This window comes from Cynocephalus volans, chromosome 4 (assembly GCF_027409185.1).
Source record: "Cynocephalus volans isolate mCynVol1 chromosome 4, mCynVol1.pri, whole genome shotgun sequence".
NCBI classification, from domain to species: domain Eukaryota; kingdom Metazoa; phylum Chordata; class Mammalia; order Dermoptera; family Cynocephalidae; genus Cynocephalus; species Cynocephalus volans.
In genome coordinates this window covers 167,136,528-167,204,210 of record NC_084463.1, presented here as the reverse complement: position 1 = coordinate 167,204,210, position 67,683 = coordinate 167,136,528, and the positions used below count along the sequence as shown (strand labels likewise).

Genomic DNA, 67,683 nt, shown 5'->3' with positions numbered 1-67,683 from the left:
AAACCTTTCTGCACATGAGGCCTCGCCTGCGTGTGTCCTGGGCCCCGCCATCCCTGGACCCTCCACCTCTGGTTCTTCAGGGTCTGCCTCCTGTGCCTCCTTCTCGCCCTGTAGGAAATGTCTGGGCTTTTCCAGTCTCTGCTCATGGTGCCTGCCCCCTCCACCCGGCTGCTCAGGCTGAGCCCTCCAGCTCAGCCCCCACCAGCCTCCGAGACCTCACCCTCTCCCACATCCGTCCGATCCACCCGCACACCCGGCCCTGCCCCTCCCACTTGCAGCTTCCCCATCTCCGTCTGTCCCTTCCCCACTGTGGCCTTCCCAGCGGGCCAGTGGCCACAGACAGTGGGAGAGGAGAGGGCCAGAGTGACACCAGTCCCCATGCAGGGAGTACGCACAACCCCCAGCAACACCATCAGACCCCGCACGGTCCTGTGGGGGTGACTCCGCAGGAAGAAAGCCTGTGCCCGTGCTTGCGGACCTGACGGCACCTGGCCTCTCTCCCCTTGCCCAGTAGCCCGTGGCCGCCGTGGCCGGAGCCACTAGTCGCCCCACACGGCCTCCTTTCCTCTGTACACGCCCCAAGCAGACACATCCTCCGCGGCACCTGTGTCCAGCCTGGCACGTGCCTGCCACGTGCTCCCCCATCTCCTGCCCGCCGGATGCAGGACATCGGTTTGGACTCAGGTCCTCACGGAGGAGGAGTCTGGGGTCCCAGGTTGCCTGCAGCCCAGCCCCTTCCCCATCCCCCCTGCTGCAGGGAGAGGGCAGCTGGAGGGGTGCTCAGCCTCCGAGATCCAGATCTTCGCCCCGACGAACACGACCTCGTGAGCTGCCATAACAGAGCACCCCAGACGGGCGGCTTAGACAACAGGCTTCCGGAAGTCCGAGATCCAGGTGGCACAGGCTCGTTCCTGCTGAGGCTTCTGTCCTTGGCTTGCAGACAGCGTCTTCTCCTTGTGTCCTCACGTGCTTGTCCATGTGTGTCTGTGTCCCTGTGTCCTCTTCTTGTAAGGACACAGTCGGATTGGATTAGGCCCACCGTAATTGGAGCTAATTTTAACTTGATTATATGTAAACCCATTTCCAAATAATGCTACATTCTGAGGGGCTGGGCGGGGTTAGGACTCTAGCATGTGAATTTCTAGGGGACATAACTCAGGGCATAATGGTCCCAAGGGCGCCACATTCTCTCCAGCCCTGCACTGTCATCTGACTTCTGGGTCCTCTCATTTCTCTCCTGGATCCTCCAAGCACCTCTCCCCACCTAGGCCGTGGTCTTCCCGCCTCTCCACCTTGCCTTCCTACCTGCAGAGCGGTCTGGCTGGCGGCCCCCAAATTGCTCCACCCCCACCCATGATGCTCCCCGGGACAAATCACGCTGCCAGCTCAGCCCAGTGGCTTGACCCGCCAGGACCCTGCCTCCTCGCCCACCTGCTCAGATCTCGGTGGGCTGACTTCTGCCCCCAGCGGTCCTGCCTCTGCCACCGTTTGGTCACCCATAACACCATCACCAGATCAGACCTGCTGCTGTCCCTTCCTGGCCTGACCCACTCTCTCCTGGGTCGTCATTGCCTGTCACTGAGTGTGTGGTCGTGATGCTCTCCCTGGGGCACCTGTCCTCCCACCAAGGGGCACGGGCACAGCTTGACCTCATGGGTGTGGCCTCCTCACCCAGGACACCTCTGCCCTGTGGACACCCACCCGATGTCCCACAGGCAGCGCAGTCAATGCATCTAAAACAGGTCCCGTCTTTCCCTTGAGAGCCCGTTTGTGCTGCTGTAATGAAGGACTCAAGGCCGGGCACTTTTGAACAACAGACCTTTATTTCTCATGGTTCTGGAGGCTGGAAGGTCCAAGGTCCAGGTGCTGCAGATGCACGTCTGGGGAGGGCAGCGTGTTGCTGCGGAACGGCAGGAAGGGCCTGGCTAGTTCCCTTGAGCCTTCTGCAGGGTCTCCAATCCCATCCCATCCATGCAGGCACAGCCTCGTGACTTAGTCACCCCAAACTCCCCATCTTTTAACACCTCACATTGGAACTTAGGTTCCAACATCTGAATTTTGGGGGGACACATACATTCCCACCTCTTTTCCTTCCTGTTCACCTCCTGCTTGAAGGCTCTCCTGTCCCTCCAGCTGGACCTGGACAGCACGTGGGACACTGTCCCCTTGTCCTCTCACCCTCTGATGGGGGCCAGTCCATCTCCCCATGCTTCTTGAAGCATCCCTCCTCTCTGCAGCCCCCACCCGCTTGCCAACATCACTCTGCACACGGAGAATGCCCCTTTTCCTGGCCACCACCTTGCTGGCCATGGACTCTGCATGGTCCCTCTCCTGTTAAAGCCCTTCAGAGACAGCCCTGGGGGGCCCTTAAGCTCCTTCCGGCTTTCCTGGGGCTCCCGGCTGTCCTGCATGCCCAGGTGTCCCTCCTGCGATCATTCTACCTAGACTATCCCTGCCAACCCTCTGCCTCTGCCTGCTTGGCACAGACCTCTCCCTGGGCGATCCCTCAGAGCCTTCATCTGGGCTCAGTGTCCCCTGGTGCCTACTGTCCCCTGGAAGAGTCTGGGGACCCCAGTTCGCCCTCTCTCTGTCCCTGTGCTGCCCGCTGGACTCTGCACCAGATTCGGGACAGGACGGTGGACAAGATGAGGTCCCGCCCTTCGCACGCCTCCCTCGCAGTTTGAGGGGACAACGATTGTGTGCCTTATTCTTGGCCCAGGAATTGGGGAGGGGAGGAGCTGAGCAAGAGTCCCCTCCTCATGAGGCAGGAGAGATGGCTGGACGGCGACTTGAGGACACTGACACCTGCTCCCATTTCCTCTGTGCAGTGGGAGGTGAGAATGGTTGTCTGTACAGAACGTGGAGGGAAGGCCCAGGGTGCCCGTGAGACGGGGGCTGCATCTGGGTCTCCACAGCCCCCTGTAGGGTCCTCCAGTGTGGCCCGTCACACAGGCCCCTGGTGTTCCTGCAGAACAGGGAGGGGGCCCCCAAACCGTGGCCCAGAAGATGCTCTGGACCTGTTAGCTGGACACACTGGGAGGTGTCCTGCAGCTGCCAGACAAAGGACCCCAGGCTGGGTGGCTTGAACTACGGACATTTATCCCCTATGATTCCAGAGGCCGGAGTCTGAGCTCCACGTGTTGGCTGGCAGTGTGGGAGGGAGGTTCTGTCTGCCTGCTGAGGGGGTGGCTGCCAGCTGTCTCGGTGTTTCTTGGCTTGTGTTCCCATCAGCCCAGTCCCTACCTTCATGGCATATGGTGTCCTCCCTGTATGTGTCTTGTCCAAACATCCCCTTTTGGTGAGGACACAAGATCTGTTGGATTCGGGGCCCACCCTGTGCCCCTGTGACCTCATCTTAACTAATTATACCTGCAACAACCTCATTTCCAGATATGGTTACACTCTGAGGTGCTGGGGTTGGACCTCCAGCATGTGGATGTGAGGGACACAGCCCCTCCCAGGAGGACCAGGAGGAGGGACGGGTGGAGGGGAGACAGGGGCATGCCCTCCAAGGGCCCAGGGGTCTGGCTAAAATCTGGGGGTGGGAGGGTAAAAACCACCACCTGTCCCGTCAGGCGGGCCACACAGCCTTCCAGTCCTAGGCCGCAGCTTTACAGCTTGGGAGGCCCAGCAAGGCTTGGTGCTCTACGCCTCCCTCCTGACCCTTTGCTTTTGAACCCCGGGTCCTGTGCTGCGTTTCTGTTTCTCTCTGGCTCCCGAAAACATGAGACCCAGCCAGCCTTCAAGCAGAGCGGCTATTGGGGAGGGCGCCCAGCATCCACCTGCTGCCCCTCTCCCAGGCGTGGCCCCGGACCCTCCCGGCTGGGCTCTGCCACGCTCTGAGGAGGGACTCATGGAGCCCTTAGGAAGCGGGGTGAGCAGTGTGGGGAGGTGGGGAGGAAGCGGGTGCGGCTTTGGGCGCGGGTGGGGCCTGTCGGCTTGTCTGGTCTCCTCCCGTCATGGCAGCCATGGGCCTGGCCTGGTTTGGACCCTGCTGTGCATGCTGGCATGAGGGCGAGCCTTGCCGGCCCACCCTTGGTGTGTGTGGTGGTGGTGGGGACCTCACAGCCTCCCACGTGGCCGTGGGCCTCTCTCCTGCCCCTTTTTGCTGTGGGACCCCCCTGCAAGCTCCTTCTAGTTGGACCTCCCAGGCCCAGCCCCGAGGCCTGGCAGCATCACAGCCTGAGTCTCCTAGGCTTTGGAGTCTGGCCCCCCACAACTGCCCATCACTTCCGATGACCCCAGAGCCTGGGTCTGGCCACTCCCAACAGCCGAGGACAGTGAAGGGTGGACACAGCCTTGCTCCATCCCCTGGCGCTGCCCATATCTCCGAGGAGAGCCCCGAGCCACCCCCTCAGAGCCCGGTGACACTAACCACCCTGTGTGGTCCCTTCCAAGCACCCAGAGCATGGGGGTGAGGGAAGGCAGAGTCAGTGGGGGGCAGGGAAGAGTAGCAGAGGGCGAGGCACTGCCCACCAGGCCACATGAGGGAAGCCCAAGATGGGACGTCAGATAGGAGGACGTGGGAGGGTCTCGTGCAGATCCCCAGGTGCACACACACAGGCCAGTCATGAGTGCCCATGGCTATGCCCCCGAGGCATCAGGAAAAGTTCCCACCAAGTCCTGGGAGCACATTCAGAGAACAGGCCTCCGGGAGGATTTCCACGCAGAGAGGTGGAGGCACTGGACGTCAGTGCTTTACGGAACCTGGGTCCCTTCCCTGGTGCAGTGGGGACAACCCATGGCTCACAAATGAACTTCACGGCCAGGGCTGCTGGTGGAGACCCAGGAGGACTGTGGGGCCCCCCTAGAACTGTGAGGAGCTTCCTGACCCCCCTCGCCCCCGTCCCCACCCCCGTCACCGCAGGCCTCTGCAACTTGCCTAACGCTTCCTGATGGGTGGCTTGGGTTTTGGGATTTTTTTTTTTTCCCTCTTCTCTTGCAGCAACAGATTAAAAAACAACACCCTGACCCAAGCCCTGATAGGTTCCAAACCTCAACCTGCCGCCTCCGGAAGGGAGAAGTGAAACCTTGCTTGGGGTGGGGGCTCTGGGGCCTGCTGAGAGCCACAGCACACCACAGTCGCCCTCACCCGAATCGGCCCAGCACCCTGCAGGGCCCACACTCGGCCTGATGGCGGAGGCTCCCAGCGACCCCGGCTCCGAGGAACAGGAGGAGCTGCTGGTGGAAGAAAACATAGGGTAAGGGTCCACGGGCGACGGCTGGTGCTTGTCACGTTGTTTGGAGGGTGCAGGAGTCCTGGTGCTTGGCACGTTGTTTGGAGGGTGCAGGAGTCCTTGAACCACAAAGAGGGCAGTGCTTGCTCCAGAGGCCTACCACCCGGCAGGGGAACTGAGGGGTGGCAGACATCTGGCAAGGCCCTGGGACTCTAACTCAGCATGAGGGTGGGTGTCTCTTCTGTCTGCCTCTGCAGCTTGGCCTCACTGGGGAGGCCCGGTTCTCCCACGAATTCCTGGGATTTGAATCCCTGGACAAGGAGAAGTGGACGCCCAACATGGTGGGGATGGGGGGTGCAGTCAGGACATGGCCTGGACAGCTGGGGAGAGAGCTGGGCCTGGGTGGCCAGTCCAAGAGGCTAAGTGAGCTCAGGGAAGAGGTGGGGGTGGGGTGGGGGAGGGCCCTGCGCTAGGCCCCTGGCCACCCACCCTCAGGCCTGCATGAGAGGGGCTCTCTGCCCTGAGACCCCCAGTGCTGCCCCCACCCCATGGCTGACGCCCATATGAGTGCCAAGCTTTTGTTGGGGTGGGGGTGGGAGGTGGACCTGGGCAGACAGTTGTGGACAGAAAGGGCCACTTGTGCTGGGGGCAGAAAGCCACGGCTGTGGGCCTGCCTGGGAGCTGCTGTGCTCTGTGGAGCTGCCGTGCACCCAGCCCTGTGCTGTGCCCACAAGGAGGATCTGGGCTGGGGAGAGAGCGTCAGCAGGCAGCCATCGAGCCCCAGCCACACCATGGGGACCAGCTTGCCCCCAGGTACCAGAGTCAGAAGAGAAGGGAGTGTCCAGGGTTTGGGGACAGGCAGGGCTTTGAGGAGCAGTGGCGGGACATTCTGATGGTCCAGGGTGGGGAGTCCATGCAGGGTCTGGAGGCCCAGGAGCAGGACGGGATGGGTGGGCTGCTGCCTCAGTGTGTGGAAGGGAAGGAGCCGGGGCTCAGAGCCCCCACACAGGAGTTGAGCTAAGAAGCCCAGCCCTGGGCCCAGAGCTGCCACCTTGGGTGAAACACGCAGTGGCCCGGCCCGAGCAACTGCTGCCAGGGGGTGGGGGGTGGGGTGCTGTCTCGCAACATGGGTTCTGCAATGTGGGTTCTGGCCCCGGCTCGTGTGTACGATGCTTCCGTGGTGACGGAAATGACAGGGACGCCACTGTGAGTGCGGGTGCTGTGTGGGTGTGCAGGAGGCGGAGCGCCATGTCTCTTCAGCCTTCCCTGTGCCTGATCCCTTTTGGGCCCAGTGCAGGGGGCTGCCAAGGGCACCCCAAGTGTCAGGAGTGGAATTGGACACTAAGCAGAGGCTGGGGCTGGCTGGGACCTGGGTCAGATTCTCCCGGAAGGGAGGGTATGTGGTGAGAGATGCCCAGGAGGGCTGGGTGCTCCACGAGGACAGCCACATCCTTTGTGGGGCGCGATGGGCTGCTGGGTACACGCAGCAGGGCTACCAGGCAGCGGCTATGCCCTGACTCAGAGATGGCCACATCAGCCCTGGACTCTGCCCTTCTGGCCACCGCATGCCCATAGAAGGGCATGGCCTGAGTAGCCCAGCAGGCACCCCTGCATTCCTCCTCGGCTCCATCCTTGGCCAGCCCCTCCCAGCTGTCACAAATGCCACAGATTGGTGGGGCTGGCATGAGGGCACAGCTCTCCGACATCTTGGTGCATATCCCAGGGCCAGGCTGCACCTGTGCCGGGTCTGTCAGGGGCTCTGCTGGAGAGCCGGCCAGACACTTGGGCCCTGAGGAACAGGGTGACCCTGGGGAGTTCCCCAACCCCAGAATGCATGCAGAGAAAGACCACAAGGCGGCCGACCTTTCAGAGTGAAACCGAGACTGGGGTGGGGTGTGGGGTGGGGTTCTCGTTTCACAAGGTGACTAAGAGAACCGGGGGCTTTCCTTTTCAGGGTGGGAGAGAAGTCCCCGACGCCAGGCAGGGGATGTGTGGCCTGGGAAGCCCCCACCTGGGAGCCCCTAGGAAGGCCAAGGCCAGGCAGGGCCTGCTGGGGCTGGAGCCCAGACCCCCCCACCCCATGCTGTGCACTAGAGGCCGGGGCCACTGGGCTGTGAGGGTCTCAGTACACTCCCTGCACAGCAGGCCAAGGTGGGCCCAACCCCACCAGGAAGGCAGGTGGGCCCCACCATCAGACTACCCCGGGAAGGGCTCTCCCCCAAGACTGCCCCCTCCCACTGGCCACAGGATGGGGCCGTCCCCCTTGGGCCCTGGGCAGGGCCTTGGTTCCCCTCCTCTGCCCCTGCCAGCCTGAGCTGTGGCTTCCCACTTGGGGTTGCTCTCTCCTGCCCCAGCTGCCCAGCTGCTGGGTCAGCAGCATGTCCCTGTCACATGGGGAGGGGCTGTGGCATTTCCACAGGCTGCCTGCGGCTCTGCTGGGGCCTCCCAGGTGATGGTGAGTGAGCCCTTCCCTCCATGGTCCTCATGAGGTCCCTAAAGGCAGGGCTCACTCTGCTGTACTGCAGCCGCCTAAGGAGGCATCAGGTCTCAGAGGTCCCTGGGGAGGTGGGGATGGGCAGTCACCCAGCTCACAGTGCGGGGGCAGGTCAGAATGCCCTCAAGGACCTCAGATTCAACATGTCCAGGTCTGGAACTCCAGTTCCCCAGAGGCCCCCCGCCCTGAGCCCACACCCAGATGACAAGCCCTGCCACCACCCCTGCAGGCTGCCGCCTTGGCTGTCCCCTGGCTGCACCCCAGGCCCCTTCATCCTCCCCAGTCAAGCCTCATCTACCCACGCAGAGAACCCTTCTCAGTGAGTAGGCAGAGTCCACTCCCCTGCACAGCCATGCCAGGCCCGTCGTGGCCGGCATTCCCAGCTCTCCCAGGTCTGCAAGGTGCCTTTGCAGGAGACCTTCCTGACCTACCTGGCCACCCCACCCTGCTCCCTCCAGCCTCTCTGGGAGGGGCCCCTGTGGCCACTATCCCTCAGAATCTGTGACCACCACGCACGGGGCCAGCCCTGGAGCTCCTGCCTGGCCCACTGGTGTCCCCTCGCTTCTCCATGTGCCAAGCCAAGAGTTGGGAGGGGCAGGGATGACCTCGGGCCATCTATCCCTGGAGACCCTCTGAGCTCTAGGATCTGCAAGAGGAAGGGGCTGAGGCCAGTCTGGAGGCCTCAGGAGGGCCCTGGGAAGCCTCCATCTGAGGTGCAGGGGCCCCAACTCACCTTCCTGGAGGAAGGGCACCGCTCCAAGCCAGGGCACATGGCCCCCAGAGCCCAGGAAGTGCCAGGCGCCACTCGGGAGGGAGGGTGGAGCTAAGCAGTCAGGCAGCGGCTCTCCAGCCCCAGTCCTGCCTGATGGGGTCCAGACCCGCAGGCATCAGTCAGAGCTGGATAAGGCCTTGGGATCCCGGGTGGGCCTTCGTTCCTCCTCCCCCAGGATCAGGGGTCTCGGGTGGCTGGAAATTTCCCAGAGGAGCAGGGAGGCCAGGCTCGGCCCAGATGATGGATGTCTTCCTTCTGCACCGGGTCTGGTGGAGGTGGCTGGCTCTCTCCCGCCTTCCATCTGGACCCCTTCACACACTGGGGGACATTGCAGGCCCCCCTGACAATTCCAGAAGCCGGAAATCCTTCGTTCCATCCCTGCCCCCCTCCTGGTCCCCTCTGTCTCCTTATAAAGCAACCCTGGGCCACACAGGGCAGTGCTGGGGTGGGGGATGTCTGAGGACAGATGGCCAGAATGGGGCTGGCCCTGCCAGGGTGGCACCATGGCCGCCCTCCCCTCCACAACCCCACCAGCTGCCTGCCTCTGCCTTAGTTTCCCTGGGAGGGTGCCAGAGGGCTGGGAGATCCCTGAAAGGAGGCGGGAAGGAACCTGGGAGGTGGCACCATGGCCCCGCTTGAGGGCTCAGGCTGGTGAGGAGTGGGCTGGGGCTCTGCTTTGCTCTCCCTGCCTCTGAGGGGGGAGGAGGAGGACGGGCCCAGAGCCCCCAGACACCCCAGCATCTGCAGCTGTGGCCCTGACTTGCACTTTCGGGGTGAGTAAGCCCCACCCTCTGAGGCCTCAGTTTCCCCATCTGCCACTCAGAATGCAGCTGCTCAGACTGAGCACTCCCTCCGTGTGGGTCTTCCACACTCTTTAAATGGGGGCTCTTGTTTTATCCTCCCCACAGCCCAGTGAGGCGGGTTTTAGGAACATCCATTTCCCAGACAGAAACCGGGCTTGAGAGGGCCCATCCCTGGCAGCCGGCTTGGAGTGTGACTTCCTGGCACTGCCTGAGAGAGTGGCCATAGTTCCTGCCCCCATGGCTTGAGTTTGGGGCACTGGAGACCCAGCAGCGGGCTGAGCTGAGCTGCCCTCCAGGTGCCTGCCAACCCCACGCAGCCACCGACTGCACCACACGCAGAGCCCACTGTGGGCACCAGGGTGGAGCTATGCAGGGCACAGCTCAGTCTGCACCCCAAGGGGCCTCTCTGCAAAGCAGAAATGGGACTCAGGATGTGCCAGTTCTTTCCAAGCCATCTAGAAGGAAGCCATCAGCTCTCTCCCAGCCCAGCCCAGCCCCCAGCCCTTCTGCATCAGGGAACCCTGTCCTCAGGGACTTCTGAAAACCTTTGGGGAGATGGGGGACTCGAGGCCACCGGCAAGGGGAGTTCCTATGTGCCCTGAGAAGGTAGGTCCAGCCCTCTCTGTTGATAATGGTGTGTTGCCGGAGGGAGCAGCCCGGCAGAGCCTGCTGCTGTCCAGCCAGCCCAGTCCCCACTCCTACCTAACACCAGGAGCCTGGAGAGAGGGGCACGGGGCTGTGTGGGGGGTGGGGTTGACAGGAGATCAGGGGGGTGAGAACATCAGGATGCCCAACCCTGCCCTGCCCAGCCCAGCCCTGCCGGTGCCAGGCACAGGTGGATAAAACGTGGGGAAGGGAGGAAAGCCCCTGGCCCTTTCTTGGGGCCAGTCCTGTCCAAATGCCATCTGTTAATGGCTTGCAAACTGGGAAGCTGTGAGTTGGCAGGGGATTGCCCGATCCTGCGGCTGGCAGGGAGGGGCTGTCTGGGAACCTCTGCCCCCTTTCCAGCCACCAGCCTTTCCCAGCAGGAGTGGAGAGGGACTCAGGCCTCTGGCCTCCATGGAGAGCCATGCCTAGGGCCAGCGTCTCCTTTCTCCCCCCACCCAAATTGCACAACATGACTACCCCCAGCCCGGTTTCCAGGGTGCAGAGGGAGGGGCCCTACACCCCCCCACACACACAGACCTTGTTCACCAGGGGTGGCGGCTGGTTCTGCACCCAGCTCCCCTCCCAGAGCCTCTGCTTTTCCAGCTGCCACATGGATGAGGATGTGAGGATGGAAGACCCCGTCCTTGGCAGGTGGGACCTGAGACACTGCTCTGTCCTGGTGACCCCTCATCCCCAAGGTGTCAGTGCCTCTCCTTGCTGGATGTAACCAACACTTTCAATGGTTTAGCATCTGGGGTGAGCCAAGGCTGCCTCCATCTCCTCCCCCAGCTACCTCCCCTCACAAGAGCAATAGAATTTGAGAGATGGATAGAGCCAGATCGTTCCAGAGGAATCTAGAAAGAAGTCTTTAGCCTTTCTCCTGGCCCCAGCCACCAAAAGATGAGCTTTGTTGCCACTACCCAGCACCCCACCACCCCGGCCCCTGCCTTTGGCTCTGGCCCACTCTCCCACTGTCAGAGGTACTGGCTTAGACAGAGGGACACATTGGACAAGTGCGTGCTCAAAGCATGTGGAGATGCCCTTCTGTAAGTCAGAGACTTGTCTCCATAAGGAGTCACCCAGGAGCCAACAAGACCACCTGTCCTGACCTCCCCACCCCCGCAGGTATTCATTGCACTTTCTGCTGGGACACTGCTCTGTGAGCATGGACTTGGTGGAATCCGTGTGTGTCGGGGGTAATGAGAACGTGTGAACAAGAGGACAGACCCCCCGCCCCGGCCCCTGTTTAGGGTTTATGGAGGTGCTCAGCCTCCTGGGCCGTGAGTCACAGAAGAAAGGAAAGAAAGAAAATAAATAAAACATCAATGAAAAAGAAAAGTATGAGTGAGTGGAAAGGTAGATGAAGACAGCTAGAAAGTAGGAACAACTGGATGGATGAGTGGACGGATATATGGACAGAAGGACAAATGTACGTACGAACACAGGTGTGCATGGGTGGGTGGGTGGATGAACTGATGTATGAGCAGGTACGTATGTGATGCAAGGCATGAAGAAAAAATATATGAACTACTAGGAGGGTGACGTATGGACACGTAAACAAGAGGGCACAGAGGGGTGGGCGAATAAGTGGGTGGGTGGTGGACAGACTGATGTACAAATACAAAGAGAAGTGAGTGAGTGATTTGGTAATTGATGGGTCGATGGATAAAGAACAGATGGATGGACAGAGAACTTGTGTGTGTGTATGTATGTGTGCATGTTTGGGGGGGTGGATGGGTGGATGGATAAAAGCAGACGTAATATTTAGAATATTTAACAATGTGTATGGTACAGATATGAGCCTATCAGAGTGGCTGCAGACTTTAATCATTTGAATATGTAATTATATTCATATATTCAACTGTGTTGTACCTGTGTATATCAGCCGATTATAAGCTCTGGATAGACGAATAAGCAGGTGTGCCAAAAAATGGGCGTATTTATGTCTGGGTGGATGGAGAGATGGATAAATGGTGGATGAACAGGTGCACAATGAATGAATGGGGGTTTGGTTGTGGTCACGTGGGATGAAGGTGTGGGTGGGTGGATGAGTAGATGTGTGGAATATGCACAGAAAATGACTGGACAGATGGATAGAGGATCTCAAGAGAGGAAAGCACATGCATAGATATGGATAACGGGTGGGCAAATAGACGAACAGATGGTCAAATATTACAAGAGACGGATGGACGGAAAGATACATAAATAGATAACAAATCAATAGATGTGTGAATTGGTGCTGGATAAACTATTGAAGAGATAGATGGGTAAAAAACACCCCTAAATCAGGATTTTTCTCTCATTTCCTGAGACCCTTTCTCCCACTGTGTTTATAGCTCTCTTTTCTCTCAAGTCTCTTTTCAAATCAGGAAAGGCATAGTCCTTCCCATGAGGCTTTCCTTGACTATCATATATAAAATATCAGTCTCCCCCAGAGCTCCATATTCCCTTCCTTTGATTCATTTTTCCTGTAGCACTTACCATCATCTGATGTATTACAGTATTTATTTACTTATTTATTTGTTTGTTCCCATTAAAATGTCAGCATTTTGAGAGTAGGAACTTCATTAACACTGAATTCCAGCATCTTAAAACTGCCTGGAATTCAAACAAATTTGTTAGGTAAATACATGGATAGATGGACAAATACATTCATGGATAAATGGGGAGATGAATGGATGGATGATTGGTTGGATGAGTGAATAGATAGACGGAAAATAATAAGTAACATTCATTGAGGGCTGACTATCTTCCAGTAACAGTTTAAGCTATTAACTCATTTGTATGACTTAATGGCCAAATCAGTGGGCAAATGTGTTTGTGGAAGGATAAACACAAATGTCTGTGCACAATTGGATGTGAGGCTTGCTAGATTGAAAAACGTATGGACATGTGGAAGAACAGACAGACAAATGTATGGATGAAGGTATAAATGGTGTGAACATAGTAGAATTTTTGTACAGATGAATAAAATAAGGACAGAAGAATATTTTGAGATAGAAAAACATAGTAAAGAAAGGATAGATAGCTCACTGATTGAGTGGCTGGGCAAATAGACCTACAAATTGATGGGTAAATATATAGATAATAGTAATTAATGTGTAATAAGGGGTTATGATGTTCCAAATGGATGTATGGCTTGCTGGATGCTTTTTCTGTTTCATGCACATTAAAACATTTAGATGAATGTATGTATGTATGTATGGATGGATGGATGGATGGATGGATGGGTGGGTGGGTGGATGGATGGATGGATGGATGGATGGGTGGGCGGGTGGATGGATGGATGGATGGATGGATGGGTGGGTGGATGGGTGGATGGATGGATGGATGGAGAGATGGATGAATGGGTGGATACTTGTTCATGGTGAAATGTAAAGAGAGATAAATGAACATGGGTATGTATGTATTGGTGGATGCTTCAATGGATTAAGTGAAAGGACATATTATGCCTATATAGATAACTGAATGCATAGGTATGTTGAGAAATTGATGGATTGGTAAATGGTTCATTGAAAGACAGACATTTATATAGAGAGGATGCATGGATGGATGGAGAGATAAATGGATGGTAGATGGATGGGTTGAATGAATGGATGGGTTGACGGATGGATGCTTGTTCAATGGAGAAATGTGAAGAGAGATGAATGAACATGGATATATATGTATGGGTGGATGCTTGAATGGATTGAATGGAAAGATATGTTCATACAGATAATTGAATGGACAGTTATGTTGAGAAATTGATGGACTGATAAATGGTACATTGAAAGACAGACATGTATATAGAGATAATGGAAGGATAGAGAAGTTGGATAGGTGGGTGGATGGATGCTCGGGTGAATGAATGGATGTATGAATAGATGGATGGATGGATGGATGGATGGATGGATGGATGGATGGATGGATGGATGGATGGATGGAGAGATGGATGAACTGATGGATGGATGAGTGGATGGAGGGATGAATAGATGGATGGATGGATGGGTGAATAGATGGATGGATGGATGGATGGATGGATGGATGGATGGATGGATGGATGGAAGGATGGATGGAGAGATGAACAGATGCATGGATGAATGGATAGAGAGATGAATAGATGGATGGATGGATGGATGGAAAGATGGGTATGTGGGTGGGTGGGTGGATGGACAAATAATAATAGACCTGACATGAAATACTCTGCCCTATTGTCCCTACTGAGACATGTCCAAAACCATGAATCTTGACTACTTCACTTAAAGATCTGTTTTTGCCACTTTCCACCCATCAGCATTTCTGACAGATCACTTCTAGTGACAGGGAATTCAAGCCATTCCAAAGCACCCATCTCTCCCGTGGGAATATTCTCCCTTCTTTTGAAAGAAAATATGTTGTGGCCACATTTCTTTCCTGGCTGTCAGTGGCTGGGACTCCAGAACTAAGGACAGGAGGCCAAGAGGTGAGGGGTGAGTTGAGATGCCAGTGAAGCGCACGCTCGTGCCCCTGAGTGATCTGCTGAATGCCAGCTCAGCCAGAGCCTGGCCCTCTCCCTCAGCCTTTCCCCTGGCCTGCCAGAGCCCTGAGGTCTCCCAGCTCTGTGGATGCTGGGGATGGTAGCAGGCCAGCTGTCTCTGTTGTCACCCAACGTCCTCTGCTCCTCCTGGGTTGTGTGGGGGGAGGGGAGGTGCTGTGGGGTCTCCCCTCCTGGACTGGGTGCAAGATCCAGCCAGGTATATGGGGGGATGGAGGGGTGCCCTTCCTGACCCCCATGGTCTCCGCTGGCCAGCCCACAACCTGAGTCACTGCAGGGCCCATGTGGAGATTTTCCCAACTGTTGCTGCTACCGCCGACGCACAGTGCCTTCACCCGGTGACTCACTCTCACACTCGCCTGCTCGCCTGTCTGGTTGTAACCTCACCCTGGGTCTGCTCAGTATGTCCCAGGTGCTCCGACTACCTGGCCCAGCCAGAGGTCACCCTAGCTGGGATGCGAGAGGGGCCAGTTTCTGTGGGTGCCAGGCTGCTCACACAGAGATAGATGATGGGTGCTGGTTCTGCCTAGCCCTGGCTCTGTGACCTTGGACACCAATGCGACTGGCCGAGCCTCAGTTTCCCCATCTGGGCCATGGGTACAGCGGTGTCTGCCTTTCAGGGTGGTTGTTGCGCTGGTGAGCTGGGCAGGCTATTGGATGCAAGGCTGCCTGCCCACAGTTGGCCCTCGGCGACTGCCCACGAATGTGTCGGTCCATCCTGTTGCCCAGCCACTAGCCTCGAGTGTTCTCGAGTGAGTCACGGCGACTAAGCCCAACCAGAAAAACAGCGGGCTGGGCTGCTCCTCCCTGGGCCTTGGCCAGTGGCTGGGGGGCAAGGGGGGCTCCGTGGGCGAGGGCACCATGCAGACCGTGTGCCCACTGGTCACTTCTCAGGACCACAGCTCCTCGATACAACAGGAGATGCTGCGTTAGTGGTGTCCCAGTGTCTCTCGGTGGTCTGGGGGGGCATGGGGGAGGGCAGCAGCCTCCCCACTGGGGGACCAGAGAGGATTCCTGTGGTGCCCTGGCCTCCCCCTTGAGGTGATAACAGGAGCAGATGGCTGAGAATAAACAAAGGGGAAATGGTGAACCAGGAGGGAGGGGAGAGGAGGGAGGGCAGAGGGAGGGGGAGAGGAAGGGAGGGAGAGGCAGGGGGGAGGGAGGGAGGGAGGGAGACCGAGATAGGGACAGAGACACCAGAGGGAGAGGAGAGAGGAGAGGGGCTGAGGGGGACACTGGGGGCAGGAGGGCCAGGGCCAGGCCTGGGGAGGGGGCGGGGGGTCAGGAGGCAGGTCAAGGGAGAGCTAGGCCAAAGAGCAGATGAAGGAGAGGAAAAGAGGGGGCTCAGGGAGGGCAGGAGGCGCCAGGGCCGGGGGCAGCCACGGGCAGCCAGGCACCCGTGAGTGAGAGGCGGGGGCCACCACCAAGGTGGCCCAAGGGGTCAGGTAGGGTGGGGGACAGGGGCAGAGGGAGGGGACAAGCGGCCGGCTGCCCATCAGTGGGCGCAGAGGTCCGGCGAGCCCCACGCCGCTCGGCTGGGAGGCTTTTCTCTGACATTTTTACTAGTCTCGGAAGGAGGAGGAGGTGGAGGTGGAGGAGACCGAGGGGGGCAGAGAGGGGCTGGGGGACAAGAGGCGAGCGGCTGCTGGGCCTGGGCGCCCTGAAGAGAGAAGGCGCGGGACCCACGTGCGGCAGGGCCTGCGGGGCAGGCTCACGGGGCTGGACAGACGGCAGACAGACGGGGGGCGTCAGAGCCAGAGAGGGGCCGGGCACCCACAGGGGACAGGGGCGCAGTGGCAGAGCCAGCGAAGGAGGGAAGGGGCGAGGGCCCAAGGGGCAGGGAGTCCACAGACGGAGGCCGCCAGACAGGGGCCTTTGAAGAAGCGGCCACTGCCTTCCCAGGGCTGAGGTCAGGCCAGGTCACGGCGGCGGCGGCGGCGGCATGAGTGGCCTGACGCTCCTGAGGCGGAATCCCAGCAGACAGGGCCTGGACGGCCTCCTGAGGTAGGTGGGCGCGGAGGGCAGGCGTGCACGAGGCGCCGCCCCTGCTCTGGGCCCTGGCAGCCGCCGCGCCATCCTTCTCCCACCTGCAGCGCCGCTCCCACTCCCAGACCCTCACCCTGGCCTGGGGTCCCTGCCGGGCTCCGTGCCCCAGGATGCAGAGCGCATCCTCAGCGTGACCTCGGGCCCCTCCCGTGGTCCTGCTGACCCCCGGGGACCATCCAGTCCCCCCCTACTCTGCAGAGGATGAAACGGCCTTTCAGTTGCTTTTACCAGCCTGGCCTTCGCTCAACGGCCCTGCATGGGGCCACCGCGGGGCCACAGCGAGTGCTCACCTCCACGGGGGCTCAGGCCAGTGTGGCCTTCTCTCTCAGCCTCAGTTTCCTCCTCTGTAAAGAAGTGGTGTCGTGGCACCTGCCTCAAGGGGTCTTGGGCACAGATCAGAGCACAAAGGGCCCGAGGCTGCTCAGAGCCACATGGGCTCAGAGCCGCCACTCCGTGCCGGCAGCCACTCACTGCCTCCGACTGAGCCGCCTGGGACTCTTCCCCCTCCTGAGCCCTTCCAGGCTTCCAAGGTCCAGCTGCAATGCCACCTCCTCCATGAAGCCTGCCTTGGCTTCTCCCTAGCTGGGAGGGGGTCCTCCTCTGCCAGCCCAGCTTCCCTGATTCCTGCCTCCCTCCAATGACAGGGAGCACGCTGGCCAGACCTCAGGCTGTTAGAGGGTGGGACTGGCATGGCAGCCCCGTTTGTCCACCCAAGCCCTGGCACTGGGGGACTCTGGGAGGGGAGGACAGGCAGGGATGCGCATGGCGGTGGGCTCAGCAGGGTCTGAGCGGAACTTGGAGCAGCCCTGGTGCTCCCCAGCTCCAGCCGGCTGGGTCTGTGCCCATGTAAGAGGCGGCTCTCTCTTGGCATGGTCCCGGCTGCTCCTACAGGAGCAGGACGAGCACCAGGGTTTGAGGGCACTGCTGGGCAGGCTCCCTTGCAGTCTGACCTTCCCCCAGGGCCCCATGACTCACCTCCTCCCTCTCAGGCCCAGCTTGGACCTGCCCGGGTGCTGCTGAACAGGCCCCCTCAGGCGGGGGCCCCATGTCTCAGACCAGGCTGCCCTCCCTGCCAGGCTGCAGTGTGTCCCCCCAGGGGACACCTTTGGTCCCCAAGGATCTCTGTAGCCTAGGAATTGAGTAGCACCTGGCATCAATCCAGGCTCACCAGTGCCACTTAACAAATGGGGAAACTGAGGCCCAAGACAGGGAGCACAGCACTCCAGGGACTGCAGGAAGACCCCAGGCCTGGCTGTCTCTGTACAGTCCCTTGTCACAGGAGGGCCTAGCTGGAGCTTCCGTCCAGCAGTGGCTTTGGCTCTTCTCCCAAGCCCAGGGCCAGGTTGCTACCCCAGCTGAGCAAGCGGCACCCAGGAGGCACCAGCGGGGTGCAGAGGACGCGGCTCCACCTTGGCCATGGGTGGGGGGTCAGGCTCTATGAAAGCCCCGAGGACCTGGGCAGGAGGCAGGTGGGAGGGCAGGGTGGGAAGCAGGGACAGTCCCCTGTGAAGAATAATAGAAGTGTGTTTGTCCTGACCTAGTGAGGAAATCCAAGGTGAGCTACACACGGTGAGGCTCACAGGTGTATGCCAGCTTACACACCCTCGAGGACCCTGACCCGGCGATGCAGCCAGGGGCCACTGCACACACGCACACACGCCACCACCCTGATGTCCTTACCGTAGTCTGCATCTCTACAGCATCCAACAGTTTTAACTTCCCTAAGTCCTAGAAGACAGCCCCCTCCCCCTTTTCTGTTTGACAGATGAGAAAACCAGGCTCAGAGATGTTAAGCGACCTGCCCAGGGTTACCCAGAAGGGAGCGGTGAGCCCGCCTCCAGCTCACCTGCATCACTCCAGATCCTTTCCAGAGACCCCTGGGCTCTCCCACCATGCCCACGTGCAGGGCCAGGAAGGGGGACGCCACCAGCAGGGCGCCATCTTCTCTGTGACAAGCTCTGGAGGGGCACGCTGCGGTACAGCTGCAGCCAGGGTGTAAATCAAGTGTGGTCTAAGCTCATTGGAAATGATGCTCTGAGCCAGGGAAGGATGTGTCCCCACCCCAACAGTTCTCTCTGAGTAGGGGTGTGAGTCTGGTGGTGGTGTGGGGCCACCAGACACCATTTTCTCGGCCAGCACCAGGCCTCAGGCTGGCAGGGCTGGACCCAGGGCTGAAGCGGCCCAACACCCCCCACACCCTTTTGCCTGACCTGGGTGACCCAAGGCTCTGCCCAGGCCCACCTCCGGCCAGGCCAGGGTTAGGATGGTCAGGGTACCCCACCCTCTCCCTTCTGGAGGTCACCCCACTCAGCTGCCTGCCTGATCCTATAGCCCTTGAGGACCGGGAGTGGAGGGGAGCAGAGAAGAGCACCTCACGGGCTGGCACAGAGCAAGGGCTAGGCATCCCCATCAGGGCCTTGATCCTCGCGGCTGGCCCCTGCTGAGGGTTGGGTTGTGTGAACCCCGTCTGTCTGTCCCATGGGTCTCAGGCACACATCTGCCCACAGACACATGGACACCCCCGTGCTCGGCTCTCCCTGAGGCTACAAGTCCCCCACTTGCAGGAGCCCACCCTGAGCAGCCTGGCCAGGAGGCCTCTGGGGACACTGATGTGGCCAGCAGGGCAGAAGGGGCCGGCCCCGAGGGGGCTGGAGGAAGCCAGGCCTCCAAACCACAGTGTCCAAAGGGGCGTGGCCGCCGCAGGCCCATCCAAGGCCCCAAATCCTGAGGGTGGGGTGGCCCCCGCCCTGGCAGGACCGGGTGTCTGGTGGGCGGCCCTACCGAGGGCCCGGGTGGTCTGTCAGCCAGAGCCCATCCAGCCCCGGGAGCTGGGCCGAGCCAGCAGCAGGGGGTCCAGGGACCGAGTGGCCCAGCCCCCTGGGCAGGGTGTCAGGGCTGCAGCCCAGAGGACTGAGGTTCAGGCTGCAGTCCCAGCCAGCACATCGGAGCTGGGCAGAGCGGCGACAGAGCGGCAGCCAGGGTGCCCGGGCACCTGGGGACTCGTCTGCCTGATGCCCTTGCTAGAGACTTGAGGGGGCACCCTGAGGTTCCTGGGCCCCTCGGGATGGCTGGAGGGGCCACAGCCCCCAGGGACACGGCATCAGGCTTGGAGCGGCTCAGCAGAGGTTGGTGGCCAGGGGCTGAGCACAGAGGTCTGCACAGGGCAGGTGGGCACGAGTGGCTGCAGGTGGGAGCTTGGGCGTGAGGAGCCCTGGGGTGGCCCCTGGGTGGGGGGGTCAGGGAGAAGGATGCGGTGCCCCCCCAGGAGGCATGAGCGTTGTCATAGTGTCGGCTGCCCGCCATGACGGGCAGGGAGGTCCCCAGGGGAGCTTGAGGTGCCGCTGGTGCCAGGGTGCTGGGTGTGAGGTTCTTCCTCCCAGAGCGCGTCCTACCAGGCAGGACGGAAGAGGGAGACGGTGAGGAAGTGAGGGGGCACGAGGAGAAGCGGAACAGCCAGGGCGGGCCCGTGAGGGCAGAAAGAGACGACGGGGAGGGCATGGGACGGTGCGCGGCGACAGGAGGGCTTGGGCGCGATGGGCTGCTGCGTGGAGTCTGGGCGCTGCAGCAGATGCGGACAGAGGCCAGAGAGGCCGAGTGGGCCCAGAGGGAGCAGCCCTGTCTGGTCCTGCTCTCCGGTTCCCCAGAGAGATGGGAAGGAGGGGAAAGCACGAGGAGGAGGAGAGACCCTCCAGGAGACGGTGGAGGGAGGCGTCGGCTCAGGCCCGGGACCCCCTGAATCAGGACATTGTCCTGGCACTACCTGGTCTCCCCACACCCGGCTCCCAGGGGATGTGGGGCTCACACCTGGCCATGTCACCCACTCCTCAGGGCCCCTGGCTGCGCTGCTGCACCTCTGAGCCTCAGTTTCCTCATTTGTCGTGGGGATGGCAGGAGGACTCCCCAGGCGTGATGTGAGGACCAAGGTGCTGGCTGTGTGGGCCTAACTCTACCCTTCTACTTGGGACCCCAGGGACAGACGAGGACGGGTCCATTGGCCATGGCCACTGTGACATCCCGAGCACATGAGGGTCTCCCTGGGCACTGAGACTAGGGAGGGTTCAGCAGTTGGCTGAGCATCTCGGGGCAGGCAGCAGGGTCTGCAACTTCAAAGGACATGCGGCCTGAAAGCCTCCTGCAGGAGACGGAGCTGGGGCTGTCCCTGGGCTGGCTCCTTCTGCTCGGCAGTGCATCCTCTGCATCCCCCAGGAATGATCAGTCCCAGTGGGTTTGAGGATAGGTGAGAGGTTCCAAGGAGGGGCTGGTAGCCGGGCAGGGTGTCCAGGGCTCTGACGGGCAGAGACAGTGTGGAGGCACCAGGCAGAGGGTCAGTTGGCTCAGAACTGGAGGCTAGAAAACTGCAGCGTATTCGGGCACCAGGGGCTCTCCTGAGGGCAGTGCCGGGAGCACACAGGGTCTCCAGTGCCAGGCCCCGGCTGCAGCTCCTGCCCAGGTGGGCAGTCAAGTCTGGACATTGCGAGAGCCTCTGCCTGGTTGGAGGACAGGAACCCTTTGGGCACTGTCTGCGGGCAGAGCCATGAGCTAGGCCTTCGGGGACATGAGGCAGATCTGGGTACAACCGGCCAGGAAAGAAAGATCAGAGGGGTGGCAGTGCCTTGAGCCAGTGCCAGCGACCAGTCGCGTGTCCCAGAACGTGCCAAACCTTGCCTCGTGAGCATGGTGAGAGCTCTGCCAGGGCAGTCCCAGCCAGCTCCAGAGCCTCAGCTCTCCTGTGGGGCCTTCCAGCGTGGAGAGGAGATGTAGCTGGCCTGGAGGTTGGGGTGCCGTGGGCATCCTCCGGGAGACTGGGCACCAGGCAGGGCAGTGTGTGGATACGTCAGAGGCATGTGGCTGCTGTGAAGGGTGCTGATGGCAGAGCGCAGGCACTGGGAAGTTCTCCCGGGCTGCTGCACACTTGGCCTTGTCCCCTGTGGGGCTGTGGCCAGTGACACCGGAGGGTAGCAGAAAGACCCACGTAGGCAGCAGGCAAAGCGAGTGGAGGGAGGAACTGCGGCCATGGGGCCAGCACATGCCACACGGGCCGACAGGCAGGACGAGCGGGGAGGAGGGTGTGGCCCTGGCCCCCGACTTCGGGCTCCCATGGGCAGGCGGGTCTGAGCAGACGGGCAGAGACTCAGAAGAGCTGCGGCGGCAGGGCGGGGAGGCTGCCAGTGTGGGGCTGACCACGGAGCGCGTCACAAGAGGTAGGGCACCAAGGGAGGTGACGGGCTGGTCAGCAGGATGTCAAGCTCTATTCAGACCCCACTCTGAGGGCAGAGGTGGACGGTCCCTGACCCAGCCTTTGAGGGCCAATGGGAAGCCTAGGACAGAGGGGCTCTGGGGGAGAAGTCTATTTTCCAGTCTTGGCAGGGCCTTCGAGGGGCCAGGGCATGAAGGTTTCTGGGGTCGCAGATGCCCTAAGGTGGGACCTCTCTGCTAGTGCATAATCACCCTTCCCACTGGGTGTCTGGGCGGAGTTGGGGTGTCTGCCCGGTTGGCTAGGGCACCTTTGGGACTGGGTGGTGCAATGGGCAGACCTGGGCTCCGGTCACCCTATCGGGCACTCACAGACTGGTCACCACATCACCTCTGGATGAAGCTCATGGCAGGAGTCCAAGGACCTTGTGCAGTGCCGGGTGTATCGTAGGGACTTGGGGAGGGGGAGGACAGCAGCTATCGAGAGTGACCCCTTCTCATCCCCAGAGTTGGAGATGGGGTCATGGGGGTAGGCAGGGCCAGGGGCCAGGACAGCAGCCCCAGCTGAGGAGCAGGGGGATGCTGAAGGCAGGGAATCCAGAGAAATGGACCCCCTCCCGCACAAGTCCCCCAGAGGCGGGGGTGGCGTGGGCGTGGGAGGAGGCCAGACATCTTGGGTATGCTGAGACTGTGGGTCACCTAGGGCTGGTGGGCTGCACCTCTGGGCTTCAGGGCAGACCTGCGATGGGGGCCCCGGCTCCATCTGCAGGACCTGCCCCTCTGCCTCTCCCCTTAGCCCTGGTCCCCCCTGGAGACTTCTCCCAGACGCCTGACTGTCCATTTACTGCCCCTTCCTCTGTGCAATGTCCTGTACGCACCCACACACCCACACACCGTGTGGCCCCAGGCCCAGCACAGGCACAAGCGCCCCTCCCCTGAGAACATGGCCCCCCAGCCCAGGGCAAGCTTGGAGTGGACGCCCTCCTCTGTGTGCTCGGTCCACACCACAGGTCGGGGCCGGGCGCCTAGCAACCTCTGAGATTCGTAAGGGCAGGGAGGACATTTCGCTTGTTGTCGGGTCCCTGGCACCTGGCAGACTAGAGCGGTGTGCTGGGAAGGAGGGGGGAGGAGGGGGACCCAGACCACACCATGGCCTGAGATGAAGGGGGCTGCGGGCCATCCCAGGCAGGCTGAGAGGGGCAGCCGGGGACACCTGTGCTAGCACGGGGGCTGGGAGCAGGTGGTGGATGTGGAGGTGTCAACGAGGGGGAGCAGGGAGCCCAGCCCAGGAGGAGGCTGGGGGTGGCGGGGCTGAGGTTTGGGTCACCCTGATTCCCCTGCCCGGTGGCGAGGCCTCAGGCCCAGCCTCAACCTCCCTGGACTAAACCCCTCAGCTGCAAAGTGAGACGTGAGTGGCCACCAGGGCCAGTGCTCTGAGTGCATCAGGTGGCGGGAAGGCTGAGAATCGGCAGGGGCATGGTTCGAGGGGTCCCTGGGAACAGAGCAGTTTGCCTGAGGCAGTGTGGGAGGCAGATGGGCCGGGCGATCCAGCGAGGGGCCAGGATGAGGGGAGCGGGGCAGCTCTGGCAGGGGGGGCCCCTGCCTCTGTCAGCCCCTGATCACTAAGCTCAGGTGGGGGCACCAGCAGGGAAAGCTGCAGGATGGAGCTGCTGGGGCTCCTGGAATTTGGGGGTCTCTGAATGGAGGCAGATAAGGGTCCCCCCAGCAAGAGACCCCCAAGTGCTGCCCCATGGTGGGAAGCCAGGGGGGTGTTGGGGGAAGGAGACGCCCCGCAGGGAACACACAGAAGGTGGGGGCCAGCCAGGGCTGTGGCTGTAGAAGGAGCGATGGCCGAGGGCAGAGGAAGTGGGCAGCAGCCCCGGCTGGTGAGTCCTCACGTAGACAACCCCCATGGTAGCCTTTTCCCACCCGAGGGGCTCCGAGAGGTGCAGCTGCTGGCTCTGGTCGCACAATGCCTCCTGCCTGTGTGGTGGGGGTGGGGCTCCAGCCTGGGGGGCCGGGTCCTGGATTTCTGCCACCTCTCTGGGGGCCATCCCTGGGATGCCTGGCTCACAGGGCCAGCTTGGCCTGGGTCCCAGGCACGTGGAACACCTTGCTGGGCTGGGCCTCCCTCCCCTGCCAACTTTGGGCTCCTTGGGGCTATGGGTGTGCCCTCCTCTGTAGCCCCCAGCTTTGTGCTCGGTGCCCCAGAGGGACAGGACAGCTTAGGGACTGCAGCCCCTCGGGACACCCCACCCTCCCCCACACCACTTGGCCGTCCTGCCCACATCTGCACCCTTTGGAGTGTCTCCCTCCCCATGGTCACGAGGGAAGCCAGCTTTGCAGGCAGATGTCCAATCCTGGGCACCCGCCCCCCTCCAAGGAGGCTTCCCAGATGTGACCAACCCCACCAGAGGCCAAGCAGGACACGGGTGTGGGGACCCTGGGTGGCCTCAGCCAGGCCTTGGCCCCCGCTGTGGTTCAGCCTCCTAAGCACTTTGAGGACTTTGGGGTCAAGCTCCTGAAGCACCAGCCTTGGGAACGCAGGAAGCTGGTGCCTGCCCAGACAGCGTCTCAGTCCTCCCTGCTAAGTGGGGTTACCCCATTTTGCAGCTACTGAGTCAAGGCAAGGGAGTCAAGGCCGGGGAGCTTGAGGCTGGGCCTGAGGTCTCACCACCAGGTGGGGTAGTCAAGAAGACCAAAGCCTCAGCCCCGCCACCCCAGCCTTCCTCCCCAGGCTGGGATCCCTCCAGGCACCAGCTCCATGCCTCCCCAGGGCTAGCATGTGCCCTCGGGGATCCCCACCACTCCAGCCTCTCTGCTGACCCCATCCCCCATGGCTTGGCTGCTCCCTTCCAGCCTGAGGGGGGCTCTGCGGTTTCCTCCTCGACCCCCTCTCCCTCCCAGGCCCACTGTCCCTGTCCTAGCAGGGCCTCATCTGGGGTCACTCTGAGGATGGCGACAGGCTCCCCACCTCATGTCCTACCCTCTGATCTTGGCTCTGCACTCTTCTGAGCCTCTCCCCTCCTTGTGCAGAAACTTCTGCAGCTCCCACAGCCCTGAGCATAGCCCGTCTGAACTTGTGACTTTCCCAAGACTGCCCCCTGCCCTTCTGGAATGATAGCATTTAAGAGTCACAAGGAAAGCTGCCACCTCCTTTGTGCATGGGCAGGACTGAGCCCTTTGCATGGGTTAACTCACTTGGCCCTTGCATACAGGGACACAGAGGCCCAGAGCGGCTGTCTGGACTCTGAGCCTGAGGCAGACCCTGGGGACCTGGGCAGTCCGGGCTGGGCTTCCTGCTGCTGGTCCTCTTTCTATTTCCTTACATCCAGCCCATCGTGTCTCCCTCCTAATCCCTCCTGCATCTCCCCGTGTCCAGATGCCCAGCTTGCTGGGTCCCTGCAACCCTCCAGGCTTTTCCAACCCCGCTACACCCTCTGCCCAACACAGCCAGGACCTCCTGACAGGATGCAAATCTGATTACACCTGCTCCTGGCAGGGGCCACCGGAGCCACCCCTGGGGGGTTCAGGGGGCCTTGGGGCCTCTCCCTCCAAGCTCTGAGTGCTCTCCAGCTTTTCCCTCTCTTGACCTGATGAACTCCTACTCGTCTTTCAGACCCAAGTTCAATGTCACCCCCAGTTCCTGCAAGGCAGCTCATCACAGGGCTTCCCTGGGCAGTGGGGCCAGGGTCTTGCCCAGTGGGGTGTCTCTCTCACCCACTGGCCTGTGGTTACAAGAAAAAGGGTCACTTCCCACCCCTCCACACCCAGCAGGGCAGGGACACACCCATGATGTAGGAGTCCCGTCTCCAGGGAGGGCCAGCCAAGAGGGTGGGCTGGACCAGTGCCGGGCTCCTGTGCCCCACCCCAGTCCCAGGCAGAGGGTGTGCCCCTTTACCCACCCCACCACTGCCTGCCTTCTCGTTCCAGCTGCCTCTGCTCCTGGCTGTCCCCCACAGCACCTCCAAGAATGAGCGACAACCAGCAGTGACACTCCTATGGACCCCTTCCTGAGCTGTCCCTCCCTGGGCTGTCCCTCCCTGGGGATGGGACCCCTGCATTATGCAGTCACGGGACCTGCTGGTGGTGGCCTGCTGTGTGCATGGTGCCCCAAATTGTGCCCTCTGCCCCTGCCCTCAGGGGCTTGCTTCTTGAGTGTTGCGGGTGGGGGTGTGGTCCCACCACCCTCTGGAAGGCAGTGCGGAGAAGGCCTTGCGGCTGCCATCTCGCTCCCTGCCCCTCCCCCCATGCTCCCCCCTTTACTCCAGGGCTCTGAGGCCACCTGTGGGGCAAACGTATGAGACCCCGGGGAGGCCGGGCCAGTGGGGACCAGGGGCTGTGAGGGTCTGCAGGGAGCCCCGTGCTGCCTGCTCCTGGTGGGGTGGCCATCCATCTCCCCAGGCCTTCTGGCCAGCTCCAGCCCTGTGGTGTCCAGGGGACTTGCAGTCAGAAGGGTCCCCTGTGGCCTAAAGGAGAAGTTCCCCCTCAACAGCCTCCGTCTGGCCCCCAGCCCCCAGCCAAGCCCTCAGCTTCTCCCAGGACTCTGAGAACGAGTCCCCCACTGCTGACTTTTAGGTTCGGGAGAGCCAGGTGGGGTGGCTGCAGGAGCTGCCTGCAGGGGGCAGAGTTGGGACGGGGATGGAGGCCCTAGGCCCCTCCTGGAACTGTCCACGGGGGACGGGATGAGGTGGGTGGGCAGCTGGGAGGGCCAGGCACAGGATGGGCATCATTGGACCGTCATTGGGGCCTGGGGGGCTGGCCTGGGGGGCTGCAGAGGAAGGAAGAGAGGGCTGATGTCCTGAGTCGGGGGCGGCAGCTGGTGGACATGGCCAGCAGGGGCAGCCCCAAACTCGGGGAGACCCACTCAAATGGGGAGCTTGTCGGGGTTCTGAACACGTGGCACACATGGGTGGAAACCAGGCCCCACGGTGGAATCTGAGACTGTAGGGATGTGGGGAATCAAGCCCCACTCCCTGGCCCCTCGGGCTGAACCCTGGGCTGTGCAGAGCCAGAACAGACACAGGAAATAGCCTGATTGCATTTGCACAGGAACACCAAATCCCTTGCAGCTGCAGTCGGCTGCGCCAGGGCCACAGGCGGGGTCGGCCATCGCCAGAGTCCTGACAGCTCCGCTGAGCGTGCCAAGGGGTCTGGGCTGCTGGCCGGGGGGCGCCTTTCCCAGGCCAGAGGCCCCCACCCCACCCCAGGAGAGCCGCCCCCCTTTCGGTTCCCAGAACAGAGCCCAGCTGTGGAATAGTGAGGGGGTGAGGTCATGGGGAGGGGGCCGCATTACTCATATCCTGGGGCCGCGGGAAGGGAGGAGGCGGGGGAAGGGGCTGGGAGGCCTCCTCGTCCTCGGAGCTGGGTTAGGAGCTGGGGCCAGCAGGGCTTCTCCCCAGCATGAGGCTTTTAGGGGAGACACCGGGAGACCCCTACCCTGCACCCCCACTCTCTTCCCCAAGCCCTTGCCCAAGGAGGGCTAAGTGGGGTGACCCTCAGGGGGCCTGGCTCTATAGGGACAATGTTCCCAGAAAACGCTGGCTGGCCTCTTGCCAGGACCAGCACCGCTGTTGCCAGGGCACAGATGAGCAAAACAGTAAACAGAGTGGCTAGGGCACCCCGGAGGCAGCCTCAGCGGGGACAGGACCCGCACATTGTGGTCCCCTTATTCCCGGGTCTAGGTCTGCACATGCACATGGGCATCCATGCATGTGCACGTGTGTGGGTGCAGTGTGCGTGTGTGTGTGTGTGTGCGTGCGTGCGTGCGTGTGTGCGCGCGCGCGCGTGGGGGGTATCTGGGCCCATGTGCGTGCCTCCGTGGTCTGAGGGTGAGGCTCATGGAGACTGGGTCTGCCTTTGTGTGAGCTGGGTGTGCCCGTTGCTGTCCCACGTGCATCTGTGTGTGCCAGCGCAAGGGGCCCTGGCTGCCTGCTGTGGCTCCGTGTGTCAAGCAGGGGCTGAGCGAGGGTCTGCGTGGGGCTCTTGTGCCCACGGGGTGGACCCCAGGAGATTGCGCACACACGTGTCCGGGGTCTCTGTGCTCATTTGTGCCTGTGAAGGCTCCCCTGAGGCTTAAGAGAGGAGTCCAAGGAGCAGGAGGGAGGACCCTCACCCCATCCAAAGAGAAGCCCCACAGCGAAGGCCCGAGAGCAGGCCTGGCGAGGGGCTGAGGCTCAAACCAGGCCCAGGCGCCCCCACACCCGAGCACACACAAGGACGTCCACATGTATGAGTATATTAGACGCACAAACACATGCCACCTGGGCACACTCACACCCGTGCACCATACACGTTGCCAAAACACACCCCAGACACCCCAACACACACAGAGTCCCGTGCACACCCACGGAGACTCGGATGTGGCAAAAGGGGAGCAAGATTGCCAGGCTTGCCCCCAGGAAACCCCTCTCAAGGATGCCCCAGAAAAGGGCTGCTGGGTGCCTTCTCTCCACCCCAGCCCCTCTGCTGGTGTGCACGGGTGGGGAGGGCCCTGGACCCCAGGCCTCAGCCGACAGCCGCATGGGCACTGGGGCTCTTCCTCCCCAGGTAGAACATGGCCCAGCAGCCCCCCCAGCTCCAGCAAAGGCCTGCAGAGGCAGGAAGCTGGACTTCATCTGCCGGATGATGGGAGCCAGGTGTGGGGAATTTAGCAGCGTCCTCGGGGGCTGGGAGTTGAAGGCACTTCTGAGGAGCAGGGGCGGGTGGTGGATTCAGGGGTGCGTGGAAAGAGCAGGCTGTTTGGTTTGTGGGGCTGGAGTCCCATGTGGCTGCAGCAGGGGGAGCGGGCCTTGAACTCGGGCCTGCGGAGGGGCCTGGCTTTTGTCTGAGAGGCTTAGGGGAGACCTAGGAGAGATTAGATCATGTACTGGCAGGGCCTCCTGGCCGGGGGATGGAGGCCTGGAGGGGAGCGGACTGCGGGGTCATGCAGCGGACACTGTCCGGGAAGGACTGAGACCCCAGCAGGGAGACCCTAGTGCTGCATCCGGCTCTAGCGTAGGCCCCCTCTCTGGGTCTGGGGTAGTAAGCCCTGTAGAGGCACAGAGACCCTGAAGTCTCCTTTAGGGATGCAGGTGAGCTGGGGAGACAGGGCCATGACAGCCAGGGCCAGTGGTACCTCCTGGACACCGATGGTCCAAGATCCCCTGGGCCAGGGCTCCCGATCCCCAGGCCCAGGTCGACCTGTCTTTTCCTGTGGCTGTCCCCCCTAGCCCTGGGGTGTCAGGGTGCTCGGAGGGCAGAAGCTCTCTCTTGCCTCAGTTTCCCCATATTTGAAACAGCCCATAGAGACTCCACAGAGGGCTCTGAGATAAGGGTCAAGTGGTGTTGGGTGAGCTGATCCTGCAGGCCCCCCAGCTATGGGGTCAGGCCCAGGCTGGAGCCCACAGGGCTACCGGGCTCCTCCAAGCAGGTCCTCCTCCTCTCAGCCTTGGGCACTGTGTGGAGTCTACCTTCTCCCAACACACCATGCTCTTGGGGTGCAGGAAGGAGCTTCCCAGGCAGGTGGGGTTGGGGGTGGCTGCCCAGCTGGGTCACCTAGCTGGCCAAGGCTGCATGGACTTAGGTGGCCATGGCCAGCTCTTTCTCTCTTGTACCCCCAGCAACCTCTTCGCAGACCTTCCTAGGGCCCTGCCTGGGGCGAAGGCCACACTGGTCTAGGATCTGGCTCTAATTAGGTCCAGGGAGGCAAGCTGGGGAAAGGGGATGGAGGGTCTGAAGTCCCGTCCTTGGGTGTCTTCAGGCCTGTCTGGACGTTGGAGCCCCTCTCCCCCATCCCTAGGAGGGCAGATGGCTGCCCACATGCTTGCAGAGCCCTGGGACCTCCACCTGGGGGGCATGACCTATATTCCAAAGATGGGTAAACTGAGTCACGGAGAGCCGGTCTAGGGCTGGCCCTGGTTGGCCAGTGGCAGGGCTTGTCCACCGTGCTCTCCATGTGGCCCCCAGCGAGGCCAGCTTAGATGGAAGGAGTGGCACCCCGTCTCAGCCATGGTGTGACTGTCCCCCATGTCCCCCACCCCAGGCTCACCACCCAGTGGAACATAGAGGACAAGGAGGAGGCCGCCCGTGAGCGGCGCCGGCGGGAGCGCGACAGGCAGCTGCGGGACCAGCACGAGGAGGGAGGCAGCCATGCCCCAGAGCTGCCGGAGCAGGAGGCGCTGTAAGCCCCCATCTCGTGCAGGGTCTGGGCAGAGGGGGTGCCGGTGGTCAGGCCCGGGCTTGGAGGTCCCCATGCTGAATGAGACTGAGGAGGGGCCTGAGCCAGGAGCAGGGGCAGCAGTGCAGTGGGGGATTGTTCTTGGGGTGAGGGTGGTCGGCAGCCCTGGGCGACCCAGTCTGCAGATGCCTGACCGGCCAGAGGGGCTACAAAGACACGTGAGGCTGCCCCTCCCGCCCCCTCCTGGGGCTCTGACTCAGGCTCTGGACGCTCCATGTAGTCCCGGCCCTTGCTTGGACTGCCTCTGACCCCAGCTGTGGGGCCCCAGCCCCCGAGCCCCCCGCCCCAACTCCCTGCTGCCGGTGACTCACGAAGGCCACGTCCAACTTGGCGGGCCACGGGCCGGCTCGTTTCCTCCCCGGGCCCAGGAGGCCTCCGCGGCTGGGCTGGGCTGTTTTTCCAATAATGATCCCCTTCCTCCCGGCCCTGTTTTGTTCCATTTTCTCCGAGTCAGCAGCTTTGGGCGGGGTGGGGTGCTACAGCGGTCACGGCCCCTCGGCCAGATCTGCGGTCACCCCGAGCCTGAGAGCCCTTTCTAGCCCCCAGCCCCTGCTACTCGAGAGGCTCCCCTGCTGCAAAGGAATGCCTGTGGAGACAGGGGCTTGGGGAAGGAACCCAGGGCCAGCGCAGCCTTGGGAGCCCCAGACTGGTGGGGGAGGCATGGCTCTGCTCTCAGGGAGGCCCAGACTGGTGGGGGAGGCATAGCTCTGCTCTCGGGGAGCCCAGGGCTGATGGGGGAGACATAGCTCTGCTCTTGGGGAGCCCCAGACTGATGGGGGAGACATAGCTCTGCTCTCGGGGAGCCCAGGGCTGATGGGGGAGACATGGCTCTGCTCTTTGGGAGCCCCAGACTGATGGGGGAGACATGGCTCTGCTCTCGGGGAGCCCCAGACTGATGGGGGAGACATAGCTCTGCTCTCGGGGAGCACAGGGCTGATGGGGGAGACATGGCTCTGCTCTTGGGGAGGCCCAGACTGATGGGGGAGACATGGCTCTGCTCTTCAGGAGCCCCAGACTGATGGGGGAGACATGGCTCTGCTCTCGGGGAGCCCCAGACTGATGGGGGAGACATAGCTCTGCTCTCGGGGAGCCCCAGACTGATGGGGGAGACATGGCTCTGTTCTCGGAGAGCCCCAGACTGATGGAGGAGACATGGCTCTGCTCTCGGGGAGCCCCAGACTGATGGGGGAGGCACCACCCTACTGTCAGGGAGCCCCAGACTGATGGGGGAGGCACGGCCCTGCCCTCAGTGAGCCCTACACTGATGGGGGAGGCACAGCCCTGCCCTCAGTAAGCCCTAGACTGATGGGGGAGGCACAGCCCTGTCCTCAGTGAGTCCTAGACTGATGGGGGAGGCATAGCCCTGTCCTCAGTGAGCCCTAGACTGATGGGAGAGGCACAGCCCTGCCCTCAGTGAGCCCTAGACTGATGGGGGAGGCACAGCCCTCTCCTCGGGGAGCCTTAGACTGATGGGAGAGGCACAGGCCTGCCCTCAGTGAGCCCTAGACTGATGGGGGAGGCACAGCCCTGTCCTCGGGGAGCCCCAGACTGATGGGAGAGGCACAGCCCTGTCCTCAGGGAGCCCTAGACTGATGGGAGAGGCAGAGCCCTGCCCTCAGTGAGCCCTACACTGATGGGGGAGGCACAGGCCTGCCCTCAGTGAGCCCTAGACTGATGGGGGAGGCACAGCCCTGTCCTCAGTGAGCCCTAGACTGATGGGAGAGGCACAGCCCTGCCCTCAGTGAGCCCTAGACTGATGGGGGAGGCACAGCTCTCTCCTCGGGGAGCCTTAGACTGATGGGAGAGGCACAGCCCTGTCCTCAGTGAGCCCTAGACTGATGGGGGAGGCACAGCCCTGTCCTCAGGGAGCCCTACACTGATAGGGGAGGCACCGTCCTGCTCTCAGGCAGCTCCAGACTGATGATGGAGACACAGTTCTGCCCTTGGGGATTCTCTGCCTACAGGGGAGACACAGCGTCAGCACAGGGAGGCACCTTTGTGGCAGACAGGGTCTCCCGCACTGGTCTGAACAAAGGGGAGTGAGGGCCAAGCGTGCACGGGGCCGAGGAGCGTGGGCCTTCCCCACGTGGCAGCAGGGCCCAGCCACAACCCCCTGTGCCACTCTTTCAGCCTCAGCCCGAAGCCCTCGGAGGCCCCCGGACTGGATGAGGATGAGGGTTTTGGCGACTGGTCCCAGAAGCCAGAGCAGCAGCAGCAGCGCTGGGGGGCCGAGGGGATCTCGGACGGCGGGGAGCCCCCTCAGGATGAGAGCCCCGAGTGGGAGCAGGAGGAGGACAGGCAAGTGGGCTTGGAGCCCTGAGGCTGGGCTGCCGGGTACCGTTCCAGCCCTCTAAGCCCCCACTGTGCATCGGGCAGCAGCCCTCTGCTTCCCCTTCTCAACCAGCCCCCCAAAATGCCCCGTGGCTGTGAAAGGGGGAGAAAGGAGGGAAGGGAGGAAGAGAGGTAGACTGCAGGGCAGCCAGCCGAGGGGCTGCGGGGAGGGGCGGTGAGGAAGTTTCATTCCTGGGCTCCCCAGGGCCCCTGGGCCCCATCCAGACCAGCTGCGGCCGGCCGGGTGTCGCCACATCAGCACGCAGCTGCAGCCCGCTCACGTGATGGAGGCCCTGCAGCCCCCGCCGCCCGCCCGCCGCCCCTTCCTCCCTTGGGGCTGGCTGATCTCCATTCCCACGGAGGGGAGCAGGTATCTCCAGATGTGCGTGCCTGCAAGTCGGCCAAGGGGAGGGGGGACAAGATTTCCAGATGTGTGGACGTGTGTGTCTGTCTGAACTGCAGCCCAAAGTGGGGGGCCCAAAGCACCCCTGGAACCCAGGAATGAGGGGCTGCCCTGGGAGCCTCACCTTGCCCACAGATTCAGGGTCTGAGCTGTGCTCAGAGCCGACCCCCGCCCCGTTCTATCAGGCCTGAGCAGTGGGGGTCCCCAGACCTGCTCAGGAGCTCCAGGTTTGGGGCCGGGGTCCCCCACTGCCTTGAATGGGACTGGAGCCCATACCTCTCTCTGATCTGGGTCCCTCCAGCCCCTCTGCGGCCCCTGAACCAGACTGGAGTGCTAGCTAAGACCTCTTCTGGGCGCTCCCTCCTTTCTCTTCCTTCAACCAGGTTCCCCACACCCCGAGAGCCAAGTGCCTACCTGGGACCCTGGTCCTGGCCTGGCCCACAGCCTGGCAGTCCCCTCCCCCAGGCCTCAGTTTCCTCCCTCTGCCCCTGGGAGTCTGCACACTTTGCATCTCTGAGATGGGGCAGCTCCAGTCCCGCATCCCACTCCCTTCTCCCAGGCCTGTGCAGTTCCCAACAGCAGGGGGCACTTTGACTCTTCTGGAGGAGCCCTGGCCTCCCCACAGCCTCCACCCCACCCCCAGCACCTGCCCGGCTGCCCAGGCCCGCTGAAGCTCCTGAATGGCCCTTCTGTGTGGTTGCTGCTGGCTCAGACCCCAGCCCACCTTGGGTGGGTGGGTCTGGGTCTTGGCTGGCACATACACCAAGGCGCCTGAAATCATGGAAAATGCGAGAATTTCCCATCTTCTTCTCCAGGTTCAGTCCTGCTCAAATGCAGAGCCACACCCGCCTGGCTGCCAGCTGGCTGGCCGCTCCTCCCCCGTGGCTGGCGGTCAGCCCCTCTCCTCAGGGATGCAGCCAGACCCAGCTCCCCCAAACACCCACGGACCCCCACCTCACTCCCATTCAATGTCCTGCTCCCCCAACCCACTTGCCCCACAGGGAGCAGGGCAGGAGTGGGTTGCCCAGGCCCCAGGGAACCAGCCAGCCTACACCAGCAGGGTTATCCAGAAGGCCTGGAGGCTGGGTCCAGCCTTAGTGCCTGGGTGGGCTTTGGTCAGGAGAGGCCTGCCCCGTGGGACCAGGCAGTGGGCTACTGCTCACAAAGGGGCCACCAGCACCAACACAGAGGACTTGAACAGAGCAATCAAGTGTCCCATGACCACTTTATGTCCCTCTCCACCCATAGGCACCCACAGCCTACCTATGAAGATGAGGATGGTGATGTGCTGAACCAAGCTGAGGCCTGTTTGGAGGAGTTACGTCTGAGGCAGGAGGGGCCAGGCCCAGAGGAGAATGCCCAGGGCAGTCTGGGGGCAGAGGAGGAGGTGACAGCTCCCCCCAAGGGGACGCCCAGCCCCTTGGCCTTGGAGGAGACCGCCGAACAGAGATCACCTCCCCTGAGTCCCACCACCAAAGTAGGTCAAGGCCCAAAGCCTGCCTTCTTTCTCTACCAGGCACCCCATGTGTCAGCTCAGGAAGAGGGGGCATGCCCGGGCCTGTCTGCTATTCCCCCAGTGACATGAGAATGGGTGGTCAAATTGATGAGTGAAGGTAGGCGGGGGTGGAATGGGGGCCTTTCCCTGGCTGCCCGAGGCCCACCTCTCTGCTCGCCCTTCACAGCTCATTGACAGGACCGAGTCCCTGAACCGTTCCATACAGAAGAGGTATGTCTGTCTGCTTTCCAGGCTCAGTATGCAGCTCTCTCCAGGAGGGGGTTGAAGACAGTGGCTGAGACGAAGGAGATCTGGGGACCTGCGAAGGCTCTGGGAGGGTCTCGGGTGGGCTGGAAGAAGCTGGGTTGGCGGTTACGGGGCCTGACCCTTCTCCTACCCTCCAGTAACAGTGTGAAGAAGTCCCAGCCGGCCCTGCCCATCTCCACAATCGATGAGCGGCTGGAGCAGTACACCCAGGCCATCGAGGTATGATCAGGTCCCTGATCAACGTCCATCCATCCAACCAATGTCCCTCCATCTGATTGACACCTTTCCCTCCAAGCAACACTCCTCCATTTGATCAAACCCATCCATTAAACCATTGTCCTTTCATCCAACCAGAACCCCACCATCCAACCAACACCCATCCATCCAACAAACACCCCTCTGTCTGATCCACACCCACCCATTCCACTGATGTCCCACCATCTGACCAACATCCCTCTGTCCAACCAAGACCCCTTCACTGGGTCAACAGCTATCTATTCAACCAATGCTCCTCCATTCAACCCATGTCCTCCAGCCCTACGCCATTAGCAGCATGAAGATAGTCCCAGGTCTGTCTTGCATGCCACCATATCACCTGTGCTTCTCACAGCAAGTGCACCGGATGCAGGAAAGCACATCTTTTCAGAGTACTTTGCTCCAGGCCTGCATTAAGGAAGCACTCCCAAGGAAAATACAAACATGAAGAGGAGGGTCTCCCAGTGGGACCCTCTGATGGTTCCCATGGTGGCTGTCCACTAAAGCAGTCCTGGGGCTCTGTCTCCTCTGCAGACTGCTGGCCGGACCCCCAAGCTAGCCCGCCAGGCCTCCATAGAGCTGCCCAGCATGGCCGTGGCCAGTACCAAGAGTCGATGGGAGATGGGAGAGGTGCAGGCCCAGTCTGTGGCCAAGACCCCTTCCTGCAAGGTAGGGCCCCTCTCTGGGAGTTTAGTGGCAGGCTGGGCTCCCTTGGGAAAGCAAGCTTGGGACCATCCAGGATGAAGTGTGTGTAGACAGGACACTGAGACATCTGGAGGGGGCAGTTAGCCTTTCCTGGCATGGAAGGCTGTGTGTGGAGAAGGCCGTGTGGGCCGAGTGAGGGCGGATGGTGTCTTCTTTCCTTCCCTGCCTCTTCCCCTAGGATTTCACACACAGGCGAGGTGGGCCAGGCAGGAGAGAAGTTCTTCTAGCCCCGTCTCAGGGGTCTGCACCGTGACATACCCTTCTTCTGCCCCCAGGATATTGTAGCTGGAGACATGAGCAAGAAAAGCCTCTGGGAGCAGAAAGGAGGCTCTAAGACCTCATCAACAGTTAAGGTAGAGTCAGTGTGACTGGTATGGGGAGGACAAAAGGAGGAACTGTTCTCCGTGCATCTGGGAGGGCTTCCTGGAGGCAGTGTCATCTCCCTTCTGCCGCTTTCACCTTTACTCTCGGTCTCCTTCCCCAACAGAGCACCCCATCTGGGAAGAGGTACAAGTTTGTGGCCACTGGACATGGGAAGTATGAGAAAGTACTCGTGGATGAGGGCGCCATGCCCTAGGATGCCCACATCGGTGAGTTCAGCACAGTGACCGAAGCACCACACACCACGTGTGAAATGTGTTGTCTGGGAAAGTGGCGATGTGGGCAGGGCCTGCTGGTCTGTATTGCAGGCTGCAAGGGTGGACCTGAGGGCCAAAGGCCTGGCCTCGGAGATGGCCAGGACCCAGAGTCAGCTGGTTCTCCTGCCCCGTGCACATCGCAGCAGACTCTAACCCTCTGCTCGCTACACCAGAATCAGCCCCGCTCAGTCACCACCCCACCGGGGAAACCCACAGCTCCCTCTCAGACTCCCACCAGGTCTCGGCTGGGCTTATTAGGGGACTGAGGGCAGCTTGGCCACTGCAGGGCTAGTGTTGAAGGACATGGACAGACGGAGCCCGTGGGAGCTGGGGGTCCCACTGGTGGGCCGAGGGTCTGTAAAGGGGCCACAACCTCAATTTTACCCTCATGTCCCAGCCGAGAGGCAGTCAGAGTTTCACCGCCCTCCCCATCCCTTGGCGAAGAGACAGAGTGGGCCCCTTTTGCGGTTAGACACACATTTATTAGTGGCCTGGGTCCCAGGTTCCATTTACAGCACCCATTGCATCCCGGGGTGAGACACCGGCCCCCACCAGCTGCCTTCTTTGCCTCCTAAGTCCTGCTTCTGGGAGTCGAGGCCGGAGGCTTCTCCTGGCACCTCTGTGTCCCCATCTCTGAGGCCAACTGTCCCATCAGAGCCTAGCTGACCACAGCTGGGGGCCTCTCCGCCGCCAGCACCCCTCCTCGCTTTCCCAGCCCCAAGATGGAGGGTGCCTCTCCTCTCCTGCATTGGAATCGGGTCCTGACGCTGAGAGACCCTGCCCCCCTCTCTCCCATCCGCAAGCCCCCCTCAAACCCTGCCCCGCTTGGCTGTCAGCCCGGGTGGGAGGAGGGGAGGTGGGCAGTGAGAGCAGCCATGCCGGGCCCTCATCCACCCCCTCACCGGCCCCTTCCTGCCTCCCTCTGAGCACCGTGTCTGCCAACTCCCACCCAGGCCTGGGGCCTCCTCCCTGCACCCCAGCCCGGGGTCTGGCTCTCCGCCATGTGTTAGGCCTGTCATGGGGCGGCGCAGGCAGCGAAACTGCTGATGTGGCTGACATGCTGGCGGCTGCGTTGCCCTGACCACTCCCAGTGCACACAGCGAACGAGAGCTGCCTTGAGGCCCTGACAGCAGAAGGGGCTGCAGGGCCTGGCCTGCCAGGAGGCCAGGCCGACCCTGCCGGGAGGGTCAGCAGGGCCCACCCTCTGCCTCACTGTAGATTGTGTATGTCCCATCTTACCAGAAGCCCCCACGCTGTACCCCAATGCAGACCCCTTCCCTGTTCCCCTCCACACTGTTGAACCCCACATGCTCCCGTCTTCTTCCACCTCTGCAGCTTGTCCCTCCTGCCCCGTCCACCTGACCTGCCCCTCCACACCACCACTCCCCTTGGCACCCCGGTTTTCCCTTCCCAGGCTTCTCCTGACACCCCGAGCCCAGATCGCCCTGGGGCTTCCTCTTGTAAGGGCTCTGACCTCCCCGCTAGAGACTCAGGCCCCTCTTCTGTCTGCCCTGTGGTCCTGAGCCCCGGGGGCTGCTCTGGCCACTCACTGCAGCCTCCAACCAACTGCTGTCCGGTTGAAGTTCTTGGGTGGGGGGCTCAGCTCCTGCGTGGAGTGGAACATGGGAGGGGGCCGACTGGCCTCCTGCAGCTTCCGGGCATTGAAGCGAGGCCGGCACAGGAGGGGCAGGCGGGCAAGGCCAGCCAGGGAGCAATCCCTGTCCCCGGGCCCGACCCGGTGGCTGCGGGACTCGGCCACTGACATGCGGTACAGCACCGCATCCCACATCTTGCAGGCCCGGGAGGTGGGGGGCCGGGCGCCGGCCAGGGTGGTCACCTCCTGCCCCGAAGGCTCCAGGCTCTGCCGCGGCCCCTGGGACGGGGGCTCCTCAGCTTCTTCCATCAGCTGCTTTTTGAGGCGCGTCCAGCCACTGAGCCGGGGCTTGGGCGTCACTTTGGGGACAGGGCATGGGTGGGAGCCCGAAGGTGGGGCAGGGGATGCAGCCTCAGTGGTGGAGCCAGCTGTGGGGGGCTCCTGCAGGTGTTCAGCTTGGGGGGCCCCATTGGCTGGGATGTAAGGAGAGTGTCCTGACGAGTGGTAGGTGGGTGCTATGGCCACAACAACCCTGGTGCTGGCCTCTCTGGGCACTGAGGCCTGGAAGCCGGGTGGGAGCCTTGGCACAGGGGCCTCCTCAGGCTGGGGACTGGCAGACTGGGCCCCAGCGAGCAGTGGCCGGATGTGAGCCACGGGGATCAGGGGCTGGGCGCTGGGAGGGCATGGGGCTGTGTCTCCATCCTGGCTGCTGGGCCCCCCTTCCTGTGCCGTCTTGGGGGGCTCTGGGGTCCCAGCATGTGGGGATGGCACCAGTTGTATGTGCATCTGTGTGAGGTGGGTGTCCCCTCCAGCCAGGGCCAAGACAGGGGCAAAACTCTGGTGGAGCCGATCAGGTTCTGGGCTGGGGGCTTCAGGCCGGGGCCCTGGGGCCCTGTGGTGAGAGGCCAGGATCCTGTGCTGGGTGAGGCTGAAGGAGAAGGTGGACCTCTGCAGGGGTGACGCCACGTGGTGGATGACGGGGGTGTGTGGGCAGTGGGGCAGGGTGGCCACCGTGTGGGGGACTTCCGTGGGGCAGGGGGCCTCAGCGGGGCGGGGGACCGGGGTCTCCTGGTCGTGGCTGGCTTCACTCACAGGGGACAGGGAGGTGCGGAAGGCCGCCAGTGGGGTGGGGGGCCCGCCCCCGGCCAACTTCTTCCGGGCTGCCTTCCTCAGAAGTTTCTGCAGACGAAGGTTGTCCTTCCCTGGCTTGGGCAGCACAGGCGGTGGGGGTCCTGGGGGCCCCTGGGGGCTTGGGCCACCTGCCTCCGGGGGTATCAATGAGGCCGAGATGAGCATTGCTGCACCCTGGAGTGGGAGGGAGGGTGATCAGGCAGCCCTCCCCGTGGGTGGGGGCCTGCAGACTCCCATGGCACAGGGAGGGCCCGAGGCCCTGTGGTTGGAGGCCTGACCGTGAGAAGCTCTGCTGCCAGAGCACCCAGAACCTGCCAGGTGCATCCAAGTCTGTGCACTGGCAACTCTGTGGGGTGCCCCCCACCACCCTGGTATAGAAACGACCCCATGGAGGCCCACAGTCCCTCAGGTGACGAGGGCTGGGATCTGCCTCCAGGTTTCTGTCCTTGATGCTGGCCGGCACAAAGCAGGCCCACCCGTGTGCAGAGCCCGGGCCAGGCCACAGCGCCACGCGGGTGGGGGGCAGGAGACCCACAGGGCAGCTCCAAGTGGAAGGCATGTGCCTGGCTGGCTGCCGGCCGGCAAGGGCAGGAAGGGTGGCCTGCCCACAGAAACGTGAGGGGCGCCACGCCGTCGCCGGCCCAACCACAGGCGCGTCCACTGTGAGCCAGAGGGGAGGGTGGCAGCCAGAAGCCCCGGGAAGGCTGGGGCTGCCCCGTCAGAGGTGGAAGGGTGGGAAGCGGGAGCAGTTTCCGCTGAGCTATGCTGAATGGGGTATTCCTGCAGACCTCCCGGCTGGGTAGTCTTGGCCAAGCCGCCCGCTCTGGTTTCTGGGCGCCACGTGTTTGCAAGGACATTGACAAATGGCATCTGGGCTGAGCCAGAGGCCCTCTGGTTTGGGGGAGGAGAGAGGCCTGGTGGCTGCTGCTGGTGGGAGCTGGTTCTGCCAAGGCGAGAGCGGATCTGCCTGGGGAGGGGCCAGGAAGAGTCTGCATGGGCTCTCACTGAGCAGCTGGCTTCCCTGGGGGCTGCCACGCCAGCAGGCAGGCTGGCGAGGGGCAGCCTTCCCTCCGCCTGGAGATAGGGTCCTGAGTGGGGTCCTGGACCCAGAGCACCAGAGTTCACCTTGGCTAGCAGGTCTATAAGGTGGAGGCTGCAGTAGGGAGCCTTCTCCTGATGGTGGGGAGGGGGTGTGGGCAGAGCCAGGGCAGACCCCAGAGGGAGGCCCAAGGTGTGGAGGGGAGCAGCGGGGACAGAGCCACGGCCTCTCCTTGGACTCCACCTAATGCTCCCACGCCCCCACCTGTGTTTCAGCTTCCGGGTCCGCAGGCGCAGGCTGACAGCACTTTCCATGTTCCCTGGGGAGGTTCCGGCTAGCTCCCTGACCCCAGCACTGGCTAAGAAGTCACTTCCAGTAGCCAGCCTGGCCTGGCCTGGCCCCCCAGCATCCCCCACAGCCACCCCACCTCCTCCCGCTCTTGGACCTCCCATCCTCTCTCCCCTCCCACTCTCTGACCCCCCAGCTCTGCCTCTCACAGCTGGTGGGAGGAAAGAAACACCCTGACCATTGGTTAACGGGACCCATCCTAGGAGGCCAACAGCCCCCTAGGAAGGCGGGAGATTGGAGCACAACCTGCGCAGAGAAGGCTGGTCACCCTACCGATTCCAAGGGGTGCCTGCAGGGTGACCTCCAGGCTGACAGCCACTGACGCCCGTGCTGGGTGCTCAGGACTCTGCGTCCCCCCCCCATTGCTTGCAGCCCCCACCCCATTTTGTGTAATAAAGCTTGTGGTGTGCTCCATGCACTGGCTCTCCCATGCTTACTGGGGGTGGGGTGGGGAGTGAGAGTGGCCAGGACAGAAAGGCTGTGTCAGTGGGCCAGACAAGCACACACTGCACGGCACACTCTGGCCTCTGATCCAGGCCCTCTGTCTTGTCCCATGGCCTTCTGTAGGGTTAGACCCCAAGATCTGAGGTGTGAAGTGGCCTAAGTCAGGGCACACACAATGCCTTGGGGTCCGGCCTTGCTCTTGCAGAACATCTGTGATGCCTCCACCATTGACTGGCTTGATATAAACCTCACAACACCTGAAGCAATGTACATTTCTAGGGCTAAGTCCCAATGGTGCACCCACTGAGGGCAAGACTCACTTCAGGGTCATCCCCCATCCCAACACCCAGGAGGTGCTCAGTGAAGCTTTGGTGGATGGCCAGATGGATGGATGTGTGGATAGAAGATGGATGAATGATGGGTGTACATATGGAGAGATGAATGGACGGGTAGTGGTGGGTGGATGGGTGGGTGGATGTATGAATGGATAGGTGGACGGATGATGGATAATGATGCGTGGATGTATGGAGAGAAGAATGGGTGGGTCAGTGGATGGATGGGTGGGTGGATGGATGGATGGATGGATGGGTGAGTGGACAGATGGATGGGTGGATGGATGGATGGGTGAGTGGATGGATGGATGGGTGAGTGGATGGTCAGATGGATGAACGGGTAGGTGGATGCATGGATGGGTAGATGGATGGATGGGCGGGTGGATGGACAGATGGATGGGTGAGTGGACAGATGGATAGGTGGATGGATGGATGGGTGGGTGGATGGAAGGATGGGTGGATGGATGGATTTATGGAGAGAAGGATGGGTGGGTCAGTGGATGGATGGACGGATGGATGGATGGATGGATGGATGGATGGATGGATGGGTGAGTGGATGGTCAGATGGATGAATGGGTAGGTGGATGCATGGATGGGTGGATGGATGGATGGGTGGGTGGATGGACGGGTGGGTGGATGGATGGATGAGTGGATGGATGGATGGATGGATGGATGGATGGATGGATGGATGGATGGATGGATGGATGGACGGGTGGACGGGTGGATGGATGGATGGACGGGTGGATGGATGGATGGACGGGTGGACAGATGGATGAATGGGTGGACGGGTGGATGGATGGATGGATGGGTGGATGGATGGGTGGATGGATGGATGAGTGGGTGGGTGGTTATGGAAGGGAGGGAAAGAGGAAGGAAGGAAAATAGAAAATAAATATGAGAATGTGCATGAGAATGGGTGGGTGGGTGGGTGGGTAGATGGACAAGTGTTTAAATGGGGGTATGTGGGGATGTCTCAGCTCTCCCTCTTCTCAGGAGCCCACACACGGGCCTGGTGTGGAGCCCATGAAGAGTGGGCTCCCCTGACCTTTGACATTCCAGGCTTGATTTTGCATCCAGTTGGCTACCCAGATCCTCCATTTTTTGCAGTCTTCGTGGTCAGTGTCTGCCTGCCTTCTTAACATGGACAGCTCAGGAAGACAGACTTCACAGAGCTGCAGTGCCCAAGCCAGGGAGGTGGCACAGTCCCTTCCATTCTGCCCCCAGCCCCACATGGAGACAGCACCCAGGCCCACACTCGCCTGCCGGGAGTCGCACCCTGGAGTCCTGCGCTCCCTTCCTTCCACCCAGTCTGGACGGGAGAGCAGCCCCGAAGCCCACAGCCAACCCATGACCTGGGCACCAGCATGGGGGCCAGAGTGGGAACCCACCACACTCCCCTGACCACCCAGCACCTCGGGGGTCCTTGGCACTTTTGGCTCAGCCTCGAGAACAGGATCCAGGGTTCGGCCCCAGCCTTCTCATCTCCAATGCAGTCTCGACCCCACTGCTATGGGGACACTATGCCCCTGCTTCTCAAAACCGGGAGGTCAGGCCCTGCCCACAGCAGAGGCCAATAGGCTAAAGGAACTGCTGCCCGAGAGGCCCTGGCCAGGGAGGCCAGATGCTTCCCCTCGCCATCTCTCCTGCCTGCCTGGGGACCACTGACCCCTGCTCCCTACTCTGGGCACCTACGCCAGCCTCCCACACAGGAGATGCCCCATAATATCTGCACAGCAGATCAGTTGGCCTGAAAAGCCGGGAGAGGCACCAGGCGTATGGGGCGGCTCAGCCCCGAGTGCTGCGTCAGCGGCCCCTATCCTGTGCCTGGCACAGCGCGAGCCCACAGCTGGGCCCACTCCCCCAGGCTGGTGCCAGCTCAGGCACTCAGGTCACCTCAGGGCATCAGGAGAGACGCGGGGTCCTTGGGGGCTCTGCCAGCCCAACCATGCACATTGGGGGCCAGGACCCAGGCCGAGGGGCCCCTCTCCACCCCCCATCGTCCTGGAGGTCACGCATACAGGCAGCTGGGCCAAGAGGCTCAGGAGGTTGCCCCTCTCCCCCGCAGCCCCCCTCCCCCGCTTTGGCTGGTTCAGCTTTTGCCAACTTCAGAACCCTCCTCCCACTGCTCCAGGGGGGAGGCCCCACATAGTTGGTCCTCAGACTCCTCCTGGGGTGCAAATCCATCCCCCGCCCCAACCTCAACCCCGGGCTGGGCCGCCCCTTGTCCTTTGCCTCCACCCCTGGTCCCCAGCCCCCTCCCAGTGCCCCAGTGAAGACCCTGACCAGGGCATGGATTACCTGTCACAGGCCCTCGGCAGCTAGCTGTGGTGCCCACTCACTGCCGTCCTGCTGCGCCTCAGGCCTGGCGCCCTGAGCGGGAGGCTGTGGATACCCAAAATAAACCTGCCCTGTCCCTCTGACCTCAGCTGGAGAGCACCTGCCAAAGGCCAAAGCCTGCGGAGTGGGCAGCTACCCTCCCCTGCCGGCCAAGCAGTGCCACTTCAGGGTCTGTAGCATAGCCGCCTGCAGGAGTAGCTCCTGAGGACACAGTTCTCCACCCTGGGCAAGGGCTGGGCAGGCACAGGGCTTCCCAGGCCAAGCCCCAGTGAGGCCTGTAGACTGGTCCAGACCCTCCCCAAGCCACTGTCCCTACGCAGGAACCTGAAGCCGTGGGCAGGGTGTCCTCGGGTCTCTATTCGCAGAGCCAGAGGAGCCCACCTGAGAAGGAGGTTGGCTCACCACAGGAGAGGAGGCAAGCCCCATGTGGCGGTCCCCTAGCCAGCCCAGGCACCTTGGCAGAAGTGGCTGTACAGATGACCTCAGTGGGCAGAAAGCTGGTCAGAGTTCGCCAGGGTCAGGGCTGCACGAGGCCCACCGGACCCTCGCTGGCACAAGGGATTCACAGGTTCTGACCAGGAGGGCAGGGACGTCCCAAGCAGCTCCAGCTTCAAGGGGCATCCCAGGGTCTGGTGCTTTGGGGGGAAGTAGGCTGGGGAGGAGTTCTGTCTTGTGGGCCAGCAGCATGGGGTATGCCTGCTCTGCTATGTGACCTTAGGTATGCTCCTGCCTGTCTCTGGCCATGTGAGGATGGGGCGCTACCCACCAAAGCCCCCAGAGCCTCCTCCAGGTCATCCATTGTCCCTCACTTGAAGCCTCTGAAGAGCAGGGGGCTTGTTGTATCTCTGGGATTCACCCTGTCCTGGGCACTGGTCCTCCATAGGTGCCAACCTCTGTCCTGTGCTGGACAGTTCCATGGATTCCCTTTGCCATCCTCAGCCTGTGGGGTCTGGGAGGAGCGGGGAGAGGGGTCAAGATGTGGGGCTGTTCTGCCCCTGCTCGGTGCCTCAGTTTCCCTAATCCAAGGGGCAGGGACATCCAGCTTGTGCCCTCCCTGGCCAGTGTGGGGTCAGCAGGGGCCTGGGCCTGCTGTGTTTCGGTTGGATGGTGCCAGCTGGAGTCCTGAGGAAAGAAAGGTCACTCAGCGGCACCTGGCCAAGCCTGCACTGAGCCGCACGCTGCACACAGCCCCTGGGGAGAGACAGACCCCAGACGAGGAGCTCTGGGCTGCTGGTGGGGGTGTGGTCCCTGGCCTCAAGGGTGCCAGCCACTGGGGGAGAGGCCACAGATGCGAGGCCACTGCTGGCTTGGTTTTTCCTCTTGCCCATTTACTCTGCCTGCCCCAGCAGCGTCCACCCCATGAAAGGGGTTCGGCAAATAAGGGCGGCCAGGGGCTCAGGGTCCTCAACGCCATACGGGTCTCCAGGACCTGGTCTGGTGCAAGAGGTAAAGGAGCCCCGGCCATGTAGACCTGTCTCCTGGGCGGTGCCCACTCCCATGGCACTTCTTGGAGAGAAGGAGCAGCAGGCTGGGCACCCCCACCCCAGCCTGGCCCAAGGAGAGCACTTGGCTTGGTCCTGCCCTCCTTAGCCCGTCAAGAATGTCCCGCTACAGGGAGTAAAAATAGAAGCTGATGGCCCCGGGGAGGAGGGAGGCCTGGTCTCCTCCAGCACGTCCCTCTGTGCTCCGGCCTCCTCCTCCGGCCATTCCTATACTTGGTAAGGGGCTGTGTGGGCACCATCCCTACCCCCCTCCCCACACACCACGATCCCCCAGCCCCTGGCCAATGGGCTGCTGGGAAAGATCAAGTGTCACTATAACACGAGGGCGTGGGGCTGGCCGGGCAGTGCCTGCAGCCGGTCCTGTCCACAGGGAGCTACAGCCCTTCTCAGACTCAACCCGCAGGTCGGTAGGGGCCAGAGCAGCAGGCCTGGGGTGGGCGGGGGCCTGCCGTGCACTGGGCTGGGCCAGCCCTGGAGGCGCGCTCAGGGGTCCTGGGGTGCTGGGGTCCTGGGACGGCGTGCTGCCATGCATCTCATCCCTATGCTCAGTGGCTTGAGAACCCAGGAGGCCCCCGGGATCCCGAGAGGCTGGATCTTGACATTGTGCTGTGATGGCCTCTGAGCATCAGAATGATGCCGAGAGATGGTTCCAAACCAGAGGCCGGGAAGGAGAAGGTGGGGGTCCTGGGGAAGCCGGGGGTGAGGGGTGCCCTAAGGCAGGAGCTGGTTTCCTGCCCCAGGCCGGTCTTTGCCTCCTAAAGGGTGCCCCTGTGAGAGGAGCCACAGCCGGCTCCTCCCGGAAGCCACGGGTGCCCGGCCCCAAGTGGCCCACGCCTCCACCGCCAACACTGTGTAGGGGCGAAGACCAAGGGGGGGCGGGGGCGTATCTGTGGTCACCCCAGCAGTGAGTCCTGGGGGAGAGAACCCCAGCGTCCCCGGGGGCCAGCTCCCAGAAGTCAGGAAAGGGTGGACAGGACTGGGCTGGAGTCAGGACAGAGGGAGGAATGAGCAGCCAGGCCTCTGTCCCTTCTGCCTGGAGTGGCGGCGTCCCACCTTGCTGTGGCTGGAGGATCAGGTGCTCCTGAGAGCCCCCCACCTCTCCTCACCATGACATCATTACCTCTTCCTCGTGTGCCCATCTGAGCAGGGCTCAGCTGCCCCTGAAGTTGCCTGGACAGGACCCTCATGTAACCGCCCCCCCCAGCTTTTTGGAGGCTCCCGGCACTCCTGGGGGGAGAGGGGCAGGGCGAGGCTGGCCAGATGGAAATGGGGCCATGGTGGATGTGGCCAGGGACCCCGCCAGTGAGTGGCAGGGCCTCCTGCCTCCCCACCCCACCCCACCCCTTGGGTCTTGCCACCTTTGAAGGCGGGAAGGATGGCGCGTGTCCCTAAGAAATTGACCTCACAGGCTATTTTCATATGCCTCTCTGAGGACAGAACGTTCAAGTGGACAACTGGTTTCCTTCGCAGCTGCCGAAATGCCATCCCATGCTCCCAAGCAACTCCCACCCCCAACCCCTCCCCAGCTGACAGGGACGGTGACACAGACCACACAGATGGGGAGGGGCACAAAGCAGCTCTGCGTTGCCTCCAGGCACTCAGCACAGGAGCAGGGACCTCAGTTTCTCTGCTTGGACAGTGGGGGTACAGTAGCCCTCCCTGGGTGCCCATCTGGATTCTGGCCCAGAGGGCAGGAGAAAAGAGATGGGGCCAGCCTGGGTGCCCACAGGGGAGGGGACTTGGGGGGACTGGGGACTGGGCTGTTCTCAAAGCACACCCCCCCCCCCCCCACCGTCTTGGGTTTCTGGGCAGAGGCGTCTTGCTGATTTGGGTGCCTATTTTTGGGCACTTCAGTTGCCGCCAGCTCCTTATAAACAACCCACCCTCTCTCCGGGCTGACAGGTGCGGGACCGTGCCACGGTCAGGTGGGCACTGCAGGGCGGGGCCCGGGCTCCCCAGCCTCCCCTGCCCTTGCCCCCTACGTGGAGTGGCCCTGGGAGGAGGCTGGAGGGCCAGCAGGGTCAGCACCCAGCAAGGGGGGTGCTTTGGGCAATGCTGCTGGTCGAGCTGAGGAGCTCTGAGACCCGGGCTCAGCTGTAGAAAAGACGAGAGGCTGAAACTTGGGGGCAGCAGAGCCCCAGCAGAGCCTCTCGGATGTGGAGGGCTGCAGGCCACGTTGCCTGGAAGAGCGTTTCCAGATATCTGTTGGTTAATTTTGCATGGAGCTTAAGTTGCTCTGGGAAAATTAACATTCTTGACAGAGGGTTTGGAAAGCAGTTCCCACCTTAGTAATGCCACGTAAATGCATTTTTAGCTGATGAACGTGTGTTTTTCTTATACAAAGCTCCCTGGGGGAACCATAGCCATTGTCTTCAAGTGAGCTGTAATATGTTGTAATGAACTTTGTTTTCTAAAACCCCGGCCAACAATCCAATGCAGCTGCTCGCAGTGTTCCCAGGCCCCGGCCTCCTCAGGGGCGTGCGGTGGCCAGCTCACGGAAGGACTGTCCCAAGCTCGCTGGCCCGGCGCCGGCCCCACCTGGATGCGCTCAGCCCATCCTGGGCACGGAGCTTCCCCACAGACATTGACAAATTTGAGAGCTGCATGGGGCCAGGGAAGGCAGGCCCGGGTGGGGAACAGGGCTGGTGTTCTCTCTGTCTCTGCAGTACACATGTGCCTCACACAGCACCAGCTGGGGGGACACAGAGAGGAGCCCAGATCCTGGCCCCAATGAGCTCGGGGTGCAGTCTCAGTGTCTAGTGGAGGAGGGAGAGACAGACCAGCCCACATGCTCTGTGAATGCAGAAGGGGGTCCTGAGGATGTGGGGGACGTGCAGGAGACTCTGGGGCACCCTGTGAGAGAATGTGCAGTCCTCAAAGATGCCACAAAGCACAGATGGGAGCTTTGGGCTCACATGGGAAGGGGTGCTCATGGGGGACGCTGGAGCACACAGACCAGAGAAGGTCCAGATTACCCATCTGGAGGAGCTGTGCTCGGCCATCTAGGGGCTCCCAGGGAGCCCCCAACCTAGGCCCGCTGGGCAGAGACCACCAAGAGGAAGGTTTTAATTCCAATCAGCAAGATTTTCCCAGGGTCCTGTGCAGCCCCCACCCCCCAAGCGGGACAAACACTGTGCATTCTGGATGACCTTCCTTGGGGGACACTCCATAGAGGACGTCTGCCCTGGGTGGAGGTGGACTCCGCGACCTTCCAACTTCCCATCCAGCTCTGGGATCCCAAGCTCCAGACTGGAGCCAAGGCAGGAAGGAGGGGATCAGAGTCTGGGCTGAGGGGGGCTGGGAGGGGGCCCAGTGGGGAGGCCCCGAGTGCACGAGGTGGACGCGCCTGAAGCTGAAGCATTGTCTGACCCCTTGACCCCTCACACCCTCAGCTTCTAGAGCCCTCCACTACCCTATTCCAACATTTCCAAACTAAGGCAGCACCCAACCTCTCTCTCTCTTTCTCTCTCTCTCTCTCTCTCTCTCTCTGCAGAAACAACCCTAACCCCACCATGTCAGACGAGGAAGTGTGAGTACCAGTCTAAGTAGCTGCCTACCCCCGCCCAGACTCGGGACCCCAGGCCCCTTGGCTGGTGTGCAGAGGCTGGAGGACCTGCTAATGTTGGTTGCAAACCTACCTGAGCAAAAGCCCACCTCACCCGCTCTCTCTCTCTCTCTCTCTCTCTCTTTCCTCCCCACCCCCTGCAGTGAACAGGTGGAGGGTAAGTGTCTCAGCTATTTTCTTTTTACTTCTACCTCTAGACAGAAAAGTCACCCTTGGGGAGGGGGTTTGCTGGTGGGACCGTCTACGCCCCCTTGGGAACCCCCGGCCCGGAGGTACTAGACTTGCTGCCTTCTGTGGGTTGGTTTTGGAGCAAACCCCTCCACAAATGGCCTGACATCTCGGGGCCTTGTCTTTTCTCTGAGATGTGGTCACAGCTCAGCCCTGCCTGCACCCCGCCAAGCTCCCACTGCAAACCTGCGTGGGCAGTGTGGCTCTGAGGAACCTGCAGGGTCTGGTCCCCCTGTCCCTCCCCCCGTCACCCTCTGTCATGCTCACACCCGCAAGGGGACACGGGCATCCGGGAGCACCCGGCTCCTCCCTGAAAGTCACCATCATCGCCCGAGTCTTTTCCTCTGCCAGCACCAGGCAGCCTCTTTTGGGCCCAAGGACCCCCAGGTCCCCATCCCTGGCCAGCGAAGCGGCTGGGCGGTCCAGGGGTGGGCACGCGGCTGCTCCTCACCCCGCTTTCTCGGCTGGCCCCGGCTAACACGGCCCCTCTCTTCTGTTCTCTCCCAATGCAGAGCAGTACGAGGAGGAAGGTAACTCTGGCAGCCCGGGAGGCCCCTCACCCTACCCAGACCCCCTCGTCTTAACTCAACCTCTTCTCCTCCTGCCGGGGGTTCTTCAGCCCCCTTCCCACCCAGGGCCCTCTCCGGGTCTCCTTGAGCTCGTTCATTAACCGTTCATCTTCCTCATCATTAATTCATCATGAATGATCATCATTAATTGTTATTGTCATTAATGATTGATCACGTAACCACTTAATGAATGATTGACCATTTAATCATTAATTAAATCATCACTAACCTCCATCTCTTTAACTGGTTAATGTACACTTATTAATCATTCATTAACACTTCATGGTTACCACATCCATGGTGTGTGGAGCTGGCTGGGATCTGGTCACTGGGGCTGTCACTCATTAATGCCCGCGCCACGGTATGCACATCTCGCCCGCCTCTGGGCATTCCTGTCTCTCTCGATATCTCTCAGTCTCTCCCTCAGTCTCTCTCTCCCTGTGTCTCTTTCTCTGTCTCTCAGCATCTCTCTGTACCACCCCCACACTGTAACCTTGGGTGGAATCCGGAGACCCCTCCCTGGCTCTGGCCGGGTGTGGTCCATGGGTGCCGTGTGGTGCCCGGGCAGGCGTGGGTGGGTGGGGAGCGGGCGTGCAGGTGCACCTGGGGACCGTGTGGGACAGCAGTTCTCAGGCACTGGGCACTGCACTGAAGTCCCTGCACCCGCTCAGCTCAGGGGTGCATCCACATACCTTCAGAGGCAGGGCTGTCCTGCGAAATCTGTTTTGAATGTACTTTGAAAACACTTGGCCACCCTGACAATGTAAGCAGAACATTTCCTTTTCTGCCACAAAGGTGGAAAGAGTCAATTCTGAGTGGGAAACGTGGGTGCCACCCTTTCCCTTGGGTCAGCCATGCAGCAGAACCAGAGGCCACGAAGGTTCTCCCCACGACCATTTCCTGAAAGACCCTCAGTGCCAGCCTTGCTTCCAGGCGCACTTAGAGATGGTCCCGTGTGGACACTCCCTAGGGGGTCAGCCGTGAGCCGAGCAGCAGGGGACCCTCGTGACACATCTTCACCTCGGCCCCTGTGGAGACTTGACATCACGTACAAATACCTCACTGCTCGGGAGGCCGGTCTCCGGGCGTGAGAGCAGCAGGCTCAAGAGGCACCTATAGCCATGTGGCCGCTGCCGCTGGCTGACTCGGCTTGTGGGAGTCCCCACATGGCACAGCGCTGCTGGCCACAGATGCAGGACCGACCCCCACTGCCCCGCTCCATCCAGCAGTGCCCACCTCCCGACCCAGCACACCCTCTAACGACTGTCCCATTCTCTCTCCCTCCCACCGGTCTCCTGCTGCCGGCTTCTCTCACCCTCAGAAGAGGCCCAGGAGGAAGGTAAGTGGGGTCCAAGACCCCGGCCCCACACCCATCCTCCCAGCCTTCCTGCCCCCACCTGCCCTTCACCCCCACAGTGACCCCCCCAGCTGGGTCACGACCCCCAGCCTGCCTCTAAGGACATGCAGTGTGCTCCTGCCTAACCACTCCTTTCTCTTGCCACCTCCCTGTGCACCCTGACACTCCTCCACTGCAGAAGTCCATGAGGAAGGTACGAGACACAGGACTTCTGGTCCCCATGTGGGGCCCGGGGCCTGGCTGGAGCCCACGCAGGGGTGGGGGAAGGGCCGGGAAAGCAGTGAGGGGCCAGCCAGCCAAGGGGTCCCCACATGAGGCCCCCACGTAACCCACTAACCATTGCCAATGCTTCACCCGAGAGGGCACGGGATCCCGAGGGGTGGCACTTCTGCAGCCCCAAAGAGTCCCGGCTGGAGTGGGCTGGGCCACGGATCGGGAGGGCATCTGAGCACCGGGACCGGTTGTGAGCCGAGTCTGGCCCTCCGCCCCAGAGCGGGTAGCTGAGAGCCCATGGTGGCCAGGACCCCAGGCCAGATCTCAGGACAGCACAGGGTGATGGGGAGGGGAGACAGAGCCCCTGCGCTCCAGCCCTGCCCCACCAGCCCCTCAGGCTTGTTCCTGAGTCAGCCGCATTACAGCCCTTCAGCAGATGGGTGGATGGAGGGGCAGGGTCCCATGCTCAGCTCAGTGGACAGAGCTGTCATCTGCACCAGGGTCTCCCGGGGAGCTGGAAAGAAAGCGGAGGGGGCACCCAGCTCTGGGACAGCAGGAGATGGGGAGGTCCTGGGTGTGCTTCCCACAGCCTCTGTGCCCCTGCCACCCTGGGCTATAGGCCTGGGACCTCTGACCAGGCTGTGGCCCTCTGTGTGGGCTTCGGCGCCCCAATCAGAGGCACAGTCCTTCACCCCCGGGGCCCAAGGACAGACAGGAAGAGGGCGAGGAGCAGAGGAAGGCTCAAACCCTGATCCCGAGCCTCTCCCAGAGCAGTCATGAGTCTTACTCAAAAGCAAGGGCCCAAGCTCCAGACTCCTCGAGCCTCGGTTTCCCCATCTGCGAGGTGGGACAGGTTGGGGGTGGGCTCGGGTCTCCTCCAGTGTGCGGCAGGATGTGGGGACACGGGTCGAGGGAGGTGCAGCACCCAGCTGACTCTGACCAGACCTTGCTCACTCCCGCACGCGCCCGCCCCTCGGCCGTTAACCTTGGACCCCTTCTCCCTTGACCTCTGACCCGCGGTCTTGCCTCTTGTGCCTTGGCCCGTGAAGTTCATGAACCAGGTATGTGACATGACTTCAGTGCCACATGGGCAGGTGGAGCCGCGTGGGTGTGCAGGAACCAGGCAGGAAGCAACAGGGGGCCGCGTAACCTACTCACAGCCCGGGCTGCTCGGCCCGCTGCTCCTGCCCTCCTGCCCCGCCAGCCCACCATTGACACTCGGCCCCTGCCATTCACGGCTGGTTTTCTCTCCCTCTCTCCCTCTCTGCCCCACCATGGTGCTGCTTCTGCAGAGGAAGTCCAGGAAGGTACGTGGCGCCCTCAGTCCACAGGCCGAGCCCCGCCCCTCCCCTGCTCTCTCTCTCTCCCCGTTTTGCTGTAGTTGGCTAAGCCCATTCTTGCCTCTGGGCTGGGGGCAGAGTGGGGACAGGTTAGGCCTGGACTGCTGACTGGGCGTGCGGGCTGATGGGTGCAGGCTTCCTTCTGGTCCCCTCTGGCAGAGGGCATTCAGGGGCGTGGGGGCACCAGCAGGGTGGTGGAGGGTGTGGAGACTCTGCCTCGAGGCCGGGCTCCAAGCAGCCCTTGAGAGGATGGTGCTGGGGTCCACTGGGACCCTCTGGATTCGCCGGGGTGGGTGGAGAACAGCAGAGGCAGAGAGGCAGGGTAGGCGGCCTCTGCCCTGCCCCAGACATCAAGCCCGAGGAGGGGCAGTCAGGAGGGGTGGGTCTGAGGGGAGGGCGGGGGTCAGAGGGCTGAAGCCGAAAGTCAGGTGAGGCCCAAGGCAGGGACGGCGGACACCCGGGACAGCCAGGGGCCCTGCATGCAAATGAGCTGCCAGTCAGGTCCCAGCATCCCCTCCACCGCCTGGGCCCCAGCCAGACACACCCGGGCAAGGGGGCCTGCAGGGTGGGCCTGTGCTCCCCGGCAGCATGGCTGGCTGAACCCCTGGGTGGAGGTGAGGGCCCTGCAGTGCCACGTCAGGGGCCCGAGTTGGGAGCTTGTCTCAGCCCCCTTCCCCCACCGATGCCCCATGGGGCCATGGGGGTCCTCCTAGCCAGGCCTGAGCCCCCATGTGGCTCGGGCAAGTGTCCTCCTGTCCAAGAAGGGATGTGCTGAGGAAGGGGTCGTCATGGACTTTCAGGCCATGCAGGACAAAGTGTCCAGGAGACACCCTGGAGGGGCTTCGGGGTCACCAGGTCACGTGGAACCAGCCCGAGGCCAGCGGGGAGACAGACAGGAGGGGGGCAGGCGGGAGGGCAGCTTTGCTGCTTGGGCTGCGTGGCTGCCTCCCCACAGCGCTCGGCCCCTGCCCCTGCCGCCTGGCTCCCTGGGCCCCCGAGGGGCGCTCTGCCAGGTGCTGCTTCCAACGCAGCCTGCGCAGCTCATTTATTTTCTCTCGGGGCCCCGTTGCCAGGCACCGTGGCTCCGAGGCACCCTGCCATTCACTCGGGTTCCCGCACTCTCCCCCCGCAACGTGTGAGGAGAGGGTGACCCCAGGCCCCCCTGCAAAAGTGAGGGGCGCCCTTGAGGGGCCCCTTTGCTGTGCTCAGCGGGTTCCTAAGCAACCAGTGATGTACGGGCTGAGGGGGATGGGAGGGGAAAACAGCTCCAGCTGGACCCCGGCCAAGTGCACACACTGGCGAGGGGCGCAGAGCAGGGGCTGAGGGGACAGTGTGGAGCAGGGAGCAGCCAGGCCAGGTCCACCCTACTGTAGGGTCTGGAGGCTCCAGCCTGGAAGAAGGGCCACCTGCCTGAAGGCAGCCCCTGAGATGGCCGAGGGAGCCATGGGAGGTGTCCCAGAAAGGCCTGTGCCAGCCTCCAGAAGAGAAACCTCTTGAGGGTCCAAGGGCGGGCTCCCAGGGAGGCAGGGAGCCCCCTCCCCTCAGCCCAGGCCCATCCTGGGGGCTGTGGTGAACAATCGGGACTCAGGTGGGGGCTCCTTGGGCTGAGACTAGCAAGGAGGTACAAATAAAATCTCTGACACAGGCTTTCCAGGCTCGAGGGGCCAGGAGACCTTGTGAATATAACTGTTCCATGACGTGCTGGGTTTCAGCCCCACAAAACTGACCTTCGAGCAGGAGTCAGGACCTCAGGCTCTGCCCCAGGGCAAAGAGGCCAGTGTCCACCCCAGCAACAAGGCCCCCACGCTGGGGAGGGTCTCAGATTCCAGGGGCAGCCCTGCCAACCGAAGTGCCCCCAGGCCCTGCCCGGTGAGGTCCCCATGGCCCTTCCATCACCACCAGGCCTTCCTGGGCAGGCGTCTCCACTAGGCACCAGCTCTTTCTACCTCCTCCCCAGGCAACCATTCTCTGGCCCCCAGCTAGGGCCACCCAGGGAAGTGAGGGTCCAGGTTGGCACCTGCCCGTGAGTCCCCACGCTCCCCTGCAGCTGCGCGGGCTTTTCTCTTGCATGTGCGCTTGTGCCTTATGCTGTGAAGACGCCGTGGAGGAGGGGCAGGAGGAGGACGAGGAAGGTAAGTCCCGCTGGCCGCGGCCACGGCACCCCCAGCTCTGTCCGCAGGCGACTCCGGTCCCTGCACATGCCGGTGCCTGTGGTGCTGGTTCGCCACCACTCCCTCTGTCTGTCCATCTGTCCATCTGTCTGTCCGTCCTCCTCTTCTCCCTGGCATGGGGCCTTGGAGGGCCAGGCCTGGCTGCTTCACGCCGCATCCGCCACGGGGCTCAGGCTGCCGGGGCCTCGCAGGTGCCAACCGCGTGGGGGTGTGGCGGTCAGTGGGGCCAGGCCAGAGCACCAGGAGCCTGGGCAGGGGCGCTTCTGCCCACGCCCCCGGTTTCTCCCGAGCTCCTTCCTTCTCTGACTCTCATGTCTTCCCGTCCTCATCTCTCCTCCCTTTTGTCCTAGCCTTGGAGGACGCCGTACTTCTTGCCTCTATTTCTTCCTTCTTTCCTCCTGCTCCCCTTCGTCCCAGTCCCCACGCCCCGAGCTCTTGTCCTCACACCCCACCAGGGGCTCTCATAGGCCTGGAGTGGGGACAAGACCGTCTTGTTCCCAGTGGGGTAGATGGCTGGGTGGTGGTCTCATCTGGAGAGGCAGGCAGCCCTACAGGCCCGAGCCCAGGGAGCCCCCAGCTGGGTGGTCCCCAGGGGGCCTGTCAGCAGAAGGAGGCCGCCCAGTCTCACCTGGTCTCTCCCTTCCCCTCTCCATCTGCCGGTGCTGTGGTGACCAGAGGAGAAGCCGAGACCCAAGTGAGTGTGCGGCCCGGGCAGGGCTGGACGCGGGTGGGATGGGGCGCGGGCCGGGAGCCCAAGTGTGCAGGACAAGGGGAAGCAGACTGCAGGGGTCCGGTGGGGTGTGGCTCTGCTCCAGGCCACCCAGTGCAGAAAAGGAGGACTTCCTGCAGGAGGAGGCTACTGACCAAGGAAGGGGGACAGCAGGGTGGGGAGAGAGCGGAGGAGGGAGCAAGGCTCTGGGTACAGGGAGCCGGGCAGCTGCATCTCCCCATGCCCAGCCACACGGCGGGGGTGTCTCCTGGCCCTCGATGTGGGAGTGGACTCTACAGTGGGGTGGGCTTGGCAGGGAGCACCCCACTTCAGAAAGACTCCTTGATGGTACCTGAGCGGTTCACCGAGTGGGCCGCTGAGTCTGAGCCCTATGGGCGACGATTCTTCTTGTGGAGGGTTTGCCCTCGTTTTGTTCACCGTGTTGCAGAGATTTTTTAAAAAATGAAACTCTTCTAAGTTTTCGCTTTTAATAAATGCTTACAAACCACAGCTCTTCCTACGTGATTTACCTTCCGTCCCCTTGAGCCTCTTGCTGGCTTCTTGCTCCGCACAAGGCACCCGGGGAGGCGACCACGTCTGCGAAGGACTTCTCCGCCTGTCTCCGCCCTTTGCACTCCATTTTTCAGTAATTTTAAATCAAGTAATGCCGGATCACGAGATATTTTCTCGTTTTAGAAAAATTGTTTGTGTTTTCACTATAAAATAAAACACCTCATTAAAGAAAATTTGGAAAATACGTAAAAGTCAAATGAAGAAAAAAAAAAAAAAAAGCAGTCATCTATAATTCTCCCACCCAGCCAGCCAGACTGTGGAAAAGAGTAGAAATAAAAGCCTTATTTCTTCCTACTCCTTTTCCCATGCACAGGGCTTGGAAAAAAAGATTTAAACTCCGTGCTGTTTCTCAAACATTGCACTGTCTATACAACCTTGAATCCTGCCTTTTTAAAATTTAGCACTATTCATAAGCATTTTTCCATGTTTTTACATAGTCTTCTTAAATATTTTGAATGGCCACATAATATTCCATCAATTGAACAAACCATAATTTTCCTAACCGTCCCCCTCCTGCAGGCCTTCCCCAATGCTTTACTGTCGTCAGTAACGCTGGGCGGAAAGCGCCCTCCGTCTGTGGGGTTATTTCCCTAGGCCCCGTTCCCAGAACTGGGATTGCTGGGTCAAAGAGTCTAAGCGTTCTCAAGACATCGACACCCATTGCCAGACTGCTTTCCACGAGGGCCCCGCCAGCTCTGTGCCCACGCCCCCTCCCCAAGGACAGAAGCGGGCTTTTCCATCCAGCTGCTGGGGGCGAGAGGTGCCCCTCAGGCCGTGCTCCGCCGCCCCCGCTGCTCCAGGGCTGGCCCTATGTGTGCTCACTGCTCGCTGTGTTGTCCCAGTCCCCAGTTTGCATAAGGGTGCAGTCTTCTCTGCATTTGCTGAAAACGTTTTCTGGTCTGAGGTTTGTTTTTTTTTTTTTTTTTTTTTTTGCCTTTCAATTTTTGCCCTTTTCACATACATAAGTTTTTCATTTGCGTGGAGTCATCTGGCCATCGTTCCCTTAGAGGAAACTTCTGGTGCTTCAGAGCTTCGAAAATCCTAAATCCTTTCCCACTCCAGTTTTTGATCGATATACAGCTCCACTTTCTGCTATGGCTTCTTTTAAAAAATGGATGTTGTTGTTTAAGCTCTCTGCTCCATCTGGAATGTATTGGCGGGGGGAGGGGGGTCACGTAGCCAGCCGGATGGGGGGCCTCGCTTCCTCTTCAAAGTGCTTTCTTCCCAGCCCCCACTTCTCCTTCCTCTGGGCCTCCAGAAAGAAATATTGAAGGGGGCCGGAGAAACGTGGAGGGTTGCGACGGCCGTTTCTGGCTGCAGAAGTCAACGCTGCCTGCGGCGGCCGCCCTCCCTCCCGGTCAGACCTGGCCACGTTTGTCCATTTGTTGGAGAAAAAATGAGGTGCCCTTCCTGGATAGATGGGGGAAATGGTGTTGCAATGTCCAGAAGCTGGCAGAATACAAGGGGACAATAAAAGGTTGAAATCTCAAAGGGGTCAAATCTCAGGATGGGGGTTTTAAAACTGATAGGAACAAAGTTCAGGCAAAGGTGCCCTTGGCCATGTATCTTTGGCCAGGTGTGAGAGTGCGTGGGCACGAGGGCTACGCTGGAGCTGGGTAGGGCCAAGTGTCCCTGGTCACTAACCTCTCTCTCTTCTGCAGACTCACTGCTCCTAAGATCCCGGAAGGGGAGAAAGTAGACTTCGATGTAAGTTGATGGGACCCAGATCAACATGTCCACCCCACCCCATACTCCAGCCTCTGGGTTCCAGGCTAGGCCTCAGAAGGTCTTCTCTCCAGCAGCCCTAGCTAGAGCTACAGCTCCCTGGTACCAGGCAATTCTGCCACAATCAATTCACGGATCAGAGGAAATGCCTCTGAGAATAGACATCTCTCTTCCTTCCTCCCCTATCCATCCTTCTATCCATCCATCCCTCCACCCATCTATCCACCCATCAACTCAACCACCCACCCATCTGTCCATCCATCCGTTCATCCACCCACCCATCCATCCATTCAGTCATCCTCCTGCCCATCCACTCATTTATCCACCATCCATCCATCCACCATCCACCCATCCACCCATCCATCCATCCACCCATCCATCCATCCACCATCCACCCATCCACCCATCCATGCATACACCCATCCATCCATACACCATCCACTCATCCACCTATCCATCCATCCATCCATCCATCCACCCACCCATCCATCTATCCATCCATCCACCCATCCACCCATCCATCCATCCACCCATCCACCATCCATCCATCCACCATCCACCCATCCACCCATCCACCCATCCATCCATCCACCCATCCATCCATCCACCATCCACCCATCCACCCATCCATCCATCCATCCACCCATCCATCCATCTACCATCCACCCATCCACCCATCCATCCATCCATCCATCCATCCACTGATCCATCCACCATCCATCCATCCATCCATCCATCCACCCATCCGTCCATCCGTCCGTCTGTCCGTCCCTCCATCCACCACCCGTCCACCCATCCATCCATCCACCCATCCATCCATCCACCATCCACCCATCCACCTATCCATCCATCCACCCATCTATCCATCCATCCATCCATCCATCCACCCATCCATCCACCCTCCATCCATCCATCCACCCATCCGTCCATCCATCCGTCCGTCCGTCCATCCATCCACCATCCATCCATCCATCCATCCATCCATCCAACTATCCATCCACCCACCCATCCATCTATCCATCCATCCATCCACCCATCCATCCATCCATCCATCCATCCATCCATCCATCCATCCATCCACATATCCATCCACACATCCATCCACACATCCTCCACACATCCACCCATCCATCCATCCATCCACCCATCCATCCATCCACCCATCCATCCATCCACCATCCATCCACCTATCCATCCATCCACCCATCTATCCATCCATCCATCCATCCATCCATCCACCCATCCATCCACCATCCATCCATCCATCCACACATCCACCCATCCATCCATCCATCCACCCATCCATCCATCCACCCATCCATCCATCCACCATCCATCCATCCACCCATCCACCCATCCATCCATCCACCCATCCATCCATCCACCATCCATCCATCCATCCATCCATCCACACATCCATCCACACATCCATCCACCCTCCATTCATCCATCCATCCATCCACCTATCCATTTAACCATTCACCCATCAATCTATCTATCTGTCCATACATCCATGCATCCATCCACCCACAACCCATCCATCTATATCTTCATCCATCCTTTTGTCTCTCATCCCTCCATCTGTCTATCCATCTGTTTATCCAACAAACTTATGTCACTCACCAGTCTCCTCTCTGCCAAGCTCATGCAGGGCATCTCCAAGGATGACAGTGTCAAGTCAGAGCTGGTTCATCCCAGGGATGTCGATGACCTCATGGCTGGGCCTGGGCAGGGCCTGGGCTCACCCACAGGAAGGGCACCAACCCTGCCCTGTGGCTTGGGGATCAGGTCAACCTGAGCAGCTTCCCTGGGGATGTGGCAAGAGTGGGAGGTCCCTTGCCTCTGTTTCCACCGTGGCCAGAGGAGTCAGGTTTCTCTGCTGAGGCAAAGGAAGGTGCCACTTGCCACAAGGTGGGCCGGGCAGGACCAAGGGTGGAGAGGAGGGGAGGGACTCCCGGGCCTGTGTTCCTGCCCACAGGACATCCAGAAGAAGCGCCAGAACAAAGACCTCATGGAGCTGCAGGCCCTCATCGACAGCCACTTCGAAGCCCGGAAGAAGGAGGAAGAGGAGCTGATTGCCCTCAAGGACAGGATCGTGAGTGTGGTGGCTCTGCTGGAGGCGGGGCTGCTGGGCACTGTCCGGGGGGCTGGGCGGGCAAGGCCGCTGACCTGCCACACGCCCTGGCCACAGGAGAAGCGCCGTGCAGAGAGGGCTGAGCAGCAGCGGATCCGCGCCGAGAAGGAGCGGGAGCGCCAGAACAGGCTCGCGGTGAGGCCCGCACGCCCTGTACAGCCCCCGCAACGGCAGCCCCCACCGGGTCGGGTCCGCAAGGCGCAGCTGGGCCCAGCCCTGAGGGTCTTGGGACGGGGTCTCCGCAGGAGGAAAAGGCCAGGAGAGAGGAGGAGGATGCCAAGAGGAGGGCGGAGGACGACCTCAAGAAGAAGAAGGCCCTGTCCTCCATGGGCGCCAACTACAGCAGCTACCTGGCCAAGGTGGGCACGGGCGCGGGCGCAGCGTGGGACGGCCGGCCTGGCTGCATGGCGCACCTCCTGACTCCGGGCCCTTGTCCGACTGCTCCCGCAGGCCGACCAGAAGAGGGGCAAGAAGCAGACCGCGCGGGAGATGAAGAAGAAGATTCTGGCTGAGAGGCGCAAGCCCCTCAACATCGACCACCTGAGCGAGGACAAGCTGAGGTGGGCCCGGCTGGTGCCCGGGGAGAAGGTGGCAGTGGCGGGGGGCCCCCAAGCCCACCTGTCCAGCCGGGCTTCACTGTCCCCCACTTCCCAGGGACAAGGCCAAGGAGCTCTGGGAGACCCTGCACCAACTGGAGACGGACAAGTTCGAGTTTGGAGAGAAGCTAAAACGCCAGAAGTACGATGTGAGTCCAGGCACAGCTGGCCCGTGGGTCCCTCGGGGGCGGCCCCTCCCACGTCCCCGTCACCCTCTGGACCTCCCTCTGCTCCAGGACCTGGCCACCCCCTCTGCCTCTGCTGAAGGTGTTGTTGGAGCTCGTCCTCCAGGCCACAGCCACACCCCGAGCAGTCGGCTGTGGCACAGGCAGCATCGGGCCATCGTGAGGGAGCGGTGTGGCACAGGGATTCATAGTCCCTTTTCTGAATCCCCTAAGCCTTGTAGAAAGTCCCCAGCTTCACGGAGCTCATCTCCAGGGCACTAGGCCTCTGGTCCTGGGGCACGCCCCCTAATAGCCTTCTCTGCAAACCCAAGTTCTGGCCACCGGCGGCCCCTGACACATCTACCACCTCAGAGCAGGCAGCAAGGGGGACACACCTCCATCGCGGCTGGAGCTGGCAGCAGTCTGCCCATGCTGGCCTGTGGAGTTGGCGTGGGGTCATCAAGGGCTGGAATGGAAGCTCAGCTGTTTCCTCACCGCAGAAGCCCACACAGGCCCTGTGCGCCTGTCCTGGGTGGTTAACGTGCTTGGTGTCAACACAGACCCCTTGAGCTTCGCCATCAAAGCCGTGTTGCCCACCCCCAGTCCCTCCAGGGTCCCTGGGGTGGAGGCAGGTCCTGCTCGCGGGGTATGCACCCTGGCCATGTAAATAGGGTATCTCCCATGGGTGCCAAGACAGTGGGTGCCAAGCAACCAGACCCAACAGACAACCAGGCAAATCCTAGCTCATCCTAGGAACTCTGGACAGTTCACCTAGTCAATCTGTGCCTCAGTTTCCCCACCTCCCAGAGCCTCCCATGCATCCCTGCAGGCTGCTGTCCTCACCCTCAAGGCCCTCCTGGGGGCCTGCCCAGGCCACTCACTTGGTGTCCACAGAGCAGAATCCCCATACTCTCTGCCATGTGGGGTCCCCAGAGCAATTGCCAGGTTAGCCAGCACAGGGCGGGCCCAGAAGCCGCAGCCACCCACCCAGCCCGTGTAACCATCTTGGTCTTTTAGATCATGAATGTCCGGGCCAGAGTGCAGATGCTGGCCAAGTTGTAAGTAGCCAGAGCCACCACGGGCCGGGCTCCCGGTGTGCGCTGCACGGCGAACCTCTCGCATGGCAAAAACCCGGGTCTCCAAGGATGCCGGCGGCAGGGGGCCTGGAGCCCACGGGCCTTTCTCGTCCCCATCCTGCCCCCACCTGCTCCCTCCTGCCTCTGGTCGTCGGCTTCCAAGGCTGGCCTGCTGCCCTTGTTGGCAGGTGAGGAAGGGCCTGGCCCTCCCAGGAGCCTCACTGGGACCAGGGCGCCTCGGCCATAGTCAGGAGGAGGGAGCAGCTGGGCCAAACAGCAGGAGGGGCTGGGGGTCTGGGAAGGAGGGCTTTGCCTTCACCACCCCCCGCTCCACGCCCCCTGCCCCGCATCCTGCCGCAGGCTGCAAGGTAAGTGGCCAGCTCCGGAGCTGCTGTGTGCTGCAGCCCAGGCCAGCCAGAGCGAGTCACAGATGACAACCCAGAGGGCCAAGGGACAATGTCCCCTACAGAGGAGCCAGGACACAGTAAGGGAGCAGTGGCACAAAAGGCTGCATTCTGCCCACCCCTGCGGTGGAGAAGGGCATTCACCCAGTCCATGCTGGCCCGGCCTCTTGGTCCCCATCACGGTACGTCGTCTGTGTTGTTTACAGATCACCAACCTCAGGAGCCGCATCGACCAGGCCCAGAAGCAGTGAGTAGCCCTGCCCGTCTTTGCTCTGCACTGGGGGTCCCACAGGAGCCCACGGGGTCGGCTGCTGCCTGCCCTGCCCAAGGCCTGGTCATCGTAGCCAGCCCCTAAACAAAGGCCAGTGGCAGCCGGACCTCAGCAGAGCAGTAACAAGACTAACCCAGCCAGGCTGCTCGGGCAGCATGTCCAGGCCCTGAGCCCCAGAGACCCGCACGCAGGGCAGCCAAGGAGGTTGGCAGAGTTGAGGGTGGGGGACAGGTGGGGCTCACTGGTAACGGCCTCCCTGAGTGGCCTGCAAAGCCATCCTGAGCACCTGGACGCCCCATCAGCATGTCACTCTCAAGACTGACCTGGGATGGTGGGGAATTAAGGCGCCTGGGCTCTGTCACCAGCGCCTCTGGGAGGCTGGGCAAAATTGCCAGTTTCTCAAGATCGTCACCCCTCTGTCCTAAAACCACATCACCACGGGGCCAGTGGGGTCTATTCTGACAGCTGCTCACACACCCCCAGCCTGTACGTGGGTGCCCGTGGTACAGGCCACGCTGGGGTCTGGCCACTGAGCCCGGCCATGGAGCCGTCTCACGCTCCCCCAAGCAGGGCAGTGCTCCGGGGGCTCCCTGGAGTTTCTGTGTTTTCTGGGATTTTTCTCCTTCTCCCTGGCTTCCTGGCTGCTCTGGAGGGGGGGCTGGTGAAGATGATCCCATGGCCTCCCGGTCTCTGTGTGCAGGTCAGGGGCTGGTACAGGCCACTGTGAGAACGGGTGGTTCAGAGAGGTGGGCGTGTGTGTGCATGTGCGTGTGCACGTGCATGCGTGTACGGGTGCTCTGGAACGCGTGCAGGGCACAGTCTTCACCAGTGAGAGGTCCTGCTGGGCTGCCATGCCCGAAAGGGGTTGGCCTCCTGGGGCTCAAATGCTCTTGTACTCCCACCGGCCGTGGCCCTAACCTGGCCCCCAGCCCCCTCCTGGCTGGCCTCAAACAGATGGCCAGCCCCTGAGGACACCGCCCCTCAGAGGCTACCCTCCAGAGGGGCCAAGTATTTGGGACGGTGATAGTCACCTGGTGAGACAGCCTTCCCAGGTGGGAGCTGTCCGCAGTAGCCCCCCAGGTGGGGAAGGGAAGACAGGGAAGGGTGCCCTGAACTCGCTGTGCCACCCCCTCCTAACCACACTGACCGCCCAGCCCCAGCCAGACCAGGCACAGGTGAGTGAGCGCTGCTTGGGCTGGAGCCAGGTGTGCAATGCTGTCAGGGCCAAGGGTCTGCACTGGCTGGCCAGGGCTGGGGGTCTGGGAGGGGGATCGGCTAACAGCTGAGACTCAAGAGCAACTTGCTTCCCGTCTGCAGCAGCAAGAAGGCTGGGGCCACGGCCAAAGGCAAGGTCGGTGGGCGCTGGAAGTAAAGGAGCCGCAGCGGCCCCCCGAGGCAGAGACCCTTGGCCCTTGCCTGCTGCTGGGTCTGTCTGTGTTCCAGCTTCCATGCCAAGACTCCTTCTGGGGCTCCTGGATGGTCCTGCGGGCCGAGGGGCTGCTCCGGAGCACCCTCAGTGTCTCTGTCCTCCCTGCCCCCATCCTCCGGGATCCATAAATAAAGCTAGTGGACCCCCTTCTGCGAGGCGTGTGCTCACTTGTGCATGGGGACCCTCGGGGACACTGGGGAAGTGAGGTGGGCCTGCCCACCAGGGCCCAGCTCACTAGTGGACAGTGTACATTTTACCGCTGCCAGCGGCTGCACCTAGACCCTGCTGTGGATGCTGGGCCCAGACGCCTTCCACGATGCTGCCAGTGGCCTCTCACCCCAGCATGTTCCCTCTGTCTCCTGACCTGGAAGCCCATATGCCCCTCAGCTCTCCACTTCATCTAGGGTCTTTGCCCACCCTGAGGAGCCCCAGCTTCCTGGGTCGGCTCTGAGACCAACTAGGGACAAGAGCTTTGCCTCAGGAGGGCTTGGGGAGGAGGCGCCATGGGAGACTTAGGTGGAAGCAGAGCCAAGCCATACTCCAGAGGGCACACGCTGCAGAGGGGCACACTCTCCAGAGGGGCACATGCTCCAGGGGTACACATGCCCCAGAGGGCACACGCTCCAGAGGGCACATGCTCCAGAGGGCACACGCTGCAGGGGGGCACACACTCCAGAGGGGCACACGCTCCAGAGGGCACACGCTGCAGGGGGGCACACACTCCAGAGGGGCACAAGCTCCAGAGGGCACATGCTCCAGAGGGCACACGCTGCAGGGGGGCACACACTCCAGAGGGACACACGCTCCAGAGGGCACACGCTCCAGAGGGCACACGCTGCAGGGGGGCACACACTCCAGAGGGGCACACGCTCCAGAGGGCACATGCTCCAGAGGGCACATGCTGCAGGGGGGCACACACTCCAGTGGGGCACACACTCCAGAGGGGCACACGCTCCAGAGGGCACACGCTGCAGGGGGGCACATGCTGCAGGGGGGCACACGCTCCAGAGGGCACACGCTCCAGAGGGCACACGCTGCAGGGGGGCACACACTCCAGAGGGACACACGCTCCAGAGGGCACACGCTGCAGGGGGGCACACGCTCCAGGGAGGCACACGCTCCAGAGGGGCACATGCTCCAGAGGGGCACATGCTGCAGGGGGGCACACGCTCCAGAGGGGCACACGTTGCAGGGGGGCACACGCTCCAGAGGGGCACATGCTCCAGAGAGCACACGCTGCAGGGGGGCACACAGTCCAGGGGGGCACATGCTCCAGAGGGGCACACGTTGCAGGGGCGGCACACGCTCCAGGGGGGCTCATCCTGAGGCTGTTCTCCTGGGAGCCTGACAGATCCAGGAAAGGAATGCAGAAACGCACATTTCTGGTGAGAGCACAGCTACGGCAAACACAGGGGGCTTCTTCTATATCATACGAGACCTCAGGGCACAACTGTGTAATAAATTTGAAAATTCTGACCAAATAGAATTATGGAAAATGTAAGTCACAGAAATTAGATCCAGACATAGGCCTTGTGCAGTAGAGTATTCATGGAAGGGGGGTTGGGTCCAGGCAGGCTCTGAGTGGGGCTGTTGGCCAAGCCACTGCAGGGCACATGAGAAAGCCCCTGTGGTCTACCACGGTGGGGACTCAGGTCCTGACAGCAGGGCGGAGCCCCCAAATAACACACACACATGTGTGCACACCCCAACACACACACACACAGCAACAAAACCCCACACGTGCGCTGAAGAGCTCATGGATCAGAGAGCAAGTCAGACTGGAAAACAGGACACTGACGGAGGGAAATATGGGCCTGCCTGCTTATGCCAGAGAAGCGGGGAGACCAGACCCCAAATTTTCATAACTCATACCTCTAATTCAAGAAATTAGAAAATGAACAAAAAACTACGATCAAGAAAAAGAGAAGCATGGAAATAATATGGAACAGAGAAGGAGTTAATAAAATAGAAAACAATTAAGGGAGAAGAAGATCAGCAAAATTAAAAATTGGTCTGAGAAAGAACTAATAAAACAGTCCAACACTGGGCACGATAATTGGGCAGGAAAGGGAAATAACACAAGTGAACAGGATTAGGAAGAAAAGAGGAGCCTAACTACAGATGTTGCAGAGATTAAATCTGTAGTAAAAGAACCATGTAAACAACCTCATGACAATATATTTGCAAACTGGATAAAATGGCCGATTCCCAGGAGAAAGACGACTTGCGTACGGAATTGACTGAAGGCAGGCAAGAAGCAAACCTCCAACAGGGTGATTCATTTTAAAGACATTGAACCAGTAGTTAAATATCTCCCGCCAAAAAAACCACTATGAATTTGTAAATATTACAACATGACCAAGGGGCTTCTGTCTAACATGAAGATAGTTTTGCATTGGAAAACTCAGTGAGGCAGCGATTCATGTTCACGGCCCATAAAGGGTATAAAGGTTCAAAAGAATTTGAATAAAACGCAACATCATTCAGCATCATCCTATTGAAAAGGAAACCTCCTCAACCCCAGGACGGCATTTTCCAAAAACCTACGGTGCAGGTCATCCGTATTAGTGAAAGTGAGAAGATGCCTTGATGATGAAGAGCCGGGCACTGTGTCGAGTTGGGGGGTCCCATCCAGAGCCACGAGACAAGAAAGTGGAGCTGCTGCTCCTTTTTATTTATTTTTTTAAACGACTGGTAGGTAAAACCAACCAACCAAACAACCAAAAAAACAAGCAACTATTATCATTACTGACCATCACAAAATTGTCTAGGAAACCCAGGAGAATGTACAAACGTAAACGGTCAGCACTGAGGAGCGTGCAGAGTGGCTGCGTGCAAGCGCAAGGTCCACAGAGTGAACACCTCCCCGTGTCCCAGCAACAGAAAATTAGCAGACATAATGTTCAAAGCACCGTGTCCAATAGAAGTTTTCAAAAGCGTAATAGGAGTAAATCTAACTGAAGATGTGCAAGACAATCACTGAGGAAGCAAAAAAAAAAAAAAGAAAAATTAGAAGACATTAAAGACAACCTCAGTAACTGAAGGTAGTTAGTATGCTCCAGGAGAGTGCTAGAGAAAAATTACTCAGGGGAGCTGTTACAGCGTGGTTAGAAAGGCCTTATGCAGGCTCATCACTGTGGGTACGGGGACCCCTACCACGGGACCTTGCAATTGAGAGAGACTGGGCTCAACTCCGAGCACCCCAGGGGCAAGTGGGGACTTATAGCCAAGGAGCAGGGTGGGGGGTCTGTGGATGGAAACGTCAGGGGTCAGGGGGATTCCGGCCAAACCAACCCAACAGGATTCTCGCTGCCACAGGCCAGGGTGAGCAGACATTACCTGGGGGCTGGTGTAGAAGGAGGAACTGGTTAGATATGGAGGGTGATCAGATATCAATCGGACATCAAAGGTGATCAGATACCGAGGGTGGGGGGTTCTTGTTACACTGACTTAGCAGGGCTCGCTGAGACTGGATTTTACAAGGAGAAGATTCAGGAGCCTGACTACAGCTTGACCAGGCAGAGGAAGATGCGATATCTTAAAAATATTAATCCTCTCTAAGTTAACTTATGAATTCAGGGCAACTCAAACACATTCCAACAGGGCTTCATATGGAAATGGACGAACTGACTTTAGAGTTAATAGGGAAGGAAATGGGCCATAAAAGCCAAGAGGATTTTGAAGAGAAGACCAAGGTCAGGGGATTTGTCCTTCCAGCTGGCCGCACACAGGAAGCCAGCTCTCTGAACTGCTTGCTGTGAGGTGGGCTCCCGGATGGACACGGAAGACGGAGACAGACAAGTTCCCCACACACAGGGGACCTGGTGGTGGCAGATGTGGCGCTGAGAGTAACTGGGAAGGACGGTGCCGAGACAGTTGCGTGTCTGCTGAGAACGAATAAAGGTGCTGGCCCGTCTCCTGCCACCCACAGAAACCAACTCCTTGTCATTTAAAGACCTGCATATGACAAAGAAAAAAAAAATCAAACTTTTAGAGGAAAACTATGGAGGAGTATTAGAAAGCTCCGTTTTGTTAAGAAAATTTCTTAATCAGGACATAAAACCACAGGCTATGAGAGATTGGCAAATTCAACAAGAAACATGTAAACGTTTTAAAAAATGAACTTCTCTGTATCAAAAGACACCATAAGCCAAGTAAAAAAAAACCCAGCCATCTCTTAGGAGAAGGCATTTGTAACACTTATGACTGGTAAAGAATTAGCATTCAATGTCTATAAAGAACTTAGGGTGCCCTTAGGAAAAAACAGGGAATTGAATAGAAACATGGGCAAGGGGGTGAGCTAGCAGCTCACAGAGGGCAGACCCTGAACGGTCAGTACATGCACAACGAAAGATACCAGGTGGGAAATCAAATTAATGCTACCACGAGGTGCCATTTCATACAAATTAGATGAACAAAATGTAAACATCAGGAAAAGGAACGGCTTATCTTTGCAGAAGAATGCCAGCTGATA

The 67,683-nt window shown here is 60.8% G+C and overlaps 4 protein-coding genes and 1 long non-coding RNA gene across 8 annotated transcripts; 3 read left to right on the top strand and 2 right to left on the bottom strand.

The window, feature by feature from the left end:
* The first annotated feature begins 16,035 nt into the window (after positions 1 to 16,035).
* LSP1 (lymphocyte specific protein 1) lies at positions 16,036 to 40,477 on the top strand. Its single transcript, XM_063093847.1, has 10 exons — positions 16,036 to 16,411; positions 29,670 to 29,807; positions 31,995 to 32,162; positions 33,847 to 34,075; positions 34,281 to 34,324; positions 34,498 to 34,579; positions 35,150 to 35,284; positions 35,596 to 35,673; positions 35,808 to 35,910; positions 39,998 to 40,477. Exons 1-9 carry the CDS (start codon positions 16,350 to 16,352, stop codon positions 35,895 to 35,897), a joined length of 1,026 nt encoding a protein of 341 aa, XP_062949917.1. The 5' UTR covers positions 16,036 to 16,349; the 3' UTR covers positions 35,898 to 35,910; positions 39,998 to 40,477.
* On the bottom strand, positions 36,429 to 43,233 carry PRR33 (proline rich 33). Its single transcript, XM_063093846.1, has 2 exons — positions 43,145 to 43,233; positions 36,429 to 38,857 (listed from the first exon to the last, which is right to left on the bottom strand). The coding sequence occupies exon 2, from the start codon at positions 38,846 to 38,848 to the stop codon at positions 37,505 to 37,507; it is 1,344 nt and encodes a 447-aa protein (XP_062949916.1). The 5' UTR covers positions 38,849 to 38,857; positions 43,145 to 43,233; the 3' UTR covers positions 36,429 to 37,504.
* Positions 43,234 to 44,942: 1,709 nt separating this feature from the next.
* Positions 44,943 to 48,408, top strand: LOC134375426 (uncharacterized). The gene is made up of 3 exons (XR_010023394.1): positions 44,943 to 45,088; positions 48,179 to 48,214; positions 48,394 to 48,408. It is a non-coding gene; the product is annotated as an uncharacterized LOC134375426 (long non-coding RNA).
* A 1,960-nt stretch (positions 48,409 to 50,368) lies between these two features.
* Positions 50,369 to 63,359, top strand: TNNT3 (troponin T3, fast skeletal type). 4 transcript variants are annotated; one of them, XM_063093851.1, is made up of 12 exons: positions 50,583 to 50,597; positions 51,667 to 51,678; positions 51,910 to 51,924; positions 54,804 to 54,822; positions 57,072 to 57,117; positions 59,114 to 59,230; positions 59,327 to 59,404; positions 59,515 to 59,628; positions 59,720 to 59,829; positions 59,924 to 60,014; positions 61,716 to 61,756; positions 63,098 to 63,359. In XM_063093851.1, exons 6-12 carry the CDS (start codon positions 59,147 to 59,149, stop codon positions 63,150 to 63,152), a joined length of 573 nt encoding a protein of 190 aa, XP_062949921.1. In that variant the 5' UTR covers positions 50,583 to 50,597; positions 51,667 to 51,678; positions 51,910 to 51,924; positions 54,804 to 54,822; positions 57,072 to 57,117; positions 59,114 to 59,146; the 3' UTR covers positions 63,153 to 63,359. The 4 variants fall into 4 exon arrangements, with proteins under 4 accessions (XP_062949923.1, XP_062949924.1, XP_062949921.1 ...); XM_063093852.1 differs by lacking the exon at positions 61,716 to 61,756 and adding an exon at positions 61,047 to 61,087; XM_063093853.1 differs by lacking the exons at positions 50,583 to 50,597; positions 51,667 to 51,678 and adding an exon at positions 50,369 to 50,386.
* Positions 63,360 to 63,686: 327 nt separating this feature from the next.
* On the bottom strand, positions 63,687 to 64,478 carry LOC134376722 (keratin-associated protein 10-1-like). Its single transcript, XM_063095198.1, has one exon. The coding sequence runs from the start codon at positions 64,476 to 64,478 to the stop codon at positions 63,687 to 63,689; it is 792 nt and encodes a 263-aa protein (XP_062951268.1).
* Positions 64,479 to 67,683: the final 3,205 nt, after the last annotated feature.

What these genes read in the sequence shown, in the direction of transcription:
- PRR33 (XM_063093846.1), bottom strand. Translation starts at nt 38,848, where the DNA reads ATGCTCATCTCGGCCTCATTGATACCCCCGGAGGCAGGTGGCCCAAGC.
- LOC134376722 (XM_063095198.1), bottom strand. Translation starts at nt 64,478, where the DNA reads ATGTGCCCCCCTGGACTGTGTGCCCCCCTGCAGCGTGTGCTCTCTGGA.
- LSP1 (XM_063093847.1), top strand. Translation starts at nt 16,350, where the DNA reads ATGAGTGGCCTGACGCTCCTGAGGCGGAATCCCAGCAGACAGGGCCTG. An exon ending in TGGGAGCAGGAGGAGGACAG is followed by an intron (nt 32,163 to 33,846) that starts GCAAGTGGGCTT and finishes CTCCACCCATAG; the next exon opens with GCACCCACAGCCTACCTATG. An exon ending in CCAAGACCCCTTCCTGCAAG is followed by an intron (nt 35,285 to 35,595) that starts GTAGGGCCCCTC and finishes TTCTGCCCCCAG; the next exon opens with GATATTGTAGCTGGAGACAT.
- TNNT3 (XM_063093853.1), top strand. Translation starts at nt 59,147, where the DNA reads ATGGAGCTGCAGGCCCTCATCGACAGCCACTTCGAAGCCCGGAAGAAG. An exon ending in TTGCCCTCAAGGACAGGATC is followed by an intron (nt 59,231 to 59,326) that starts GTGAGTGTGGTG and finishes CCCTGGCCACAG; the next exon opens with GAGAAGCGCCGTGCAGAGAG. An exon ending in TAAAACGCCAGAAGTACGAT is followed by an intron (nt 60,015 to 61,715) that starts GTGAGTCCAGGC and finishes TGTTGTTTACAG; the next exon opens with ATCACCAACCTCAGGAGCCG.